A 64,777-nucleotide genomic window follows, 5' to 3' on the forward strand; every position below is an offset into this window, starting at 1 on the left:
AATGACTTTAATCTACTATCTGGTTTGGTTTGTTTGTCGGACAAAAATGGCAGGTATCTGCATTATGATTGGTCAGATCGCATGTCAATCAAATTCCAGTGAAAGGTCTCAACATTGAGCTCTTAAATTAATATGTTAAACCTTACAAAATGATTCCAATGTATAGTTACAGTCATACGTTTACCTATCGTACATCTTTCAGATTCTGCAAGGTAATGCTCAAGAATATAACACGATGCATTAAGAGCCAGGAGTAAACTTTTGAGCAAGATGACATTGATTTTTAAATTTTTATTTATTTTGATCATCTTATTGTGTTTTACATGCTAATATCTTATTTAGCCTCTAAATGGCAGGACTAAATTAATTAATGAATTTTTAAATAAAATAAGAGCAATTTACACCAATGATCCAGTTCAAAAATTTACACCCCCTGGCTCCTAATGGTTGCTTCCTTCTTGAGCATCACTAAATGTTTGCAGGGTTTGTAATAGTTGTGTATGAGTCCATCAGTTGTCTTCAGTGTGACAAGATGGATCTCACAATCATAGTCACTGCTAGTAAGGAGTCAAATATGCAGAAGATGCTGGAAAAGCAAAGAATGTGCAGGAGCTGGAGATTTTTCCTCATGAAAACAAAAAAAAAACAAAAAACTTGTGGATCATTCAGGTAATGAAACACAATATTAAAATCAAGCCTATGTACTTTGTCTTGTATTTTGTGTTTGTATTTTTTCTTGTGGACTAGGCTATTAAACATCCATTATGTGAAAAAGATTTTTCAGGGCAGTAATAAATAGAAACAATGTTTTTATGATCATCCTCATTAAAAAATAAATAAATATTACATTTTGGAGATTCCGCAAGGTGTATGTAAACTTATGACTAAAGTGTAGGCTAAATCAATGTAACAAAAATCATAACATTAGACGCCAAAATGTTGCTTTGGTTATCACGTTCTCATGTTGCCATGGTTACTGTGTCATCGCAATTTCATGACTCACAGGACTAAAATTCTGCGGATTCTCTCCCACATTTAAATGCAGTTATCACTCTTTTTAATTTACAGTGTGAACGTAACCACTGGTCCTCTACAAGCATGAAAAAATATATTATTTAGATTGTCAATAGCGCTCACTTTAAGCCATCACTTACTTACCGCGTTCTGCACTCTCACTGAAACTCTCGTCATACACTGTAGCTGTCCGCACTGCACAGCGAATCTCTTATTTATATCGCGTCAAAACTTTGTTGTTTATGAGGAGATTTGCGAAAGGATAAAACTCGCGCTGATTCTGAACATACGTTTTGAGCGACTTCTCCGCATGGTGACTCAAAACGCCTCTGATTGGCCACTGTGTTCATGCGCTTAATATACATATCTGTGATTGGCAACAATGCTCAACACTGACACAACACAATGTTAGCAGTTTCGTTTCGTTTCGTTTTTGAATAATATTGTGTCCTCCAGTTCCCGGACTCGACTGTACTCGGCAAATTTTCCGAGTCTAAAATGTCCGAGTCCGTGTCAAGTCCGAGTACAAATTCATCCGAGTGCGTGACAAGTCCGAGTTCATTAAAAATTGGACTCGAGTCCGAGTTCGAGTACCCCAACTCTACTGTGAACAGCTTGTTTTCTCTGTCATTAATATATCTGACAAAAGTAAGAATAGCAGATGTTGTCCGTTGTTGATAGTTTTCAGGGAGCTGTGACAAGATCGAAATTGGACAAAGGTTACAAATTATTCTTGACCTTTTCTTACATAAAAAAAAAAAGTTCCATTCATTTAAATGGCATGACACTTGATGACTAAGCTCACACTTACAATAGCTAAACAAAATAAATAAATACATTGAAATGATGTCTGATTGTGGGCTATGTTTGAAATCTAGTGGCTTTTGTTAAAATTTCATGTTATTAAGTGTTAGTTTGTCCCGGAGATTGCAGCAATATTCCACTAGTGACTAGATTATGGCTCATTTTTCATGTTACTACCATGAATGAAACTAGAATTGTACATCTTACAGTGATAAATAAACCGCGCTTCTGTTTCTAAATGAACCAAACTTCCGGTTGCAATGAAATGACTTCCGGACACACTGAAAATGTCTGTGCTCTCTCACACGCGCGAATGTTTGAAAAGTGCAGTCTTTGTGCAGGTACAACAGTACGTGGGCGATTACAGGGTATATGCAAAGAGTTTCTATGTAACCGCATGTCTTTCATATGCACATATATGAGGTTTTATTTAACAAAGTTCGGGAGGAGCAGGTTCAGATAATTAACCAAATTATGCACAGCTGGAGATTAATCAGTAATCAACTCAATGACAGAGTATAAATTCACAGCAGACCTATCTCTGTTCATTGAAAGTTTGTCAGCATCCCTCCTCCACCCCATCTCCTCACTTCCAGTTCCATCTACACTTACCAACTGGGGGGAGTACTTTGGGTTCGGGCCTAACTCCGAGCTCGGAACCCTCCCCCCGGACAGCACGCCAAATACGCATAAACTTATTGTATTAATTATATGTAGATGTGAACTCGTGAAATAGGCTATATAGTGTTTCACATGTGCGCGCAAGTGTTTCACATATATGGGCAAGCAGGGCCGTTAGCCTTTTTGGCACCCTAGGCAAGATTCCTATTGAGTAATAAGGAACACCCCCCCCCCCCCCCCCCCAAATTTAAAATTTGGCATTAACAGTTTTACTCACTTAAAAGGACTTTGTTGCACTATGCTGGAGTAAAGTTAATAAATGATCGTTCTCTCCCATAGGATTTTGCGAAACTATGTTGGGTGGACCTCTGTCCCTCGGGTTTTGGGGGCATGCTCCCCCGCAATAAATTTTTGTATATTTTAAGGTTAAATTAATGCATCAATCTGGTGCACTTTGAGAGCTAAAAATTAAGAGCAAATATTTAAGTATTCCTATGACTTAAAATCCATATAGCCAATAATATGAACTGTATAAATTAAAATGAATATTTCAAAAGTATATTTTACATTACACTATAGTATAGGAAAATTACAATACTTTTGTCCTAATTTCTTCACTTGCAAGAAATAAACCCTTGAGCTTTTATTTTGGAGAAAAACACCAGATCACCATGCTGATCGCATGAGAAAAGTAGGCTACGCACTTTTCTTTTAATCACGCAGCACAAACAGAATGCCTGTATAGGCTACTTAATTAAAGTCTTGTGCTGTTTTATAAAGGCACAAAGCCATATCACGGTTTCGATTTTAGTTCGTTTTAGTTCGTTGACAAAATATAACGCTAGAGACCTTTATGTTAGGCTATAAATTTTACATCTTATGTGTTGGGAAAAGGGAGAAGAGCGAGTTCGGCAAAAGGCGGATTCGAACTCGGGTCGACCGCATCCAAAGCTACTTTCAAGCACCTCACGACCTATGCCACTGTAGATATTTAGTGGTGGGCGTCTTTTTGCCAAAAAGACAGGCACTTAGAGCAAATATACGCTCCATTATCGGAAATGTAAAAAAAGAAGGATTTTTCTTCCACTTGCTTGGGTGAGAAAAAAATCTCTTGGTGTGGTGGGGGCTCTCACTGGCGCCCCCCAGCTGTTTGCGCCCTAGGCGACCGCCTAGTTTGCCTATGCCTAGAAACGGCCCTGTGGGCAAGTGTTTCAGTGTGTAGCGCAAGTGTTTCAGTGGGTTTCGTCTCAAACGGCCTCTCATAGTAGCCAACTAGCGACATTGCAGACCCCTAGCGATTTTTTCCCTTCAAAAAAGCGCCCAAACCTTATTTAGTTTCTGAGAATCTACCGGTACCGCTCTCCAAGCACGCACGCACGAGCGCGCATCTCTCTCTCTCTCTCTCTCTCTCTCTCTCTCTCTCTCTCTCTCTCTCTCTCTCTCTCTCTCTCGCGCTGCTTAATTCAGTTAAACACAGATATTATGTTGCTTCTCTAATTTTACATGCAAGTATAGCCGAAATCACACATATTGTCTTTATCTTATGTGTATTTGATTCCATCAGACGACGGCTCGATTATCAGGATTTTTGTGCAGATTAACATCTTGGAAGGGAGAGCTGGTTATGTCTTAATGGGTCGCGTTTCAGTCACCATTTCATATTCATTCCGTTGTTTGACAACAGAAACAGTCAAATATAGCCTACAAATGAAAACAGTTTTATTGAGAATTTAGCTTCATCAAAATGGGCACAGAGAGAGACAAACTAATGTAATAATAAATAATAAATGTACATTTAACATTTTCAGAAGAGCTGCCCTGTCATGCAAAAATCTAAACATGTTTGTGTTAGTAAATTGCTCAGTGCAAAGAAAGAGAAGTAATGGGAACCTGGTATTTCTTTGTTCTTTCTACATGTCTAATAACATATACACTATAAAGTGTTTTTAGATATTACATAGATTACATATACCAAAGATTGTACATATAAACTGGGTCAGCATACTGTTAATTACAGTGTATGACCTTTGAAACATGTCTCGTCTTCATGCTCTGTGTTGACTATGGTTTCAATAATAAACATACATTTGCATAAAGCATCCATATTTATCCATGCCCATGTTGAATAGAGTATTACAAACCTAAAGTATTAATTTAAGGTACATTTAAAACAAATAAAAAATGTGCGATTAATCGCGAGTTAACTCATGACAATCATGCGATTAATCGCAATTAAAAAATTTTAATAGATTGACAGCCCTTATATATATATATATATATATATATATATATATATATATATATATATATATATATATATATATATATATATCTATCTATATATATATAAATATATGCTATATTTCACACATTTATTTCTTATTCAAACAAAATCCTGTCATCCAGCAACTGTATTCATCTGGTCACCTAAAATAATGGTTTGGTGAAAGGTACTTTTCACCTAAACATTATTTTAGGTGGCCAGATCAATACAGTAGCCTACAAAGGACATAAAAACCCCGCGTTTGGCGGGTGTAATTTCAAACCCTGGCAGCAATGCGCCAGCCACGTTGGCTTAACTTGTTAATATTTATTAGGTTATGATAAGGTTGCTCGGGAAGCTCCTCCAATGGTGCAGCTCTGATCATGAATATGGAGAAGTGCCTTCGCCATAGTAGAAGAGCTCGTGGCGTGGGTTTGAGCGCGTGCGTGTGAGCAAACACCCCATAAACACACGGACACAATGGCGAGGGTGAAGATCAAGTTCAATGATTAATGTTAACGGCTATATGACCATCACTCTTTAACCAGCCGTGAATTAAAGTTCACTGGAGCTCGAAGTGCGCAAGTGAGTCGACTCGGGCACTCTTTGATGCACTATATTACATTCATTGTAACTATTGTTATCCGAACAAAATGCGTGTTGACTTGATTTTTTTGCTGACTTATAGATTATGTGCGCGTGTGTTTTGCAGGTCATCATGTCCTTAACGCGAATGTTGAAGAGACTGAGTGGATCTGTGCTCTGGAAACAAGGTTTGGAGAGTCTGGGAGGAAGATTACAACACACTGATGCCCATTCATCTCCATTCAACTATCAGCTGCTGTCTGACTGTCTGGGTGAGAGAGAGACACTGAGAGAGACACTGAGAGAGACAGAGAGAGAGAGAGAGAGAGAGACAGAGAGAGAGAGAGACAGAGAGAGAGATAATAATATTTAATTTCTTAACATTAGATGTAACTGCATTGAATTCACAATAAAAATACTTTATTAAACTTAGCGGTAACACTTTACTATAAGGTTAATTAGTTAACATTAGTTAATGTATTCACTAACATGAACTAACAATGAGCAATACATTAGTTACAGTATTTATTAATCTTTGTTAATGTTAGTTAATAAAAACCCAGCTGTTCGTTCATGTTAGTTCACAGTGCATTAACTAATGTTAACAAATACAACCTTTGATTTTAATAACATATTAGTAAATGTTGAAATTAATATTAACTAAGATTAATAAATGCTTTCGAAGTATTGTTCATTCTTAGTTCATGTAAACTAATGAACCTTATTGTAAAGTGTTACCAGCTTAGCTCATGTTAATTTCACCATTCACTAACACATTATTAAAATCAAAAGTTGTATCTGTTAATATTGCTTAATGGGAACTAACATGAACCAGCAATGAACATTTGTATTTTAAATTAAATAATGCTTACAAAGATGAGTAAAGACTGTAACACATGTTTTGTTAGTGATAGTTAATGCACAGACTAACATTAACTAATGGGATCTTTATGCAAAGTGTTACCTTGAACTGCCGAGCATCAAGACAAATCATTTTATATCTCAACTAAATAATGAGATACAGAAACTATTTCATCATTCACTGGTGCTCAAACAAGTTTTTTATTTTTAATGCATTGACTGATAAATATATATTGAGAACAAAGGCCACTATAATGTCAATTTAATGATAGCAAACAAAAATGTTTCAATGTAATATTTATTTTATTTTACACAATATCAAAGAAATCACTAAAAATGTTGATTAATCTGCCTATCAATACTATATCCACATTATTACACTGATATATATGTTGCATCGTTATAGAATGTTATGTTTGCTATCATAAACCGTAGTAAAAAGATGAACAGTTGTTAATTCATATCTATAATTCTGAAGCGCTCAACTATGGGGGTCTCGTAATGCACTTCGACTATGTTTGGCTGAGAGATCACTGCCGTTCAGCCTCATGCTACAACTCAAAAACCAACCAGCGCAACCTGGACACGGCCAGCATCGCCCTGGACATCAGGCCCGTGAAGAGCAGAGCCGACGAACACACACTCTTCCTGACATGTGAGTGTAGACACACACACTCTTCCTGACATGTGAGTACAGACACACACACTCTTCCTGACATGTGAGTGCAGACCATAGACTGTAAAAAAATATGGACGTAGTGTCCGTGACGTCACCCGTAGGTTTCTGAAGAGCATTTTTGCAGTAGTACCTCAATGCAGTACATAAGATCCGGGGGGAGGAGTCGGATCTTATATAAGGGGTGGAGATTGGTAGGTTTAGGGGTGGGTTTAGGGATCAGGGGGTGGAGATTGGTAGGTTTAGGTATGTAAGGTGGGAGGAGTTGGATCTAGATCCGACTCCTCCCCCCGGATTTTATGCTCTGCATTGAAAAGTGGGCGGAGCCGGCCGTCGCCATCTTGGCCTTGCGTCACTCCCGGATAACAGAAAATAGACAAACAGGCGGGGCGTGAGTGGAGCTGAGGAGCCTGGCTATCTGAAATCTCCTAGCTCGACGTGATCGAGTTAGCTGATGATGTAAAGCCAATTAAACGTTCCTATTTTTGCCCTTCGAAATATTATAATAGTTAAAAGACATGGCTACAAGTGAGACTGTGTATTACTTCGAGAGTGTTTGTGTGTGACAGTGATTTATGTGCATACATGTCCGTCACTCTCTCATGGTCCGTCAGCGCGGCATCGCTCAAGTTCGTAGAGAGCTTATTCAGTCCATTTTAAATTCTGATGTTGGACGTCTCTCAAATGGGTTATGGTTTAACCGTTAAACCATAGATATATTGCCTTTGAAGTGCAAGTAAATGCGCTAGAAAATCCGCGCTCATTCAAGGACGGAGAAAGCGCCGACGCCCGCATGATTTCATCTGACGGTAACTTACATAAGCATATTATAATCCATCTGTTCCATGGGAGCAGAACGAACGAGCATTTATTGACGTTTTAAATTTGAAAATCCCAAAAAGCAACGAAATTGTCAGACATCCATTAGTGCATGTTCACAGAGGAAAACAACTGAAATACAGCGCTGCTGTTCTCTCGAACGATAACGACGGAATCCAAAGACCTGGGCTTTGTAACGTTACCCAAGTATTAAATTGTATGAAATAATAATCCCGAGAAAAAAAAGCACAAACACTGCAGAGATGGCAAGTTCAGCAGCTAACATTGCTGAGGTGAAGTGACTGCTAGTAACAGCAGACAAACGGCTAGCACTGACAGCGGCAATCCATCTGTCACTCAAGTGGCTTGGCCACACCCCATTTAAATATTAATCAACTAAACGGACGAGTTATAAAATAATTCACCCCCCTCACAGTTGTTATGAAGGGCAAAATTAGCTGTATAGACCAAATCCACATACAGACACCAGGCTTTAAACACGTTTTTTTCTGCTGTAAAATTTGGCATTTTAACATGGGGGAGATACAGATTTGACTCACTTCTGACAACAGCCTCAAGCGGCCAGTCAACGAATTGCAGTTTAACTCACTTCCGTGTTGGTTTCAAGAGAGAGACGGGGAGGTTGCCGCTTGGTGCAGACACATACACTCTTCCTGACATGTGAGTGCAGAACATCGTTTAACCGCACTGTGTCTCACAGGCGTTATTCACTCTCCCTCACAATCTCAAGCTCCACAAAGAGATAAAAAAACAGTGCCTCCAGAAAAATACGATTATGCGATCGCATAATTCAATGCATAATCAACCAAAGTCCGCATTTTTACGAATACACCGCACTTTCGCCGCATAAATTTCCGCGCGCAAAATATGGCGGGGCTTGCATTTTCGTTACAAAAAAGTCACATACAGTACTGTATATCTTAGCAGAAAGTTGAAAAATGTTGCTTTTACTTCACACAAGAGCAGCCATTTCCCCCTGTTGCCATGGGAACGTTATGAAGTGACGTTATTACAGTTTTAAGTATATTACTTAAATATTCCCAGCACTTTCTGTGATGTAGTATGCTTGCTTATCATAGGAAGTAATAAGAAATGACTCTTTACATTAAAGGCAGTGTAGGCAGGATTTTTCTAAAAAAACTTTTTCCCTAATTTGTTTAAACTGTCTTTATATACCAATACATAATTAAAATGTAAGTACTATGAAAAAGAGAGTATAAAAATCGAGTGTCTGTAGTCCTCTCAGGACTGCAATAAACACAGCTAATTATTTTTCTGGAAGGACTGAAAAAACTAAAATGATCGTGATTTTATCGGTGAAACACTGTAAAAATGCTACGGTGAAAAACTGTTTACTGGTTAACAGAAAGTTTCCGTACTATATGCACGGTACACAACTGTGATAGATCTAACTGTACATTTAATGTCATTTTACAGTTTTCCAGCTTTTAAAGTGGTTGGACGTGAAAAAGAACAAGTCATTGTATAATTTACAGTGAAAAAACATTCCCACAATTCCCTGCGTGACACTTCACATTTGATGTATTTTTGTTGAAATAACTGTTTCTTCATAGTTTTTCTTAGTTTATTCTAATCAGTTTATGTACATCAGGGTTTTATGTTACATTTAATGTTGTTAAATTAATGTTTATTGCATTTTTAAAATGTCATGTGTGTTATCATGGTGTGTGTGTGTGTGAATGACACTGTGCAGCTTCTGTTGGTTATGATTTAACTTGTCTAACTTTAGTTAGTGTGTAATGCTGCTGTTTGAGCATAAACAACATCTGCAAAGTTACAACACTCAAAGTTCAAAGCAAAGGGAGAGATTTGGTGTTACAGAAATTGCTTTTTAACAAACGGCTGGTAGAGACTACAATGAGCTTCTTCATGGGTTAGTGACATCACTAACCCCAATATTTACATAAATCCCGCCCTCAGGAACATGATTTATAGATTATCAAGACAGAATATGCTAATCAATGACTAGAAGATAACTACACATCAGCTTCATAAATTCATCAACTAACCATTCAGAAATGTTGTCACTTCTTCTTGAGTCTCTCCATCTTTCTGACTCCGGTTTGAACATAAAAGGCTGAAAGTTTTAGAAATGTTCAATGTGTGTCTGTGTGAGGTAAAAGGACACAAACTCTTGAAGCTCCGCCCTCTGCGCCGAGAGCAGCAGCTCATTTGCATTTAAAGGAACAGACACAAAACAAGGTGTTTTTGCTCACCCTCAAAAAGTGACAACTTTAACATGCTATATAAAATATCTGTGGGGTATTTTGAGCTAAAACTTCACACACACACTCTGGGGACATCAGAGACTTATTTTACATCTTGTTGAAAAGGGCATTATACCACCCCTTTAACTGTCTTGTGGAAAAGCTGCTTGTGATGAGCTTTGATTCATCATGTGACTCTCAACACCACTGTGATTGGTTGTTGTCAGTGTGTTACAATAGTACAAAACAGATTTTAGTACTTCAGTAGGTCGGTAAATTAACAATATATCACAATGAAATATGTTTTTTTTTACTGTAAATTGAAGTTAAGTTGTAAATATTTTTTACGGTAAATTTCTGGCAACCACAGCTGCCGTTTTTTACCATAATTTTAACGGATTTTTAGCGCAATTTTCCACCGGACAAATTGTGATTGTTAACTCATGATTTCTGTTCTGTCTGTGCGCACCAATCTTGCACTTCTATCTACTCCTCACCTAGAGACTTCGGGTTTTCGGCATTATGTTAAGGAAGGTCTAATCTCGGGAACGCACAAAAAAAATCCAGGAAAAGATTTACTATCTCTTAGTGTTGTGATCCCATGAGGTGAGAAAATTGCGCTAAAACACTCACCGAGTTTTTATTACTTGTTTTATAAGTCTCACGTGCATACGACAGTTATTCACTGATAATCTTATCCTCAGCCAAATCTCTGATCCGTTCTCGCCAGGTTTGATGTGAAAGATTACAAGTATATCTTTACAGACAAATATGGATTACTCAAACGTTTGTTGTGGTTTTCTGGAGCTTGACGGACGTGTGAGCCGTTGTTGAAAAGAGGATGAAGATAGTTTTCAGTTTTCGGTTAACTATCTATTAAGGATTGAGATTTTTCTCATTGGTTGTTGTTCCACTTTTATTTATTCCCTGGTAAACATCCAGGTTTTCAAAACCAAACCAAACAAAATTGGATTAAAATGGCACCTTTACATAACATACATTGTTTTATGCAAGATTGCTTAATAGTGGGATAGGAAGATGAACCAGCTTGACCTGTGTCTTCATGTTTCAGTCCTCTCCTCAGAGACTGTGGTCTTATTGTGCTTAGATAAGTTTAACACTCTTCCCAAACAAAGATGGATATCTCTTTCCTAAGTAAAGATAAGGCTCCGCGAGAGTCCGACAGAACTTTGACTCTTACGAAATGCGGCCATGCATTCATGCAGAGACCATGTGAGATTCACTTTAAATCAGTTACACAGTAACACTTTCTCATGACTTTAGTGTCTGTGATAGTTTGGCCTAAAGATTGTCAATTTATCCCTTAAAACTTATCTTTGATCACCAAAAAAGTTTTTTTTCCTTGAAATAATAAATCAAATAAGCTTTAATTTAACTCGACACCCTTGCTTCATTTAGTATGCACGGTTCTATGAATATTCAAATGAGCCCCGCCTCCACTCACTCACTCAGCTCAGAGATCCACTGGTTTAAGGCCTTGATTTGTGTAAGGGCAAATTAAGACTTTTTAAGACTCGCTTTGTTTTATTTCTTGTAAAATCATGGTTAATTGTCGTATGGGTTTCTAAACACACAAGAAATAACATTTTCTTTAAACACATGAAAGGTCTGAGAGACTCTAAAGTCCCCCTGTAGTCGATCATTTCATCCTTTAAAACTCATCTTTGATCACCAAAATTACATATTTAAAAGATTTTTCCTTAAAAAAATTCTTCATGTCTTAAAATATCTTGACTGTAACTCGACACCCTTGCCTCATTTAGTATACGCGGTTCTATGAATATACAAATAAGCCCCGCCTCCACTCACTCACTCAGCTCAGAGATCCACTGGTTGACGATCACACGTTGATCTGATTGGTTACAAGGTCGTTTGTGACGTCAGAAACACCAGCGATTTCAAAGTGTGTTTTTTGAGACTGTCTTTGGTTCACTGCAGTTTTAAGGAGGAAATACTCAGCAATGCTGTCGACTTATGAATTTACACATGGTTTGTCTTAAAGCAGATTAAAAACACCACATACACATATAAACAACATTAAAAGCTGGATTATTGTCCTTATATTATTTCCTTCATTGTGCACATCATTAATACAGCCATTTCTGACACTAACACGCCTGCACTGAGTTCAATAGCTCTTGCATATTTAATATTTATAACATATATAATCATATATATAACATATTTAATACTGTCAGTTTATTTTTAGGTAGCACTTTTCCTATTCGGACAGGACTAGTTTTCTTGGAGAAATGTGTGTTTCACAGATGTACTTTGAGATTTTAATCCTGTCTGAATGTCAAGTTTGTTTTTCTCACACAACCTCTGTAAAAATTCCAGAGCAAACGACCTGCTGTTTTTCCTCTGGGAAATCTAATCCTGTCCCAATGTGAATGATTTCTTCTTCTCCACATGTGTTTCTGACCAACCTGAGCTACCGTGTGCACTCTAATCTTGCTGGTCATTGCAACATGGACTGCATCGGATGAAAAAGTAATGCAATAAAATGAATTAAGGACTTTACGGCGGTCTCGATTTCTCTGCCCATTTACGTGGGTTTATTATAAGCTGCCACTTCTAATAACTTCTATTTAAATAATCATTTAAAATGAAATAGAAAATAATTAATCAAGAGACACATACGTCATACGTGATGTGCGCAAGCATGTCATGACATCTAGAAAACACACACTCCTGCCTCAGTGATAAACACAGAGACGTTTGTCCCGTCTGGATTGGCAAATAAAATCACAGTCATTGTGTGATAAGAGTTGTAATTCAACGTCGTTTAAAAACCCAATTCAGTCCGAAAAGGGCTTTAAAGGGAAGATTCACCCCAAAACGACCATCCTGTTTTTGCAAACCTGTACGAGTTTCTCTGTTGAACACAAAAGAAGATTTTCTGAAGGATGTCGGTAACCAGACAGTTGGACCCCATTGACTTCCATTGTATTTTTTTTCCTGCTATGGAAGTCAATGGCCACCGTCAACCAACATTCTTCAGAGAATCTTCTTTTGTTCAACAGAAGAAAGAAACTCATACAGGTTTGCAACAACATAAGGGTGAGTAAATTTTCATTTTTGGGTGAACTATCCCTTTAAAAGACTGGGATGATGCAGGCATCATTTTTTAATTTGCAGTCAGATACAATAAAAGTTAAAGTAGTCAATAATTTTTACTTTAAAACTCCTCTTTGATCACCAAAATAAAAATTTTAAAAGTTTTTTCCCTTGTAAAAAATGTCTTCATGCCTTAAAATATCTTGAATGTAACTCGACACCCTTGCCTCATTTAGTATACGCGGTTCTATGAATATGCAAATGAGCCCCGCCTCCACTCACTCACTCAGCTCAGAGATCCACTGGTTGACGATCACACGTTGATCTGATTGGTTACAAGGTAGTTTGTGACGTCAGAAACACCAGCGATTTCAAAGTGTGTTTTTGAGACTGTCTTTGGGCCACTGCAGTTTTAAGGAGAAAATACTCAGCAATGGTGTCGACTTATGAACTTACACACGGTTTGTCTTAAAGCATATTAAAAACACCACATAGACATAGAAACAACATTTATGGCTTTAAGCTTATTTTTTTGGAGAATTCATTTCATTAAAGCCCTTAACATGAATTCTTCTGTGAACGCTTGTGTATCATTTGTGTTGTAAAGCTGTTTAAATAATAATTTTTACAGTTACAGGGTTTATAGTGTTGTGTTGTGATGTCATGGCGATGAAGTTGTAAAGTTGGATATAACCTTACATAGGAAAGGTTAGCAAGCAATTTTTTTATTGTCATATTGTTGGCTATAGGGGTGAACACTTATAACACACATGGTTTAAAACTGTCCACACACAACTTAGTGTATTGACTAGGTGCCACATCAACACTATATAGAGAAGAAATTGCACCAAAATTAAAAAATCTATGGAAGATATCACTGAGCATTTATTTAACCATAGCTAAATACATTTTTCATGTCTGTTTTTTTTGTGTTTATTTAAAATTTGACAAATCTGATATTATTTTAATCTTATATCTGTTCTTTAATGCTGATCTAACCAGCAGAAGACACTCGCCGGGTTAAAATCCCAGTTGTGCAGGCGGGGCATGTTGTCACACTCTGTTACAATACTATTAGAACTATGATATTCTATTCTATAGTTTTATGAATTCTATTGAGAAACCATGAGAAAAAGGTGAATAAATAGAGAGTCAATGTTCCAAAGTTATTCATTATTATTATGTTTTGAACTATGCTGTATAGCTGTGTATTTGTTGTCAAAATCAAAAATTACTTTATTTTTAATTATTAAAAATGCCATTATTTTATATGAAAAAGTAAATAATTGCATTTTATTGACTAAATATTTTAGTTAGTCTTGTATATTTTTTTATTAGATCAGATAACATTTTATTCTGTCATATGATCATATGGGGCATGTTGTCATGTTTCACTTCAAAATCAAGAAAAAAGTATACAATGTACTAATGAAACAAATTCGCATAATTGTACTAGACATGTATAAAATTAAATGTGGGAAAAAATAAATACTCTAAACCCTAAATGGATTTAAACAAACTGAGACAAAACCTTACAACTGAAACTGAATATTTTATCATTTACAAATTGGTCCGGTTTAGTCCTATCGTAAGTGCCTCTCTGTAACCCAGCTTTTAGCTTTCTTAAATGAAAAATAGGAGCAAATGGAAATTTATTTTTAGTAGTAATCACTAAAAATAGTAGTAATCAGCGTTATGCCTGTCACGTACTGCTCTGAGACACGAAGGTTGAGGATCCAAATACAGTTTATTTTGAAAGGGTAATCCAAAGTACAGGCAGGGTCAAACACAGGCAGGCGGTCCATACAAACAAACAAACACAACAACAAGAGGAATACAAGACACAGGCAAAGATAAAAAAACCAAGAACACACGATCGACAGAGTGAATTTCAGTGTAACACTAAACAAGACTTCGCAGGGAATGAATAAGAAAACCAGGCTATTATAGTGTGAGTTAAACAAGGCAATGAGACACAGGTGAAAACAATGAGTGCTAATGAGTCCAGGCAGAGAATTATGGGAGATGTAGTTTGTGAGGGAATGACGATAAATTGCTAATATCCCTTTAAAGGTTCAGATATCCTGATGTGCATGTCACCGCACTAGAGGCGTTCTCCACTGATAAACACTGATGAAGTCTGGACTCATATGTTATCTTCTAATAAAGTGATTTTCTTCTAGAAACAAACTTTGCTGCATTATTTTCCTGTTATCTCCGTAAAGATGCTTTGAAACAATCTGTATTGTAAAAAATGCTGTATAAATAAAGGTGACTTGACTTAATGAAGTGTTTTGTGACCCGCTCCAGGGCCAGATGGTCACGTGACGCGCTACAGCCTAGCATGGCTAGCGCAGAACAGCTACGAGGGCCAGAAGAGAAGTGCCATGCAACCCCGTGTGCTGTGGGACGCTGAGATCTACACCAGTGCTCAGGTTCCCAGTGCACGCTGGGAGAAGTTCATGAGCTGCGACGAGGAGCTGAAGAACTTCCTCAACTGCTTCTTGCTTTATGGAATCGCCTTCGTTGAAGACGTCCCGCCGACCCTTGAAGCCACAGAAACAGTGACCCAAAGAGTGAGCCTCATCAGGTCAGGCACAAAACCAGTCACATGGGTCAATTTTTTTAAATTGAGATTTATACATCATTTGAAAGCTGAATAAATAAGCTTTCCATTTATTTATGGTTTGTTAGGACAATATTTGGCCGAGCTACAACTATTGTAAATCTGGAATCTGAGGGTGCAAAAAAATCGAAACATTGAGAAAATCGCCTTTAAAGTTGTGCATTTATGTTGGCGATTGTGCTGCATTCACTCACAGAAATAAATGTTTTATATATTTACAGTAGGAAATTTACAAAATATCTTCTTGGAACATGATCTTTACTTAATATCCTCATGATTTTTGGCATAAAAGAAAAATTTATAATTTTGACCCATACAATGTATTGTTGGCTATTGCCTCAGATATACCTGTGCGACATGTGACTGGTGACGTGATCCAGGGTCACACATGCTCATATGTAATCACATCGTTATTTACCCTAATGTCATCCAATGTTTTTTTCTTTTGCGGAACACAACAGGACTATAGTGCAAAAGTCACATTTACTGCTTTTATTGATGTTTTTTTTATTTTTTTTATAGAGATGCATTGATGTCTCGGCCAGTAATCAGTATCAGCCGATAAAAGCTGTTATTTTCTTTATCGGCCGTTGGCTAGTTGTTTAAAAGCAGCCGATGATCAGGGCCGACTATCCTGTCAATCAGAAGAGGGCAGAAAAAACGTGTCTGCAACTCATACTGTGTGTGAAGAAAGTCTCTCTTGTGTTGAATATAGGGCAAGTTAGCGCGACAATAACGCATTAACAGTTAAAAATAGCTCCATAACAGCTCTATTTGACCCTATGAATGTAGTTTGTAAGCCCGCACTTGATCGGTCCAAAGCCGGCGTCCGACCAGCGCGGAAGGTCTCTGCGTGTTAATGTCTTTTTGTATTTTTAATTAAATGAAATACATTTTCTCATATGTATTTTCTCGTTATTTCATCTGACTCCATAAATGAAAAGGTTTTATTTAAAAAGACTTTTGAGATCCTTCAACATCACGGGCTCATCTGAGGTACAGAATCGTGCTGATCTTCTAGTTGCATTTCATTATATAGACAGAACCTCTTTCACATGGAAACATCTGCAAACAATGGGAATTTACATTCAGAGTTGAAACCTTTTGGGGGTGTGAGACCATTTGTCTAGAGACCGTCTTCCTTTGTGTGCCAGCTATCTCTAAACTCTTAAAGGGATACTTCAGGATTTAGCATTAAGCTTTGTATTAGTAGAAAACCTGTAGTATTTTCGAATTACCGTGCTTCCCTCCCTCATGTCCCCCTGAGATGAGAGATTTATGTATTTTTTGTCTGGAAAAAATCCTCTGATGACGCAAAAATCGTCATTTGAGTCATCGGAGGATTTTTTGTCCAGAGGCGAGAGACTCCAGCCAGTAGATGGCGCTGTCCCACATGTGTTCAACCCGCCCATAGAGGGATCTCACTCACAGAATGTACACACCATAGATATCATATATAAAGGCTAGATGTCTCGTGCGCGCTGCTGGCCAATGGAGTTCGACATCTGCACGTGGCGGCCATCTTGCCACAGGGTGCTCGCTCACTCGTTTAATGGTGCATATACTTTTAAATAACCATAACCTGCTCAATTTTCTACCGATTTTCAAACGGTTTGGTTTGTTATAAACGTCAGAGATGTAGTTATGACACTACATACATACACTGCATACATATGAATAATTATAACATACATGTTCAAGCATTCGGAATTATAGCCACGTTAATAACGTTTGTAAAAAACCAAACCGTTTGTAAATCCGTCAATATTTCAGCGAGATATGATGATTTGTGTGCATGCTGATCACTCACCTAATGCACAGCTTCACTGTGGTAAGATGGCCGAACGGTGATGCCGGAAGTGACTGCGCCATAAGACATCTAGCGTTTATATATGATATCTATGGTACACACAGTGTCAGCCATCTTTCTTTGGAAGCTAAGCTAGCAGGCTCTTGTTCTGTGGAGAAAGCTGAGTAGTAGGGGTTACCATCCTCTTTTTCCCGGACATGTCCGGCCGTCGAGATCATCCAAAATGTCCGGGATTCGGCTTTTGCTTTCTACAGTCGCCATTCATTGTTTACATGCACACCTTTTGTTTCAATCTAACTGAATTCATTCTGATTGGTGAGTCTAAGTGTAGAGTTTACATGAACGCTAAACAAGTGTTCGGTTGATGTGCGTTTTAACATTGCTAAGAAAATTCCCGCTCCTCCGTAAGAGATACGAGACCGCTGCGTCTGACGGGTGTCGCTCATCGTTCTCCCGCGCCCCTCAGCCTCGTCCTGCTCGCCACAGTAAACATGATGAATGGCGACTGTAGAACGCAAAAGCCGAATCCCAGACATTTTGGGCGATCTCGGGCAAACTTGTCACGGAGACTCACTAGTAGCCTAGCCTTGTTGTTTAAAGGGGTCATATAATGCCATTTTTGTACAAGCTAATATGATTCTTTAGGGTCTAAATTAAAAGTTTGTAATATACTTTAATTAAAAATTCTCATTAGTATTGTAAGAAAACACTAATTTTACCTGGTCAAAAACAGCTCTGTTTTCAGCACGCCGTTTCAGTGCATGTGTCTTTAAATGATAATGAGCTTTGCTCACCCCGCCCCTCTGTTCTGTGGGTACACCGTATTAGACATTCTCTGACCGTATCTAACACAATAACCACGTGTTATTCGTTATAAACGTGGGATTATGAATTATATTGAGAACGTCGTACATAGAAAACATGCCATAATGTACCCTGAGTGTAAACCTTAGACGCATTCATCGTGAAGCCTGCAGCAAGGTTTGCAAATTTCGCAAAGATTAATATAAATACTAATATAAAGGTTAATAAAACATTACACTCACATCTTATGGAGGTTCAGCAGGAACACGTTGGTACCGATCCGTTTTTTCTCGTTTGTGAAGCTGTCTGGTGTGAAATGATTCGCGCAAACATGAAAGCACAGACGATCGTGGGGAATCCCTGTGAGGGAATCCCCGCGTCAATCCTTTGGGCATATCGCTTCAAAAACAAAACTCAGCCACTGCTTCTTCAACGGCTCGGATTTAGGAACATCCAAATGACTGCTGTGTTCCTTATTACATCTAAGAACAGAACACCACAATCGCTTAGACGCCATTCTACTCCTGCATATCAACAATGGCGGACTACAGACGACAGCTGTCACAGCTTGCTCAGGGCGGGTCTTGTGTTGAAACACGGCTGTCAATCACAATAGCGGGAGGGGCGTACGATCTTATGACGTCACAATATCGAACGGCTTGATTTCAGAGAGGGTCAAACATATAAGGAGATTAAAACAAAACCACTGGATGGATTTTTATCATGATATGATGGTTGTGTACAGGCACTGCCAACAGACATTTCAGTGCAATCAACTTGTAAAAGTGCATGTACCATTATATGACCCCTTTAACTGCGCGCTCTTAGGCGTGTAGGCGTGGCTTGGGAGTGGCCTCGTAAGGCAGCGAAGCAAGTGCATTCTGGGAGTTGTTGTCTTTCATCCACATAAGCCAAAAATACATTTTCTGGCTTTTCAAGAAAGCTCCAAATTCAAAAATAATTTCACATTTATTCTACACAAATTACCTATTTTAAATACACATTCATCTTTCCAGAGGTGAAGTATCCCTTTAAAAACCTTATTACCTTTTGTTTTACTTCTCTGGAAATGAGACATTTGTAACAGTCGCACTGAGACATTTCAAATGATACTAAACATGTACTCCATGATAATTATTCACATTAAAACATATAGATTCTTGGGTGAGTTTTTGGTGATCTCAGCATGAGGGAGAAGGAGTGGGGGATGAGGAGAAGAAATGTAGATCAGGATGATTCGAAGGTGAGACTTTCGTCTCAATAGTGCACAAGGGCGAGTTCAAATAGTTTGAATACTTTATTCAAATTAAAATGACTTAAATGAGGCAATTCTTTGTTTTCAGAGAGACCATGTATGGGCGGATGTGGAACTTCACTTCAGATTTCTCTCGTGGAGACACAGCCTACACGAAGCTGGCACTGGACCGCCACACCGACACCTCGTACTTTCAGGAACCCTGCGGGTAAACAGGAACATCAGAGTTGGCCTTCAGTTAGCCCTGAACGGCTTAACATCTGTCTGTCAGATCCGGTTTCCTCACAGCATGTGCAGTCGATCAGCAGGGGCTCAAACTCACATTCTCTGTTCTATTATAAGAGCTTCGAGTAAACAGTGACCACTGAGGTAACTTTAGATTACAGTTAAGAGACCTGACTGATGTTTCTTCACTGATGTTCACACTTCCCTACTCGGTTATCAGTTTAATACTTACTTTAAAGCTACCATGTGTAATTTTTTAAGTTGATTCTTAGTAAAAAACACTTTGTTCTCTCAAAATGATATGTGCTCATTAATGTGTAATAACTTCTACCAACTAATCAAGTATTCTCGTAAGCGTAGAATCTGCCATTTAGAATACATACGAGCGAGTCGCTCGAATGGCGGCAGCCATGTTGCGCCTCCATCTTGAAAATACATTAGCCAAAGAGGGACATACCTGGAAATTCAAGCTTCACCTTTCGCGTTTTTACTCTCAGTGGCGCCCTGACGAATGTGAGGGGGAGATTACTCGCGACTGCCGGCAGATTTGAAATAATACGGCCACCGTAGGAGTTAAAACGCCCTCGGGATGGGAGGGGCTGGAAAGAAATATTCAGTTGGTAGTCATAAACAATTTCACCTCTAGATGGGAGAAAATCCTACACAGTGTAGCTTTAATATCAGAAATGGCAGAGCTTATCAGTTTAACATTGGCAGTGGCACCAGTGAGACCTGTCGAGTCAGCATCACTCTTATTTTAGGCTGATACGTAGATTGTGTCTTCTTCTGCTCTTTTACGTGTTGTGGCGGTTAGCAAACAGCATTGCATTACCGCATATTCCCCCTTATGGACTGAAGTGTCAAGTCAAGTCAAGTTTATTTATATAGCGCTTTTCACAACATAGGTTGTATCAAAGTGTGTATCACCTGTGACTGTATTCGTAGTCTGACTGTATGAAACGAACCATGACATCAGGGGCCGGTTTCACAAAGCTATTTTAGACCGGTCTATAGTGTTAGACTTGTGCTCATAGACTAGTCTAATGCAAGTTAGACTGTTTCACAAAAATAAAGACTGACTTAATTTAGACCAAAAAAATTAGACACCCCTTACCACAGGCTAACTTAGGGCTAAGACTCATTGTTACCTTGGCAACCAGCAGTAACAATCAGTTACATTACATTCATAGAACCGCGTATACTAAATGAGGTTCATACTGAAAATCCCCAAGAGAGAAGAGTCGTCAGGCTCTGATGGTGAATGACAAAAATTACTACGTTTCGCCTTTGTGGGGCAACACACTTCCTAAATGTACACTGCCAGCAGCCATACAGCCACAACTACAACTTGATTATTATTTGAGTATGACAATTATGTCATATGACGATTAATTAATCAGCACGTTTAATAACAGTATTATTATAATAGATCATTGAAAAAGACATTTGATGATTTTCAAATGTACAGCATTGATTTGTTATTACAAACATTGCCTTGATGTCTAAGTGATCAGGTGATAGGAATAGTTATTTTACTTGAGTGTCATAAGTCCAGTGTAAAGCGTAAGTTTTAATCCTTCTCCTGGTCCACAAGCATCCAGGTGTTTCACTGTCTGAGGCACGAGGGAACGGGCGGCAGGACTCTTCTGGTGGACGGCTTCCACGCCGCCGACTCAGTCCTCCAGCGGACGCCCGGGAACTTCGAGCTGCTTTCCCACGTGCCGATCAAACACGAGTACGTCGAGAACCTGAGCGAGCACCGCAACCACATGATCGGCATCGGCCCCGTGCTCAACGTGTATCCCTGGAACAACGAGGTCTACATGATTCGGTAAGACCGATGCGTTTCTTCGTAATCATGTGAAACTTTTGACTTTTTGTAATGTCAAGTCAAATTAATTTCATAATACACATTGTTTCAAAGCAGCTTTACATGAAATCATGATTTAATCATTACAATATCTTACTATTTTGATGCCTTATTGACACATTTAGCAGATTAGAGCTGGGTGATAATATAGTAGTGGAGATTTGCTATATAGTATATGTTACCCTACGTGAGTATGTAGTGCTACTTTATAAAAACAAGTGATTTTTATGCTTTTTAATGTCAAATTTTGTAATATTTGCTTTATTTTTATTAATATTTTTTTTGAAATTTGAAAGAGACACTGCCTCCCTCGCCTCCTCTGAGGAAACATCCCTGTTATATATATCCACTTTTCTATAAAGAGCTGGCCGATAATATAGTTTACATTTTGTGACAATATGAACAATAGTATATTACTTTTTATGAGTGTACTGTATGTATGCAGGTAAAGTAGGGTTTACTATTTATACTACTTTTAATATATCGCTGGGCGATAATATAGTGGACATTTTTTAGGATTTAGGGAAGTTACAACGAGTGGATCTCTGAGCTGAGTGAGTGGAGGCGGGGCTCATTTGCATATTCATAGAACCGCGTATACTAAATGAGGCAAGGGTGTCGTTACATTCAAGATATTTTAAGGCATGAAGAAATATTTTTCACCGGAAAAAACGCTTAAATATGCCATTTTAGTGATCAAAGATGAGTTTTAAAAGATACAATTATTGACTACAGGGGGACTTTAAATGTTACAAGGGTAATTTCTCGCTAGAAATAACATCAAAAGTTGGTCAAAAACGTAGGCCTACATTTACACAATTTCCAGATGCCATATGCATATAATTTTAGCTTTGTACTGTTGTGTAAAATCAATAAGCTTCACGTTTGTAATAGTACTGATGTGGAAATCAACATTCTATATCCTTTATTATAGGCTTTCATAAATATTAAAAACAAGCGCCATTTTTTGCCCTGTATATCTCAAATTTTGGGAGCATTTTTATTCATTTTGGTGGCATTTTTGCTCCAAGCCCTGTAAATATCTGACCCTGGTGTGTGTGTGTGTGTGTGTCGTTTCATGTGAGACGGAAAAGACACAGCTGATGTTGTGTTTTGTTGTTTTGCAGGTATAATAACTATGACCGTTCTGTAATGAACACCGTGGCTCATGATGTGGTGCGGCGCTGGTACGCGGCTCACAGGGAGCTCACCACAGAACTGAGGAGACCCGAGAACGAGCTGTGGGTCAAACTCAAACCCGGCAAGGTATCAGTCTCCGCACATGCAGTTCATCTCAAGTGCTCAAAAAGGGCATAAGTAAAGCAATATCGTTCAAAAAGGTATCATCAATATAACGGATAAATAAAACAACATTACGTAAAATGAAATAGTCAAAGTCTACTTGCACTGGACGTGCTGGTTTCAGCCTCATCTCATATATGAAACACCTGCGATTCAGCAACTACCCGCTAATGCACTCGCATTCGTGTAAAACAGCCTTGTGGAAAGGTTTGGGTGAGTTAGAGCAAAACGCAGAAGTAATAGTACCTTCAGTGCCCTGTAGATGGAGATATCACTTCTTTATAGCAGCAATAAACTGCTGCAGAAAAAGTTAGGTGTCATGCAAAATGTGTAGTTGCATTACTCTTCACAAATGTGTAATGAGTAAAAGTTGATAATATCTTTGATACTCAGTAAAACTACAAATTAGCCAAAAAGATACTTAAAGGGATAGTTCACCCAAAAATGTAAAATAGCCCATGATTTACTCGCCCTCAAGCCATCCTAAGTGTATATGACATTCTTCTGTCAGACGAATACAATCAGAGTTATATTAAAAAATGTCCTCCACGAATACTCCACGAATATCCATATTTAACACTTTATGGACTAAAATAACTAGCTTCCGGCAGACAGCCGTACACATAGATTTACTGTGAAAGAGTAACACTTGGACTCACGCACAACGTAATGACGAATGCGGATGTGCAGAGGATCGAGCAAAACAACACACCAGTCACGAATTAAAGAGAAATGTGGGCGGAGCTTGAGTTTGTTGCCCAGCGCTGTGTGTTTGAACCGCGAGAGCTTACGCTACTCCTACATCTACGTCGACTTGCGTACGGCCGTCTGCCGGAAGCTAGTTATTTTAGTCAATAAAGTTTTAAATATGGATAATTTTCTTACACAAACTCATCGCTTTGCTTCAGAAGGCTTTTATTAACCTCGTTTTATTATAAAGCACTTTAATGATGGACAGATGCACTTTTATGATGGATAGATGCACTTTTATGATGGATAGATGCACTTTTATGATGGACAGATGCACTTTTATGATGGATAGATGCACTTTTATGATGATAGATGCACTTTTATGATGATAGATGCACTTTTATGATGGATAGATGCACTTTAATGATGGATAGATGCACTTTTATGATGGACAGATGCACTTTTATGATGGACAGATGCACTTTTATGATGGATAGATGCACTTTTATGATGATGCACTTTTATGATGGATAGATGCACTTTAATGATGGATAGATGCACTTTTATGATGGATAGATGCACTTTTATGATGGGTAGATGCACTTTTATGATGGGTAGATGCACTTTTATGATGGATAGATGCACTTTTATGATGGATAGATGCACTTTTATGATGGATTGATGCACTTTTATGATGGATAGATGCACTTTTATGATGGACAGATGCACTTTTATGATGGATAGATGCACTTTTATGATGATAGATGCACTTTTATGATGGATTGATGCACTTTTATGATGGATAGATGCACTTTTATGATGGACAGATGCACTTTTATGATGATAGATGCACTTTTATGATGGATTGATGCACTTTTATGATGGGTAGATGCACTTTTATGATGGGTAGATGCACTTTTATGATGGATAGATGCACTTTAATGATGGATAGATGCACTTTTATGATGGATAGATGCACTTTTATAATGGGTTTATGCACTTTTATGATGGGTAGATGCACTTTTATGATGGGTAGATGCACTTTTATGATGGGTAGATGCACTTTTATGATGGGTAGATGCACTTTTATGATGGATAGATGCACTTTTATGATGGATAGATGCACTTTTATGATGATAGATGCACTTTTATGATGGATAGATGCACTTTAATGATGGACAGATGCACTTTTATGATGGATAGATGCACTTTTATGATGGATAGATGCACTTTTATGATGGGTAGATGCACTTTTATGATGGGTAGATGCACTTTTATGATGGGTAGATGCACTTTTATGATGGATAGATGCACTTTTATGATGATAGATGCACTTTTATGATGGATAGATGCACTTTTATGATGGATAGATGCACTTTTATGGTGGACAGATGCACTTTTATGATGATAGATGCACTTTTATAATGGATAGATGCACTTTTATGATGGACAGATGCACTTTTATGAGGGATGGATGCACTTTTATGATGGACAGATGCACTTTTATGATGGACAGATGCACTTTTATGATGGACAGATGCACTTTTATGGACTTCAAAACAGAAACAGCCATTCACTGCCATTATAAAGCTTGGAAGAGCTAGGACATTTTTTTTTATATAACTCTGATTGTATTCGTCTGAAAGAAGAAAGTCATATACACCTAGGATGGCTTGAGGGTGAGTAAATCATGGGCTAATTTTCATTTTTGGGTGAACTATCCCTTTAAGTACAGTAACTAATTACATTTACTCCAATACTTTACACCACTGTGTAAACGACGTTCAGAATCATATTGGATGTGTTCATATTGATGTAAATCAGTGCATGTAAACACAGCTCCTGTTGTTTTGTCCCAGGTTCTGTTCATTGATAACTGGCGTGTCCTGCACGGCAGAGAGTCGTTCACGGGCCTGAGGCAGCTTTGCGGGTGTTACCTGACCCGGGACGATGTGCTGAACACGGCCCGATCTCTGGGACTCCAGGCCTGAGCGCTCGACGACCCCGAGGAGAAAACACCAGTTTATGGCGATAGCAGAGGACATACAGCAGGATCACAACAACTCTGTGAAAGGCCATTAACCTATGATGATTATGGCAGCAAGAATATAAAGACTTCACTTAACTCTCAATTTTTATATACAGTATGTATAAGAATTGATCTGTCTCTCTATCTGTACTCATTTAACAATCAACTCAGCTCTTTGTTTGAATGATTTTACTATTTTAATTAAATTAGTTTTTTGTAGTGGATGATGTATCTTTTTGATCCAAAATGCTTTCTTTCCACAGAAAACCAGATAGTTGTAATCAAAGGTGCTGTATGTAAAAAAAAATGTTTTGGCTGTACTAAAGCATAAAAATACCATGATATGTTTGCTTTACAGATATTTAGGAAACAAGTTCACATATTTTTTTTATTATTAATGCAGCATGTACATTACAAAACACGGAACAATCAACAATGTAAGACACTTCTATTGAGACTAACACAGAGTTTGAGTCACTTCTTCTTGAGTCTCTCCATCTTTGTCTGACTCCGGTTTGAACATAAAAGGCTAAAAGTTTTTGAAGTTTTCAGTGCATGTGTGTGTGAGGTAAAAGGACACAAGCTCTTGAAGCTCTGCCCTCTGCGCGGGGAGCAGCAGCTCATTTGCATTTAAAGGAACAGACACAAAACGAGGCGTTTTCGCTCACCCTCAAAAAGTGACAACTTTAAAGGTATAGCGGAGGATCTTTCCGAATTTTAGATAAGAACCGCCCTCTCCACTTTTTGAAAAAATGCACATGCGCAACACACTACATGCTCCCGAGAGGGAACGCCTATTAAATGTGTGCGAGGTTCTCCTCGTGCACGCTCTGTTTACAAGTTGCTGTCGGCATCACTCATACAAGATTACTTTCCAAAAGAAGATTTGCACTTTTTCACCAAATAGCATGCCAAACTTTACCTGTCGAGTTGAAACTTCGCGACTGAGGCATCAGTGGGAAGCCCAACCTGTGTTTTCAGCGCACGCCATCGTGTGAAACAATCTCCCAAAAACACTCTGATCTTGTTTCTCTCTTCTGAGGCCTTTCTCTTCTTCTCATACAGTTCGTACAAACTTTTTCTCTTGCGACCCACAGACATTTTCAAAGGACCCGGTGAAACGGCGAGCTTCAATGAATGGCTTAAAGGGACACTTCACCCATTTGCATTAAGCTTTGCATTGTTAGAAACCCAGTCATACTATTGAATGGTCGTGCAACACTCTTTCATTTTCCCCTGATACGGGAGAAATCTGTTATTTACCTCTTACACTTCCTCCTACAATGACGCAAAAATCGTCATTTTGCGTCATTGTAGGAGGAAGTGTAAGAGGGGGGGATTTCTGTTGAGACTACAAGCACTCATTCCTCATCTATCCAGGGGGCGGGACCCGCTCACGCTACAGACCTATTACAGATCAGTGGGTGGGACTTTACTCTCTGAAACTGAAAGCAATATCCTCCATCTTGTTTGAAGCTAAGCTAACAGGCGCTGTGGAGACAGATGTACAGTTATGACAATAGCGGAGGAGAGTGCTCAATATGATATAGAGGAAGAGGATTTCGGAAGTCTGATGCTTGAATCAGGTGTTTGTGGCTACCTTTACAAGCCGCATTATAGCGAAGAGCAGCCGAGGCAGAAGACCTGCCTGCCGCGGACGAGGAGCCCGGACTGGCTCGAGTTAGGGTGGACTGGTGGCGCCGGTGATCTCACTATGCAACTACGAACCGAACGACTACGAACACAGAGATAGAGTCCGTCTGCGGCATGATGACAATTTCTCCTGGACGAAATCTCTGAATCAGACGAGGACACGGACGTTTGTGTTGTGAACTAGTTTCGCACCCCATATGTTCTGACTGAACATCCAGGTACCATGCAATAATTCACCTTTTCGAAAGAAATACAAACGAGGAGTAATGCACTAATGAGTTCGCCAACTAACTAGACATTTTGTGTGAATGTGAAATGAATTTCAAGCTCTGGTGGTAGCTAGCCTTGTAGACGGAAGAGTGATTTCTCTTATAGGCAGATATGCGCTTTCTGGATTAGTGGGAGTGGCTTGCGGAGCTGTGCAATGTGGTGCATTGTGGGAGTTGTTGTCTTTCATACAAATGCGTCCTGAAGTTATTTTTTGTCTTTTCTCGGTCACAAAGGCACCAAATTCAAAATTTATTTTACATTTCGACTACATATATGACCCACTTTAAATAAAAAACAATGTTCAAATGGGTGAAATGCCCCTTTAAACCGTAACTCTAGCTCACCACCACACATAAACACCTGAAAGTGCGCATGCGCAGAAAGCGAAAACTAAGGGACGAGCACATACGACGGCCTTACGTTACATATCACCAGAATGATTGACACTTAGGTGGACCAATAGTTTACACTACCCACCCGGAAAAAGAAAATCCTCCGCTATACCTTTAACATGCTATATAAAAATATCTGGCGTATTTTGAGCTAAAACTTCACATACACACTCGGGGGACATCAGAGACTTATTTTACATCGTGTTGAAAAGGGCATTATACCACCCCTTTAATCTATAGCATTTTAACACCCTGTATCCTATATAAAATGATCTCAAATTAATGTACGCACAAAAATACCAATGTTACCTCTAGGAAATAAATTGAATTCCTTGCATTTTTGTCTTTGACTGTAGTCTCACTGTTTTTTTTATTTGAGTCATTTTAGTTTAGACAAGGCTGTAAACTATGTACTTTATAAACATAAAATGCATACAATAAATAGCCTATAAAGTATACACATATTGCATTTTTACATATAGAATGTGCAGGTAGAGGAAAAGTCAGTGCCCTTTACATTTAAATTTTAATATGGTACAATCATTTTGGGATTAAAAAAAAAAAATTTGGATAAAATTCTCTTTAATCTTCTTTCTTTCTTTCTCTTTGCTAAGTTAGATGTGACATTTCAGACATCTTAAAACATAATGGCCAAATAAGTGAAATCATTCAATTTAAATGATCTGTGTTATTATAAATACGCATCTTCAATACATTCATAAAATACATTTCCCTTTCAGAAGCCTTGATTGTCATCAGTTATTCAACTAAATTGTCAAAACACAATTTTAAATAGAATGGTTAATTTAGTATTTTACATAAAAGACCTGTAATGTCACAGACGGTGAGGGATCCATTTGCAGCTTTTATCAGAATGGTCAGCAGACAGATCAACGGAGAGAACACAGAGCAGATCGGGGTCACAGGCAGAAGTCAGGACAGGCAGCAAAAGGCAAAGTCCAATAAGCAATCCGGGTCAAGGCAGGCAGAGAACGATCAGAGGTCGGGGTACACAGTCCTAGGTCAGTAATCAGCAAACGCAGAGATAAACGCTTGGAATTGAAAGCCGTCCCGGCTTTGCAATAAAATGCAATAATTCACAGAGAAGTGGAGTGTGGAAGTGGCTTTTATTTATGTGTGTGTGTGTGTGTGTGTGTGTGTGTGTGTGTGTGTGTATGAGGTGCAGGTGTGTGTGCAATCAGTGCAGTGCAGGTGTGTAGTGCAATCAGTCCCAGGTAAGAGGCATGATGGGATATTGAGTTCATGGAGGTGTTTAATATTCCGGAGACGGATCCCTCCGGTGGTGGAGAGGAAGCGGTACGAGAGCCTGCTCCTTTACAGAGCCCTCCCCCTGCGAGCGGCTCCTGACGCGAGGAGGCAAATGACGCCGGGGTCTTCCACGAGGTCGAGGGGCCGGTTTTTCCGGGTGCATCCAGTGAAACTCCTCAGTTAGAGTGGGTCAAGGATATCTCCAGAGTTGACCCCTCCCAGTCGACCAGATACTGGAGAACATTGCCCCGGTGTCTGGAGTCAAGCAACTTGTGCACACGATACGCCTCCTCGCCGTCGACCAGGATGGGTGGGGGAGTCTGAGATGTGGCCCCCTCCCTTGGCTCTCCTCTCGGACCACTGGCAGGTTTCAGAAGAGATACATGGAACGTGGGAGAAATACGATAATTAGTGGGCAGGTCTAATCGAAATGATACCGGAGAAATTTGTCTTACAATTTGAAACGGACCAACATACCTGGGACTGAGTTTGCGGCATGGAAGTCGGAGTCTTAGGTCTCTGGTGGACAGCCAAACCCACTGGCCGACGTTGTACTCAGGGGCCGGACGACGGTGGCGGTTAGCCTGCTGCTCTTGTCGTTTGACAGCGTGAAGTAGGTGAGTGTGAGCCTGATCCCAAACCTCCTCGTTTTTGGTGTAGCCGCTCCGTGACTGATGGTAGTTCAGTGGGTTCACCTGACCAAGGGAACAGAGGAGGTTGAAAGCCCAGGATACATTTAAAGGGAGTAATGCCCGTGGCGGGTTTGACCAGCGAATTCTGGGCGTATTCGGCCCAAAACAAGTATCTGCTCCATTCTGCTTGTTGTTTTTGACAGTAGGAACGAAGGAAGCGAATGACGTCCTGATTCAGACGTTCGGTTTACCCGTTGGATTGGGGGTGGTACCCGGAGGTGAGACTGATGTTGATATTGAGATGTTTGAAGAATGCAGTCCAAACCCTGGAGGTAAACTGAGGTCCCCCGTCTGAAATTATATCTTCAGGCAGACCATAAAAGCAGAATACTTGGTTGCAGAGGAGTTTGGCTGTTTCGAGTGCAGTGGGAAGTTTGGGTAGGGGTATTAGATGGCAGGCCTTGGAGAATCGATCGACGATGGTGAGTATGGTAGTGTGTCCTTGGGAGTTGGGTAGATCGGTGATAAAGTCAATGGCAATGTGGGACCAGGGGCGCTGTGGTGTCGGCAGTGGTGTTAAGAGTCCAGCAGGCAATTGTCTGAGTGATTTGGATGTGTTGCAGTTGGTACATTCCCGAACGTATTTGGTGGTATCAGTCAGCAAAGTGGACCACCAGAAGCGATTTTGGAGCAAGTGGGTGGTAGTGGTGATCCCGGGATGACCAGAGCTAGGTGTGGTGTGAACTTGCTCGAGGAGCTGAAGACGAAGAGAATCTGGAACAAAGAGGAGATTAGCTGGGCATTCAGGAGGTGGTCTTACTTGAAGGTTGGCTTGTTGGATCTCCGTGATAATATCTCATTGAACTGGGGCTACTAACAGGTTAGCGTGAATGATATTCTCAATCATTAGGGGTTTGAACTGTCTCTTCTGTTTGGCGTGAGAGAGCGTCGGCTTTGGTGTTCTTGGTGCCAGGTCGATACGTCACAGTGAAATGAAATCTGGTGAAGAATAGGGCCCACCTAGCTTGCCGGGATTCAGTCGTTTGGCTGAGCGGAGATACTCAAGGTTTTTGTGGTCAGTGAGAATTACGAAGGATTGACTTGCTCCCTCCAGCCAGTGGCGCCACTCCTCCAGTGCTAACTTCATAGCTAGTAGTTCACGATTACCCACATCGTAGTTACGCTCAGCCGGGGTGAGTTTGCGGGAGAAGTAAGCACAGGGGTACATCTTGGCTGGATTGCCTTGTCATTGAGATAATATTGCCCCTACCCCTATGTTGGAGGCATCTACCTCCACAATGAATGGGCGTTCTGGATCTAGATGACGGAGAATTGGTGCGGACGTGAAACAAGTCTTCAGTTCCTGGAATGCTTGATGTGCCTCAGTTGACCAATTCAGACGAGCAGTATGACGTTTAGTCATGGCGGTTAATGGAGCGGCAATAATGCTGAAATTTCTTATAAACCTCCTGTAGAAGTTGGCGAAACCCAAGAACCGTTGAAGTTCCTTGACGGTTTGAGGTAAGGACCAATCCAGAACCGCCTTGACCTTCTTCTCATCCATGGCTACCCCCTCATGGCTGATGATGTATCCCAGGAACAGTGACGTGCGGTGATGTCTTAAAGAGGCTAGGCACTGAGTTATGAAAGATTACCTGATTTATTGTTTAAAGGCTAATAATACCAGTAAACATTACGCACAAGCGCGGCATATCAAGAAATGTACAAATCAGGATGTATATCGCGTGTATTCTCTCAGTCTCTCTCTCTCTCTCTCTCTCTCTCTCTCTCACACACACACACACACACATACACGCACGTCGCACACACATAAGCGCGGCACAGGCACACACCGCGAGTAACAGTAGTTTATGTCCACTCCACTCCAGCATTAGAATGCAACCATTCTTAATCCTTATTGTTGCACAGCGGCCAAAAGTAAAAGTAAAATCACACACCGCTCAATTGAATATGAAGTCAAATGGCTTGCATTAATTCAACCATATTTATCAATTCAATATTAAGCCCAAAATAGTTTTTGACTCACCAATCGGTAGATTATTTGTAGCCTACTACATCAAATTCATCCGCCGCCATTTCCTCATGAAGACGTCGATCGCAGCTTTGTAAAACTCATCTTTACGGGCCTTCAGTTTGCACAGTCTCTGGCTCTCAATTTAAAACATTTAACTCTCTGATGACAGCCTTTTAACTCCGGTGCTGTCATTTTGGCTTTGAATTTGCCGCGGGGATTAGGCATGTAGGCTATCTGTGGTGTGTAACGTTAATGACGTTAGCTGCGCAAATGTCCAGTAATATGTAAGGGATAATCCACGGCTAGCCATGCATTAAAGGATTTTAATGCACGACGTAGAGGCGAAGAACCACCCGACGCGAAGCGGATGGTGGTTGCCTCTACGAAGTGCATTAAAATTCTTTAATGCATGGCTAGCCGTGGATTATCCCGCTTATACCTTGGTTATTTGCCAAGTTAAAAATAAGTTAAAGCTGTAACTGATGTTTACAGTGTATATTTTTAACAGACGTGTACAGACATCCCAAGTCTCCCGGAAGTTCCGGGAGTCTCCCGCATATTGATAGCGGCTCCCTGATACCCGCAAATGAGTTAAAATCTCCCGGAATCTAGAGCGAGCGAGCCAGAGCGCGCGTGCACAGCAGAGAGGGAGAGGGAGCGAGAGACCTTGCGTGTGTGCGTGTGTGCGCACGTAAGATAGAGAGCATCTGATTGGCCTGTTTCGGTAAATCAACCAATCAATTGTCAGTGTGGGCGGGTTTTATCGCTTCTCCCGAACCGAATTCGTGCACAGCAGAGAGGGAGAGGGAGCGAGAGACCTTGCGTGTGTGCGTGTGTGCGCACGTAAGATAGAGAGCATCTGATTGGCCTGTTTCGGTTCAGTGTATCTAGAAACAGGAGCGCCATGGCAACGGGAGAGTGCCACAAAAAAACATGCAAAAAACGAAAGTATAAGATACATTTTACGGCAGACTACATGAAAGTGTACCCCTGTCTTATAAGAGTAAAACATGATGATGGTCTTGCACGCTGTAAAGTTTGTAACAGTGACTTCAGCATTGCCCATGGCGGGTTAAATGATTGTAAAAGACATGTTGAGGTGAGTTCAACAAGTTTCATTTCATTCATGTGCATATTAGCCTATTCCTTAGACCTGTTTAAAGCTGCAATGGAATATAAATAAAAGCAGTTTACATGAATAGCCTAGTATAAGCAGCTTATAAATAGTAAAAGTAATCTACAAATTGTAACATTATGAACAAAAAAATGCATAGGCCTATAGCCTATAGAAATTATGTATTATGCTTTTATATATTTTAGGGACAACAACTCTGTGGTGAAATGTCATATCCTTGTCCTCCTTCCATTTTTTTTTTTTTGGTGGTGGGGGTTGGGGGGGGGGGGTACCTCCCTGAAATGAACTTTTGCAGGTTGGGATGTCTGCGTGTAAAAATGACGGTTATTTCTTAAGTTAAGGCTCGTCAGTTCTTGCACTCCGTCCGCTTTAAATAAAGTAGAGCCATCAGATTGCTTTTATTTGAATGAATTCACATTTATTTAAATTCATTATTAAAAGAGAGAGACAGAGAACTGAAGGAGAAGGAACAGAGAGAGAGAGAGAGATGCGTGCGCGAGTTACCTGTGTGCGTCGATCTCTTCTTTAAAGTCTAGCAGCTACAGTCCCCTCGTTGCTTAAGCATATAGCTAACTTAATGATTCTTTAATGGATTTATTACAATTATTTATGAATGACAGGCAACACTGATACAAATTAAACGATATTCAAAAATCATCCATTTAGCCTACCTAAACGTTTCCATATGCGTCTCTCACTCTGCTTGCAAGTGTATCTGTGTTACTATGGTTACCAATGTAGCGGATTAATTTCGAACTGTAATCAAACTGACTGGAACTACCTGTGCATTGAACGGTTTTACTGCACACCTTCCAGCCAATCAGAATCGAGTATTTAAACAGCCCATGGTATAACTTGATTTTAATTGGTCCATGTCTGATATGTTACGGAGATGTTACGGGCATACCATATTTACGTCCAAAGGCACAGCAGAGTTGTGCTTTTTGACGTACATGTTAAAGAATACAGGATCGAAGTGCGCATGCGCAACATGGGTTTTTCGCTTGCCGTCTGCAATGAATGGACAGTAAAAGCACTGCTTATTCTACGATTTGTTTTTTATTTGATTATGCGTAACTGCTACATTTGTCATCATAACGTCTAAATAATTGGAATAACACACATATTGCATATATAAATCACAAGAATAAACAGTAAAAATACAAATACAAGTTTATTATTTAATAAACCATTTTATTTTTGAATTTTGGCAGGGTAGGCAGTGCCTAGTTTGCCTACCCAGACCGCACGTCACTGCCCAGGAAAGATGTGCTTGTTTGATGAAACTCGCATTTCTCGGCTTTGGCGAATCAGACGATCCAAGACCAACCTGACCTGTTGGATGTGTTCCTCCATAGAGCTTGAATAAATTAGGATGTCATTGATGTATACAATCACCCATTTCTCCAGCATGTCCCGAAAGATGTTGTTCATGAAAGCCTGGAACACTGAAGGACTATTTGACAGCCCGAATGGCATGACCAAGTACTCATAGTGCCCACTAGTGGTAGAGAAGGCAGTCTTCCACTCGTCCCCCTCACGGATGCGAATCAGATTGTAAGCGTTGCGCAGATCCAGTTTGGTGAAATACTTGGCGGAGCTGTTCTAGGGCGGCAGGAACAAGTGGCAAGGGATACCTGAACTTCACAGTGTTGTCGTTCAACCCTCGGTAGTCGATACAGGGTCGTAACCCTCCGTCTTTCTTTTTCACGAAGAAGAATCCGGCGGCTGCCGGTGAGGTTGAGGGTCTGATGAAACCTTTGGCTAAATCCTCGTCAATGTAGCGTTTCATGGCCTCGGATTCAGGCCGGGACAGAGGAAATATTCTTCCCCGAGGAGGAGAAGTGCCGGGAAGGAGGTCGATGGCACAGTCACTTGGGCGATGTTCCGGAAGTTGAGAGGCCTTTTTCTTACTGAAGGCTTAATATTCAGGAGACGGATCTGCATAATTGGATGGTATTGTCGGTTCTTCTGGATCTGACGTGGGGGTATCCGGACTTTGAGAGGAAACACGAGTGACTCTGGATAGACAGCGGTTTTGGCAGGTGGTGTCCCATTGAGTGATCTGACCCTCCCTCCAGGAGATGTCCGGATTGTGGTTGCGTAACCAGGGGAGACCTAGGATGACGGAGTGATGAGGGGACTGGATGAGGTAGAACCTGATATTTTCTGAGTGTAGTGATCCGATGTGCAGTTTGTGAATTTTTCCCCCTCCGAGGGGTCGACCATCTAGCGCCTCCACTGCCAAAGAAGAATGACAAGGATTTAATTTGAGTTTGCACTGCACAGCGAATTTGTGAGAAAGGAAGTTCCCAGCAGCTCCTGAGTCTATCAGAGCGGTGGTACTAATAACTTCATTCCGGACAACTAGACGAACTGGTAGAGTGAAACTGGATGTAGTTGTGTTGGCTTTAGCACAGAAACTCACAGATGGAGTGTTAGAAGAGGGACGAGTTGGGCAAGCGAACTTCATGTGTCCGGACTGACCGCAATACAGGCATAAACGGTTCTGCATCCGGCGTTCTTGTTCTTCGGGTGTGAGGTGTGTGAATCCGATTTGCATGGGCTCGTGCACGGTGGGCGTTTCCTGATGATAGCGCAGTGGAAATCGCGCTGAGCGTCTGGAACGGATTAGGTTATCAACTTGAATGACTAGATTGATGTATTCATTCAGGTTTCTCCCCTCATCCCGGCAGGCTAACTCAGACTGGAGTTCGGCGGTTAATCCCCTCCTGAAGAGGGTTTTCAAGGTATCTTCTACCCAGTTGGTTTGAGCAGCGAGTGTACGAAAGGTGAGTGCATATTCAGCCGTCGTTCTTCCCTGAGAGAGAGTTAGCAGTTGTTCTCCAGCACTTCCTCCTTCAGTGGGATGTTCGAAAACATGACGAAACTGTTGGAGGAATTCCCCGAAGGTGGAGAATGATGACCCGTCTGGTCTCCAGACCGCAGTAGCCCATTCCAATGCTCAACCCGTGAGCAGACGAACGCTATACGGCTCGCATTAGTGGTATAGAGTGAGGGTTGCTGATCAACGAAGAGGGTGCATTGAAGCAAGAAGCCTTTGCATTTTGATGTGTTACCGTCAAATTTCTCAGGGAAAGCAAGCCGAGGATTGATTGAAGGGCTCGCTGCTGGTGGAGAAACATCTTGCGGTGGTGCGGCGGGAACAGTATGGAGTTCTTGCAGACCCTGTACAAGTTTCTCAGTGAGAGACGTCAGATGGCTCAGTTGATGATGATGCACATCAAGACATGAGGCTTGAGTCGTAAGTTCCATGGATAACTGCATGACCGCTGCTGGATCGGGGAGTGGCGAAGTATTCTGTAATGATGTCGCAGATGCTGAGGGATCCATTTGCAGCTTTTATCAGAATGGTCAACAGGCAGGGTAAATCAACAGCAAACAGATCAACGGAGAGAACACAGAGCAGATCGGGGTCACAGGCAGAAGTCAGGACAGGCAGCAAAAGGCAAAGTCCAATAAGCAATCCGGGTCAAGGCAGGCAGAGAACGATCAGAGGTCGGGGTACACAGTCCTAGGTCAGTAATCAGATCAGCAAACACAGAGATAAACACTTGGAATTGAAAGCCGGGACAAGGCAATACTTCGCAGAGAAGTGGAGTGTGGAAGTGGCTTGTGTGTGTGTGTGCAATCAGTCCCAGGTGAGAGGCATGATGGGATATTGAATTTATGGAGGTGTTTAATATTCCGGAGACGGATCCCTCCAGTGGTGGAGAGGAAGCGGTACGAGAGCCTGCTCCGTTACAAGACCAGTGCTGAGTAGGTCAAGTTACAGTGAGATGAAATTATGAAAAATTATATGAAAACTGTATTTCATTACACATTTTAGGTAATGTAATCTGACTACTTTTGGATCACTTTTAGATAGTTTTGACCTAGTGACTAGTGTATTAACACATAGATTTGAATAGGATAATCTTGTACAATGCTGATATAAACACACACACACACACACACACACACACACACACACACACACACACACACACACACACACAAACAAAAAACAACAACAACTGATATGTATTAAACATTACGTCAGAGTTTTGGTAGAAGGAATAGTTTGTATAAGTTGATGAAAATGTGTAATTAATTTATATATATTATTACTATTTAATTAAAACAAAAATGTAAAATTAAAATAATTTTGTACTTAATATTTTTCTACTTTTTTTTTTCAAAATAAAACAAAAAAGATTAAATATTTTATTGGTTATGGCCTCTCAATTTTCGGTGTAATTATATCCTTTAAGAACATAAGTGACATGCTGTTTTAAAAAAGAGAATCAGTTATTTATTAGTCATTTACTGTCATTTTGTGATAATGAATTAAACATGTCAGTCATCAATAAAAATGTAACTGTAGTCTGATCATGAGTAGTTTATCTTCCCTCATTTCACCCTAATCATTCCTGAAACAAGGCGCTGATTTTCCTGTGATCCCATAGGAAGGGGCTCTGCTTGCTCCCTCGTGCGACCACGTTCCACGTTCTCAGCGTTATAATATCGCGATACTACATATCCCGCGAGATGTGAGCCCGCTCTCTCCGCCTCTCCGCAGAGTAAAGCGCATGCGCGAGCCGTCACACGTGCTGCTGTCCTCTGAAGCGCGCAGCAGCGAAGATGGCGGACGTGGAGAGTAAGATCATGCTTTACACATTTGCGTTAATTTTGCTACGATTGCTGTAATTTTGCTTACATTTAAAATGTACTTTAATGTGCATGTATTCACATATATCATGCGATTAAGAAGGGTAGAAGTAAGCTAATCAGAGCTGAGTTCTTAACTTCATCAGCACGCATGATTCCCGGGTGCGTGTAGAAATGCGTGACCTGTGCTTATGCGCTCATTAATGCGTCTTATTGCTATTTAATGCTACTGGTAATGCTAGTTTATTTATTTTATTAAATGCTTGAAGAAAATAAAAGGTGGGGAAACTATTAATGGTAGTTTATCTATTTCCCCAACATATTTACCCGTCATTAGCTAGCTAATAATATAGGAAGTAAATGTATTTCTGCTTGCATGGAACCCGGATAACTTTACTGTTTATAAACAGTCTTAGTAAATAAATTAAAGATGATACAGTAAATGGGCAGATTTGCGGCTACTTTAAGTTATCACATTTCTGCAAACCTCACTGTCTATTAATACTTGCAAATTATTATTTTTCTCTTTGCTACTTATTTATCGTAGCGCAATGTGATCGGCAGTGACAGACAGTGGTGTAATGTAACGTTTAACGTTAATAATGTAGTTTTAAATCTGTTTTATGGTAAGTTAGAGCGCTAAATCAAACGCCACGTGCTGCTCGCACAGGCCACGTGGTCCCGCTATGTGCACGCGCTCGATGAAGAAACCAGATTTAACATACTTTATGTGTAGATCTACACAACTGACTCTCATACTTAATGTATGCTATTTGTTTTGTCCTCAGTTGGTTCAGCCAAGAAAGAGAAGAAAAGAAGATCACAGAAAATTTCATCAGGAGATGTTGGGGTAATTACAGTTTTATAGGCATGCATTTTTCTTGATTTCTGTTTCCTTTGTGAATTTTTTTTTTGTTGAAAAGATATTTTATTAATGTTATGCTATGTCCTCTGTAGTGACACCAGGACTTAGTAGTTAAAAAAAAAATAAAAAAAAATACAAAGACATGAAATTACATGTATAGGCAAAAACAGTGGTTTTATTTTTCTTTCAGCAATCAATTTTCAGGTTTCAGGATTTTATTTTAAACCAAACTTTGTATAAAGATGATTCTCAGCTGTTATGAAAGATATAATGGAACGAATTGATGCACCATTTTACTTTATTGGTAAAATGGCCATAACTGGGTTTTCCCATTCAATACAATGTATCTTACACGCATCTAATCTGCATGTTCATGTGTTCTTGCAGCAACATGTCATGAAAATAGTGGAAGAATGGGAGTAATAACTGGCAACACTTCCATAATATCTAGTATTTCTTAGGAATAGGGATCTATAATTCCACTTGTCTCCCAGAACTCCTGATAAACCTGCTGTAAGTCCTGGTGTCTCTACAGTGGATATGTATGAAATCAGTGCAATGTTTTATAACAAAGTCATATTTTGATCAGAAACCCCATAACGTTTTCCAGAGATGTTGATTTGACAAACAATTTGAGAAGTAGTCAGATTTAAATAATTACAAAACTCATATTTCCGATTATAAGAGTGCTACATTAGATCACTCAATTAATGTCAGTCATTTTTAAAGACCCATGAGAAGTTGTTGTGATGGTGAAACCTCCAAAAATGTGGTGTCTGAAATAGGGGTGGGCGATATAGCCTCAAAATTATATCACGATATTTCAAGAATATTTGCGATAATGATATTTATGACGATATAGAAAAAAAAAGTTGACAATTTTTTTTATTACATTTATCTCACCTAAATGTTTGCTCACTCATTGTGTTTTTACAATTGTTTTACAAAAAAGTAGCAAAAAATATATACAAAATAATAAAGATACAAATAAAGAGAAAAGTTTTTGGGTAGGTCTAACACTAGTATTCAGAAATGCTACAGAAACTGTATAAGGTAATCAAATGTAAAATAACACTGATAGTCCTGACTAAATTAAATGCATAGGATATTAATTCTGATTTCTTACAATGAAAGCTATCTTTTGTTGTTTTGACGACAATGACAGACACATATGGCTGCTGTCACTTTTAGAGCTAGTGCCCGGATCCATTACTGTTTTCATGATGCTGACTGTCACATTGTCACACGCGTTTTATGCTAATTCCAGACATAACCGACTGTTTATGAATATACTAACCACGACCGGCATTTTTACACAATTTTTCGTGTTCACGATATAATCCGTGAAAAGGAACTTTTGTTACTCGCGAGCTGTTCGTGAGACGGCTTTACTGTATACATGTATACATGTATGCACGCAGAGTAAACAGAGCGCGCGAGAGTATTGAATAGTTTAAAATCGCAAATGTTTAAACTGATAAGACTTAAAAAGAAGTGAAAATGATAAACTTTAGTTACGATGCAAGTGACCGTCATGTCCTGACTGCTAAACACGAGTGTGGTATCGACGCTTGACTTGTGCAACCCATTTTGAGAGCGAGAGAGAGAAGACGCGGCACTGGTTGATAATATTGCGTCTTGGAGAAACTCACACGGTTGGTAATATTGCGTCTTGGAGAACTTTTAAAAATTATTGATTTGATCGTCATTGGAGGCTGACTTGCTGCTCTCACGCTCAGACAGGTGTTGTTGTTGTGCGTGCTAGGGAACGTAATGTGCCATACATATCAGTGATATCGCGATATGACGCTTTTTTTATCATGTAAAAATTTATACCGGTATTATCGTGGACGGTATGATATGGCACAGTCCTAGTCTGAAAGCCCTTAATGTGCTCTTTACAGGACATTCACACTTAAAACCTGTGGCTTTCACTATAATGTGTCCACAACTGAATGTCTGGTCCAATGTTTTTGTTTTTGTCTAAAATTTTATTTTCATATTGTAATGAGTATAACGATATTCACTGTAGGGCAGACTTTGATTTTACATCAAAATGATTTGTCTGGAACATTTGATCAATCATAGACAACTTTTCGTATGAATTTGGATGGTATCGATACCAACTTATGCAATTTTGGTGTTGACAACACTACCTGATTATTATCTAGGGGTGTAACGATCCCCTCATGTCACGATTCGATACATATCATGATACTGAACTCACGATACAATATTTTCACGATACTTCAAGACAAATGATAAAATGTTAACAAAAAATGAACTGTTGATTAAAATGCTAAATTTGATGTTTCATTGTGTGTGTAAATGAATAGTCTTGGACTTGGTGCTGAAACCCAAAGCACAGGACAATAGAGACGCCAGAATAACAATATTCATGATTCTGAAGCTGAAAATACTGAATTACTGTAGACGAATATTCTCTGTCACTGACCAAATATATTTAAAATAATGTAGGATGCTTTTTACTGGTAACAGGCATTATCAGGATACACACATATTCCCCCATTGCATTATTATACATTATATTCAACATTATATATAGTAGTTTAATATCATTTTTTTCTCACACAGTAATTTTTATTTTGGGGGAACTATCCACGATACATATTGTTGCATTTTTGTATTGCAATTTTTTTTATCACAAACTAGTTTTTGTTCATTTCCAAAATCAGTTTACCAATAAACTCATTGAACTCTTTCCATCAGGACATTCAAGAAAGTGGAGACTTCCTGATCAAACCCGAGTCGAAGGTCGCGACCTTGGACACGTCTCAGTGGCCATTGCTCTTGAAGGTCAGTGTCTGTTTACCCACAAACCCTTTCACCAAGCGTGAGTGTGTCATGATGAACGTGTTTATCCATTCGCTGAGCGCTAGTGTTCCTGTCCCTCGCCGGCCCCGCGGCTCGTTCTGGGTCACAGGGTTTCGGCGCGTGGTTCTGCTCGCCTGGGCCGGTGTTCTGCCGGGTCGGCGGGTCAGGGTCACGATGCTGGTGCGAGGGGTCAGGCCACTTCTGACAAAGACGATTAGACATCTCTGATCACACACACACACTTCGGTCTAACTTTCTGACGTCACTTCTGCTTCTAACCTACATGTTTTTCTACAGCATTTTGATAAGCTCAACATCCGGACGGCTCATTACACTCCTCTGCCACACGGCTCCAATCCGCTCAAGAGGAACATAAGTGATTATGTCAGGTAGGAAATCTCGTATTTGTGTTGTCAAAAGTGATGTAAGCCACATGATGATGTGATGTAGATTGCATTAGCACTTTGTGCGAAGATGACCTGCTATCTATCACCCCAGACTGATGGTTCCTCCACAGATGTGAGTGTATCATGAAGTTGTACCTCAAGTTCACACAAGTGTTGAACCTGTGTTCCCAGAGCTGGTTTCATTAACCTGGACAAACCTGCCAATCCCTCTTCCCATGAAGTCGTCGCGTGGATCAAGAGGATTCTTCGTGTCGAGAAAACGGGTCACAGTGGCACTCTTGACCCCAAAGTCACGGGTTGCTTGATCGTGTGTGTAGAGCGAGCCACGCGATTGGTTAAATCCCAGCAGAGCGCAGGTGGGTCATCCGCAGCACTTCCAGGTCAACAGTTTGACCCGTTCAGCCTCACATTAAAACTAGCAGCCTTTCCTTACTACTCTTGTCTCATTGCTTTTAGGCAAAGAGTATGTGGGCATAGTACGGCTGCACAATGCACTAGAGAACGAACACCAGCTAGCCAGGGTAAGTAGGAATGAGTTCTGCTTTAAACAGAGGTGGGGAATATGACGGATAAACTCTGGGATTGTTAGAAATAATCATCCAATAGGGATTACGAATGTTTTTTTTCTTTAATTCTAAAGAAAGGTGCTTTTGTCGAAGAACTTGGAGACAAAACGAATACATTAGATTCATTAAAGGGGTGGTTGATTATGATTTGACTTTTCTAACTTTAGTTGGTGTGTAATGTTGCTGTTTGAGCATAAACAAGATCTGCAAAGTTACGACACTCAAAGTTAAAAGCAAAGGGAGATATTTTATTTTAAAGAAATCAATTTTTAAGGACTACAACAAACGGCTTGTAGACTACAATGAGCTTCTTCACGGGTTAGTGACATCACCAACCCCAATATTTACATAAACCCCGCCCCTGAGCATGATTTATAGAGTATCAAGACAGAATATGCTAATCAATGACTAGAAGATAACTACACATCAGCTTCATAAATTCACCAACTAACCATTCAGAAATGTTGTCTACATGTTGTCACTTCTTCTTGAGTCTCTCCATCCTTTTCTGACTCCGTTTTGAACATAAAAGGCTGAAAGTTTTAGAAATTTTCAGTGCATGTGTGTGTGTGAGGTAAAATGACACAAGCTGTTAAAGCTCCGCCCCCTGCACCGGGAGCAGCAGCTCATTTGCATTTAAAGGGACAGACACAAAAACGGTGCTTTTTTTTTTTTACTTTAACATGTTATATAAAAATATCTGTGGGGTATTTTGAGCTTGAACTTCACACACACTCTGGGGACATCAAAGACTTATTTTACATCTTGTGAAAAGGGCATTATACCACCCCTTTAATCACCAACATTCTGTCGTAAAACTAACGCATGGGAAAAACGAAAGAATTGGGAACTTAGTTGTATTTCAAAAAGATTAGTTCTGCGCTTTACTGATCAAATACTCACACTTATGTGTCAATGCCGACTTAACTGACTGCATTTACGTTAACTCTCGTCATGTCTTCAGTGAACACAACCTGTACATAATCATACGAATGTCATTATATTGGATCAGTGCATTCAGTCTTAAAGTGACAGGAGCCTAATAAACCTGTTGCTGTCTGTCATTGTAATCAAACGACAGAGCGAATCACTCTCTGCTCTTGACCTGAAAAGCTTTATAGCATAATTAATTCAGTGAAGGCCATAGTTTATTTTATTAGTATCAAATTTCTGTATTGCTTCATCTTGAATACTGGGCTAGACTTACCAGAAATACACTGTCTTTGACTTTGAACGCATAATAGGGAATGATGGCAGAAATATACTATTGCATTTTTATAGAAATTTATTTATTAGGATTAACCCCTTGATGAACCATCTCGTTTTCGAGATATAACAGCGTATAAGTCACTAAATATCCACAACACAACAAAAATACAACCTAACAATACATCAACCAACAAAACACAAACATGAATTGAAAAATAACACCACAAAGTTGAAATAACAAAAATGTACAACAAAGTATATCAATGAATCGAATTATAAATAAGCGTCCAATTTAAACCAAAAATAGTGTCACCTTCAATGATAGCATGTACAGTCCACCGCAAAATGTGAGGATCAAGTTTGTTTAAACATACAAAATGATGTAATAGATCGAATATCTACAGGTAAATTATTCCAGTCTATTTTTGAAGAACCGTTTGTGCAACTTTAAGTGGTTCACTGCAATGAGTGCAACCAGTCTTAAAGTGACAGCAGCCTAATAAACCTGTTGCTGTCTGTCATTGTAATCAAACGACAGAGCGTAAAGCTTTTGTAGCGCATTTAATTCATTGTGAAGACTATAGTATTTATTTATTATTATTCAATTTCTGTATTTCATGCTTTAATAATAGGCTGAAAAACACTCTTTGACTTTAAAAACCCCTCTGGTTTAACGCATAAAAGTGAATAATTGCAGAAATCTATCGTTGTAGTTTTGAATAACGCCGTAAGTGTGTCGGTTCATTGCTCTGTGTGTGTGTGTGTGACATGATGAACTTGTTTATCCATTCTCTGAGTGTCTCTCGGCCCTCCTCTCTCTCTGCCGGTCTCGTGGCTCTGCTGCAGTGTTCTGCTGTATCGGATGCTCTCGGAGACCGTGCATGAGTGGAGGGCCTGGATTCACCGAAGAAGAGCTGACATTTCTGAACACGCAAAGGGCTTTCGCACCGGAACGGTTGATATGACCTGCAGAGGAACTCAACTACAGAGCGAAACATGAGGGGCTTTCGCACCGGAGCGAGCCGCCAGTGTGTTTCCCCGAGAACTAATGTTTCCCATAGGAACGTTTTCCTGGTTGCGTTCGCAGCGCCTGCAGGAACTCTGAAGTGACGTGAGACGCTTGTTGTTGAGACTTTTATTTTGACGTCTCTGAGAACGGCAGCGCTCTCATTCTCCGTGTTCATTAGTGTGTGATCTGTCTATCAGTGCCGTCTCATACGTTATCAGACAGAACTGTTACACACAGAGAGTAGACAGTGATGAAGAGTTATTAGCGTATGCCGTGTGTCTGATGAGCAGAAACACATAATCATGTTTCTCTTGTTCTCCTCAAAGTGCCGTTGGATGTTCTCCTCAGCGTAAAGGTTTAGAGGCTCATCTATCACTGTTTTACATGTTCGTAGAGTTAGTTTCTGGAGTAAATATATAGGCTCTAATCTGTGTGTTTTAAGAAGTGTTTCGGGTGTTTCGAGTGTGTTCAGCCAATCAGCGAACACTAACGTCACGGATAGTTCCTACAGCGCTGGTTTAGACCGACTCTAGGGTAGGAGGGTTAGGGTTACATTAGTTATTAGCTAAATTAGTTCCTCCATAAGGAGTTCCTAGAACTGAAATCATTCCTAGTTCCTGCGGTGCGAACGTGTCAAATTCCGGGATCTTCCGCCAATAGTTCTAGAAACTATGAAAGGTTCCTCCGGTGCGAAAGCCCCTATACACACATGGACCGTGATCGTGAATGAGTGCAGGAAGTCTTGTGTGTGAGTGAGATTGATCAATGTGTGCGTGTTTCTCTTCAGGCGATGGAGTGTTTGACAGGAGCGCTGTTCCAGAGGCCTCCGCTCATCGCTGCTGTGAAGCGCCAGCTGAGAGTTCGCACCATCTACGAGAGCAAGCTGATCGAGTATGACCCCGAGAGGAGACTAGGTTAGGAGCGCAAGCTTTATTTCTTCTTGACTCATTATTTGTAAGCCACATGATGATGTGATGTAGATTGCATTAGCACACTGTGCAAAGATGACTGTCTATCTATCACCCAAGACTGATGGCTTACTGCAAACCTCTACAGATCACTCGCATACGCAACTAGATTTTCATGCTAGGCGACTAAATGCCTCTCATTAGACTAGAGTTTCTCAAACTCGGTCCTGGAGGGCCGCTGTCCTGCACAGTTTAGCTCCAACCCTGATCAAACACACCTAGCTGTGAGTTTCTAGTGATCCTGAAGACATTGATTAGCTTGCTCAGGTGTGTTTGATCAGGGTTGGAGCTAAACTGTGCAGGACAGCGGCCCTCCAAAACCGAGTTTGAGAAACCCTGCATTAGACGTTGGCTTATAAATGTAGATTTCCCTCTCCAGTGTACGCCTGTGAAACGATTAATCGCATCCAAAACAAAAGTTTGTAAACGTAGTGTGTGTGTGTACTACATATCATTTGTTTGTATATATGAATACACACATGCATGTGTATATATAATTTTATATATAAATATTTTACATATAAAACACATTTTTCTTAAATATTTACTTGCGTGGGTGTGTGTGTATTTATATATAAATTATACACCGTACACACACACATTATGTAAGCAGACTTTTATTTTGGATGCGATCGGTCATGATTATCTCAAACACTGGAGCAGGGCTGTGAAATGAGGATTAATCCCATCCAAAATTAAAGTTTGTTTACATGTGTGTGTACTGTGTATAATTGTGTGTGTGTGTGTGTGTGTGTGTATATATATAATACACGCATGCATATATTTAAGAAATTGTTATTTGTATATATGAAGACTTCAGATGCAAAAGCCTCTAAGTGCCATCTAAAATTTTCTTCTAAAATGTTTATTTTTATCAAGCTTGTATGTTTATGTTCAGTTATTTCACTTTGATGGCAATGAAAATTACATATTAATGGTCATTAAAGTGAAATTACTGAACCTAAATATACAAGCTTGATAAAAATAACCATTTTAGAAGAATTTCAGATGGCACTTAGAGGCTTTTGCATCTGAAGTCTTCATATATACACACTCAGACACATACTCACACTCTCAGACACATACTCACTCACTCACACTCTCAGACACATACTCACTCACAGACACATACTCACTCACTCACACTCACAGACACATACTCACTCACTCACACTCACAGACACATACTCACTCACTCACACTCACAGACACATACTCACTCACTCACACTCACAGACACATACTCACTCACTCACACTCACAGACACATACTCACTCACAGACACATACTCACTCACTCACACTCACAGACACATACTCACTCACACTCACAGACACATACTCACTCACACTCACAGACACATACTCACTCACTCACACTCACAGACACATACTCACTCACACTCACAGACACATACTCACTCACAGACACATACTCACTCACTCACACTCACAGACACATACTCACTCACACTCACAGACACATACTCACTCACTCACTCACACTCACAGACACATACTCACTCACACTCACAGACACATACTCACTCACTCACACTCACAGACACATACTCACTCACTCACTCACTCACTCACACACACATACACGCATACAATACGCAGTACACGCATATATTATGTAAACAAACTTTTATTTGGATGTGACTTCATCGTTTCACAGCCGTACTCCAGTGTTTGACATACAGGCTAATTATAAGTCAGTCAAGCATTTTTTTTTTTTTTTAATGATAGAGTTTAAGTTTACTTCCAGATAATGTAAAAGCTGTGCCACTTCACAAAGATAAAATAATTTGGTGCTATCATTCACACACAGGCACATAAAATATACAAGCCAGTGGCTCTTCGATTGCTCAGGTGTGTGTAGAGGGTTAAATCCACTGTGATGACTTGGTTTCGGAAGTGCAGGATTGAGAGTGTGTGTGTGTGTGTGTGTGTTGCAGGTATTTTCTGGGTGAGCTGTGAAGCGGGCACATACATCCGAACGCTGTGTGTGCATCTGGGTCTGCTGCTGGGCGTCGGCGGGCAGATGCAGGAGCTGCGCAGGGTTCGCTCGGGTGTGCTGGGAGAAATGGTACGGTGAGAACCCGCACCCAAAGTGTTGAGTTCGGTTCTGGGCTTCATCCCCAGTTCTGCTAATTAATCTTTGGGACAGAAAATGGCTGAGTGTTAAAATCATGAAGTGGTTATTGTTTGACCTCCTTCATCAAACTTCAGCCGACACAAACTGCTTCAGGATCATGTTCATCATCCGAGTCGTAGGCTAGTAATGATCACTCTCTCCGGTTCCTAACCCCACCCAGTGTAGCTACTTAATTATATTTTTGAGTATAAATTCGTACCGAGAAATTAGCTAAACCTGACGATCTCCCAAAACCTCTTTCTGGAGATCTGTGCATGTGTAAAAATGATTAAAATGCTGAAGGGTGTTGGTTAGGTTATGTTTTTATAACTATCTGTATATAGATGCAATAGAATCTATGCAATGTCCCCAATTTAGATAACTCTGCAAACTGTTTAAAAAAATTTATGTCTGATTTTATTTTACAACACCAAATCGCAATGTTCAACTTTGAAGTAAAACGGGTTGTTATAATACCAAAATATTAAATGGATGTAAAACTTGACTATTCTCAGTGCCAATTTCAATATCACAATGAAAACTATTGCTAGCTAACTAATGAAGACAACATAAACGGGCAGTAAAAGGAACAATCACAGCGTATCCGCAGTCTTTTCAGCCACACTGAATCATTTCATTCTTAATATAATTCAAATTATCACAGAAGTACTGTGATAAAAGTTTATAGTTCAGACAAAAACTGTCTACAGTAGTGATAAATGTAGTAAATCACCGCTTGAAAGTAAATTGACCATTCAAATAAAGATTGCCAGTTGCGTCGTTACTCCAGTAGGCGGCGACAAGTGACCGTTAGAAATTGCAGTTTTCAAGAGATTCGTTCTTTGAGTGAGTCGTTTAATTGTTCATTTTGAACAGACTGCAGCAATTAACAATGTCAGAAGCTGATGACAGTAAATGCATGTCATTTTGTTAGTTCTCTATTTTAAAGAGAAAATATTTTATTAGTCCTTGCATGCTCTGACGCACAACACGAGAAATTTAAATCTTAAAAACCATTTAAAAACTTAAATGGTTTAAAATAGCTAACATTTAAACGGCTAATGCTTAAACATGTAAAATGATGCTTTGAGACATAACGGCCTTAAGTATAGTTCTTAATATAATTAAAATGATCACAAAATGAAAGTTTATAGTTTGGATATAAACACTGACGTCTACAGTAGTGATCAAATGGAGTCGATCACCTTTTGAAAGTAACTTTGACGATCTTTATTTGAATGGTCGTTACATTGTTACACCAGTAGGTGGCGACAAGTGGCGGGTATTTTTAATTTGAAACGCACAGAATCGGTTTAAACGCATAAAACATGTTGCATGACATTAAAAGTGTTCAGTTGTCTGACCCCAGTGTGTGTGTCTGTAGGATAACCTGGTGACGATGCACGACGTGCTGGACGCGCAGTGGCAGTTCGACCACAACAAGGACGAGACGTACTTGAGGAGAGTGATCTTCCCTCTGGAGAAGCTGCTCATCTCACACAAGAGGATCGTCATGAAGGACAGCGCTGTAGGGACTCTCCTTCTCTCTGCAGAATCAGCTCAGATCGTTCAGTTTGGGATTATAATGACGTGTTTCTGTGACAGGTGAACGCTATATGTTACGGCGCTAAGATCATGCTACCAGGCGTCCTGCGATATGAAGATGGCATCGAGATCAATCAAGACATTGTCATTATAACTACTAAAGGAGAAGCCATTTGTACAGGTAAATCACGTTTGCAATCCTAGCATGCACTGTTTTAAGCCACATGATGATGTGATGTAGATTACATTAGCATTACTGCGAAGATGACTGTCTATCTATCACCCAAGACTGATGGCTGTGTGAAACGCTTCATCTGTTAGCAGGGATGCTAATGTGTTTTAGCCGATTCTCATTGTTTTGGTGTTTTCCGCAGCGGTGGCCCTGATGACGACAGCCGTCATATCCACATGTGATCACGGGGTTGTTGCTAAAATCAAGAGGGTCATTATGGAGCGAGACACGTATCCACGCAAATGGGGTCTCGGACCGAAGGTGAGGAACACCGAGAAATCACACGCTTCAGTGCTGACGTCTGTGTGCGCGTTTGTGTTTCATAACATTTTCACAACATTCTTGTTTCAGGCTAGTCAGAAGAAAATGATGATTCAGAAAGGACTTCTGGACAAACATGGCAAGCCGAACGGCAGCACTCCTGCGGACTGGAAAGAGGGATACGTGGACTACAGGTACGCATGACTGGAGGAGGGATGCTTTAGTGGAGGAGGAGGAACTGACTTTGTTACTTTTATTGCGATAGTGTTCACAAAGCAGGAGCAACAATAGCAATGGGTGAAAAACAGTTGATAGTCTGTTTTCAAATGGACAACATGAGTGCCAGAGTCTACTTTCTAGTCCAAGGCCCAGTTTACAGCTGGTGTTGAGATGCGTTTTGGTGGATCGGGTCACAAGTAGATGTGGGAGACACACCTGTTTACACCCAGGGCCGCTCCCGGGGGCGGTTCAGCGAAAAGAGGCGTGTTCCGGCGCAAACGTTTCCTGGTGCTATTTTGCAGTTTCAGAAAACAATTCCTCCACTGACCAGGAGAAACCTTGTCTAAAGTCAGTGGTGCGTTGCACATGTTATTCAGATGCTATTTTAAGGGCGCATGCTTGGCCATAACGTAGCGTGTGCACATACACTCTCATCTACACAGACGCAGTAGTTCACATTTTTGCAAACCATACATAATTACAAGGAAAAATATTCCTCATGAGGGAAATCACTGTTGTGTCCATGAAGATGTGAAAAATAGGCATAAATCTATCTTACACATTTACCCAAATTATCATACGCCTGTTTAACCGAAGCTAATTTGGGTGTTTCTCCATCCCCAATGTCACTTCTCTGTGTTTTACGGCCCTGACGAGAACGTCGGTCTCCTCGGCTGTGAACCGCTCCAGGCAAATCCGCCGTTATAATAGCAATCCGCCATGGAACAAGCGCGCCGGCTCTTAAAGGGATTTTGAGATGTCGCTCTGATTGGTTTATTTCACGTTACGCCCAAACCACACCTATGAGTAATGAAGCAACTTCAGACCAACACATTTTAGATTTGCGTCGGGCTCAAGAGTCATTTATCCCGCCCACAAAGTTACTTGCGTTTTGCGCTTGATACTTGCGTTTCAGATCGTTAAAATAGGGCCCATGGTGTTTTAATCCACTTTCAACCACTTCTGTCCTGATTTCTTCAGAGGAGGGTCTATGAGCGGGTAAATGTGTGTTTTCAGATCTTTCAATCTATCTTTCAACACGACAGATAAACACACAGAGAGCATCAGCTTTAGTTTCTGCTCTGACAGACACAAGATCAGCCGAGCTCTGTGAGTGTGTGTTAGAAATCAGGAATGCTGAGAGAACAGTGTGTTTGAAGAGGGAAATCGAACCAAACACAAACTCGTGTCTCCAGCTGATAAAGTCTAAACCCGTCCGGCTCGAGCTCTTCTCATAATGTTCACTCATTATCCAGTAGACGGAGAGAAGACGTTCTTTAGTGGCTGTTTGAACACACTCGATCACATGAGCGTTTACACTACGAAAGCAAACCGGTCGAATGTGTTTAACTCCCTCTGGAAGTGGACGAGCTCAAAGCGCTTTAGACCCGTTTACACCTGTTTAGAGTCATCCACTTGTGATCCGATCTTATGGCTTTTAATACTCTAAACTTATGATTTTAATCTTAATACCAGGTGAAAATTAGCCCTAAAACACACATTAATCCGGTTTACATTCTTAGTGTCCACAGGATGGCGCTATTTATCAGTGGATCTGATATATTACAAAACCTGAAAGGCAATAAAGATAAAATGCAGCTGATTCTGGGAGCTCTTCCGTGTTTATCCGAGGGGTTTCCGCAGACTGTTATCCCTGTCTGGTCTGCGGTGACCTTAGAGGGAGTCTGTCTGCTACAGTAAACCCTGAGCTCGGGATCTGGCGTCTGCAGCGTGCCGGCGTCCCCGGAGCTCTCGGGACACACCCACCGCCAGATCCTCAGGAAAGAGTCGTGTGTCGTATGGGATTTACCTTTATTTTCTCTCTCCTAGCACGGCGAAAGTGAAGAAGAGTGAAGCGACTGCTCAGACCGCAGCAAAGGTACATGTGACTTCTCAGTTTTCTTTGTGATCACTCACTAAAATCAGCTTGTTGAATTAAACTAGGTTGATTCTCAATTTTGTTTTCTCTCATCGTGAACGGCCCTGCGTTTCAAATGGTATAATGTTATATAGTTGTATTATATACAATAATATAGTATAATTGTGAATAAAAATTAAATGAATGATTTAAAGCACTACTGTGTGTTCTTTATTAGACATTTTTGAAATGGAAATCAGCTTTGATATTTAATAAACTGTTAATTACAATAACTAGCTGATCAAACTATTGCTGAAAATAAAATAATTCATCAAGACAGAATCAGGTTAATGTTTGCATGCTGGGTAAAATCAGGGCAATGCTGTGTTTAAAGGTCCCGTTGCATGCGATTCCATGTTTCAAACTTTAGTTAGTGTGTAATGTTGCTGTTAGAGCATAAATAATATCTGTAAAATTATAAAGCTCAAAGTTCAATGCCAAGCGAGATATTTTATTTAACAGAGGTTGACTACAAAAAACGTCTCGATTGGACTACACCCCTCTACATCCTGCATTGGTGACATCACCAGAACCGTTTCTTGACTAACCTCCGCCCACAGGAATGCTCCCTCAACTCTACTGGCTACTTGCGCACTTCTTATAACTTAGCCTACTGTGTTTACTCAGCTCTTACGGTGATTTTCTGAAGTAAAACTGACGCTTCATCTTTTGTGTGATGTACAATAAACTTTATTAAACTCATCAGTACATGTTTGATCATCATTCAGACAGCAGACTTGTAGGCTATTAATAAATAATGGATACATAGACTACAAGCAGATGACAAATACGTTATAATAACCGTAATTAAACTACTAAACCATACCTGTTTCATCTCTATACAGCAATCTGACTCTGTAGGCATTATTGTCCGACTCGAAATGAACACCGTTACTGAGAGTTTCTGATATTATCATCATTCCGTGAGATGAATTTTTCCTGACAGACTGAGCGCGAGCTCATGAAGCTCCGCCCCCTGTGTCGTCCAGCAGCACCTCATTTGCATTTAAAGGGGACACACTGAAACGGCTCGTTTTTCTGAGCCCCAAAAAATGTCAATTTAAACATGCTGTAAAAAATGATCTGTTGGGTATTTTGAGCTCAAACTTCACATACACACTCTGGGGACATCAGAGACTTATTTTACATCTTGTGAAAAGGGGCATAGAACGGGACCTTTAAAGGTGCAGTCTGTAAGAATGACAGCTAGTGGTGTAAATAGGTACTGCAGCCCAAATGTAAATATCCCCGCCTCTTCAGACTCTGCTCACGGTTCCCAATGGAGCGAGCGCAATGGACAATGATAATTGGCAACGTGCAGTATCACACAGACCAAAACAAACACACATTCCAGCCTGGAAACACACATTTCAGAGTAGAATAACTGGCTGTAGAAATGTTTCAGAGAAATGAGTATGTGAACCTCAATATATGTGACTCTGGATCACGTCACCAGTCACATGTCGCACGGGTATATCTGTGGCAATAGCCAACAATACATTGTATGGGTCAAAATGATCGATTTTTCTTTTATGCCAAAAATTATTAGGATATTAAGTAAAGATCATGTTCCAAGAAGATATTTAGTAAATTTCCTACCGTAAATATATAAAACATGCATTTCTGTGAGTGAATGCAGCACAATCGCCAACATAAATGAACAACTTTAAAGGAGATTTTCTCAATGTTTAGATTTTTTGCACCCTCAGATTCCAGATTTACAATAGTTGTCTCTCGGCCAAATATTGTCCTATCCTAACAAACCATACATCAATGGAAAGCTTATTTATTCAGCTTTCAGTTGATGTATAAATAAAAAAATTGACCCATGTGACTGGTTTTGTGGTCTAGGGTAGAGCCCTGCGCGGGAGTGTTTTCTTCATCCCGCTCCCGCCCGCGCCCGCCGAATTTCTGACCATTACCGCCCACTCCCGCAACGTATGTGTTTCACTCCCGCCCGCTCCCGCAATATGTATGTCCACTCCCGCCCGCACCCGCAAAACTCTAAGAATTTATTCCCGCACAATAATAGAGATGCATTGATTTTGTGTCTTCTCCCGTCCCGCAGGAAAAAAACACATATTTGTATTGCTATTATTAAAGAGATTCATGGGGTTGTTTGTTTCGTTTCCCTGGGCGGCATAGCCTACTGGACACGTACAGGATAATGGAGGAAATCGAGTGTGCTGTTTTTGGATGGTTTTGTTTTCGTTTTTGCTGTTTTTTATTCAGGATACTCTGTCTTGCGCGTGCAATGATGACGCAGTGAATAGTGATGCTTCTCTCTGAACAATCAGCAGTCTGCCGTGTTTTCACGTCACATTTTAGTATCGCCTAAGCTCGCTCAGAACCCCGCCGGAGGGGGTACGAAAAAAAGTACCTGGAAGCAGATACAGTTACAACTTTTACACAGTGGAAAACCAAACAAAGGCGAGGCGAGCTGGTACTGTGTAGTGCAGGGGTGTCAAACTCATTTTCACTGAGGGCCACTTCAGCATTATGGCTGCCCTCAAAGGGCCGGTTGTAACTGTAAGACTTTTAAAATGTTAATATAGTGTCTCTTTATTTGATTATTACTTATTTAAGTTACAAATATATATGCATTTAGAGGGGTGTTTCTAGGTTTTAAAAACATCAGGGGCTAGGTAATAATGATTTGATACAGAGAATAATGTATTATTGTATATATATGCAAGGGTAAACTGGCTCAAAAATTCAACCTTGGCACTGTAGCCACACCAGCACACATTACCACACAGTCATGCGTATTGAAATGTGAGGTAGTTAGGGGGGTTCGGGGGCTTGCTCCCCCGAGAAAATTTGGATTTCTCAGACCTACATATGTGCATTTTAAGGTGTTTAAAGGCCAAAAAAATTGGATAACAATAGCTTTAAAAGCATGTCAGTGGGCAGTAGCATAAATTATTTGTCAAGATAACAGAGTCTTAAAAATGTGAACGAGGATAAATATTGCAATGAATGATCCAGACTACAAAATGGAAATGCAGAATGTTTCTGCTTATTGTTGACAATACACAATCACATATTCCAAACAGGAATGGCCTTAAATGAGAAATCTTTCAAGGATTATTTTGCATAGATGTTACATTTCAATCAAACATCAGTGCAATCTTTTTGTGTCCAGAGGCAAATGAGCAATTTATATTAGCATTAAAGATTGGTTTCAGCAACTTTCTTTCCTGAGTTAATCATTGTTTTTGGCACTAATCAGTTTTAAGTTAAATTGTTCACTCATAAAGACAGTCACTTGTCGCCACCTACTGGCTTAATGATGCAAGTCGCGCAAACACAGACAAAAGGAGTGATACAAATGGTGCAAAGGTTAATACTGGTACCTACAGTATATTAAAATAATATAAAATATCAATATATTATTCTTTAATCAGTTCTATGCAGCAGAATCAGATTTAACAGATTTATTTTTTGACCAATTGTCAAAATAAAGTATAGTCCTACAAAGCTATTTTTATCAAAGCATGAGCAGAGCAGGGAGGACCAGTGAACGAGAGGATCGTGATTCGTGTAATTTTACCAGTGTTGCCCAGCACGGCTATACACACCATGACTATACACATGTTACAGCACAGTAGTGCTATTGCAAAAAGAAACAAGTCCAGAGAAATTTCATGTCGGCACGTTTTTTTAGCGGACTTTGCCTTTCCGGTGAGCGTGAGCAGAGCTCGCAACACACACACACACACACACACACACACACGCGGAGGTTGCTTGCGGAAGATTGAGCAGAACGCGCTGTGAACACGGAGCGGAGAGCACAGCGCACACACACAGCGGAACGCGCTTAGAAGTTATGCATCTTCGGAAGCGGACTCGCACGCAAAGTCATAAAACACGTTGAGCCAGACAGAGTCAAACCATCGCAGAACACGGAGGGGCGCGGCGGCGGCTTTTTAGTATCTTTCGGTCAAAAAACGAAAATGTTATTTTCGGCCGAAATTTCTCGGCAGCCTAAATTTCCATATGCTCTCGCGGGCCATATAAAATAATGTGGCGGGCCGGATTTGGCCCGCGGGCCTTGAGTTTGACACATGTGGTGTAGTGGAAAAGCGCCATTATTGACATCTCCATCATGTTGCAAGGCTACCTCCCGATCCCGCAGTGTTTTTTTTTTAGCCGCCCATTCCCGCCCGCAGCAAAGTTCAAACCGCCCGCTCCCGCGAGATTTGCGTCGGGACCCGGCGGGACTCAATCTCAATGCAGCCCTATAGTCTAGGGTCACATATGCAAACCTATTATGGTATTTTTCTGCTTTAGTAGAGTGAGAGAGTGACATCCAGCACCTTGAAGCCGTTTATGATCTTACTCTAGAAGAGGAAAGAACGTTCAAGAACGAGGCTGTAAACAGTGTTTTGTGCTTCTCTTGGTATTGGATTAACTCTATTTGTTGTTTAGAGGAAACGTGATGAGAGCGGAAGTGAAAGCGGTGATGCTGTTGCTCAGGACACATCCAAGACAGAGGAAGAAATCAAAAAGGAGAAGAAGAAAAAGAAGAAAGAGAAGAAGCTGAAGCTGGCAGAAGAGGCTCCGGCGGAGGAGGAACCCGAGGTCAGCGGGTTTGAGCGCTCACCACACACACACACACACACACACACACACACACACACACACACACACACACACACACACGTCTGTTCGGTCAGTGTGAGGATGATGTACTAAACTCCTTTTACATGCAGGTTACGGAGAGCGCTAAGAAGAAGAAGAAAAAGAAAAAGGAGAAGGATGCAGAAGCGGCCTCAGAATGAACAGACTGGTGTAGTGTTGAGAGATCGCTCAAGCACTCGTGTGGACTGGACACTGGCTCTGATGATGGACAACGGGCCGGGTCTGCGGCTCTGACGTCCGTTCTTGTGAATGTTTGCGGTTCTGAATACTTGTTTTTTGTTGTTGTTTTTTTTGGTCGTCCAAATGAAACCCGTATCGCCCGGGTGCATTCATGTATTTGAAAGGTTTTTTTTTATTATTATTGTAAATACAGAAATTGTAATCAAATGAAACATGACTGACTTTTTACAAAAAAGGCCTCTTTGTTTCCTTCTGCATCTGCCATGTTTAAGAGGAGCCGATTCGTCCGCTCAGAGATTTCTGGGACCAGCACAGTCTTCGCTTGCTGCGGGTTTACGGGGTTGTGTTCGCTCTCTTCTGGCCTCTGATTGGACAGGATTCATCCTGGAACGACACCTGACTGTTTGCTAGATTCACTGACTGTCCCAGCAGTGCGAACAGCTTTCAGGAGGAGGCCTGTTATTAAAATCTAGTTTGGCCATGTAAAGTGATATTAAATGTATTTTTGTCTAAAGATTTAAAAAATAAGTTAATAATTTGATGCATCAGGCTTTTAGGGTTCATCTTATGATCACGTCTGACATAGAAAGAATATGAAGCCCATACTTGGAGAGTCCCAAACTGAGCAGCAATTTCATGCATATGTAGTTGATATGACCAAAAAGTTAAGATTCTGATAGTAATGTCAATCAATGAGATCTTATAACCGTATAATACACTGTAAAAAGTGATTACTTAATTTTGATTTTGCATTGTTTATTTACTTAAAGGCAACAGGTTTCCTCAATTTTTAAGTAATGTGCTATTATCAAGTTTGCATAACTTAATTTTAAGGCAATGGGTTTACTTATTTATTTTAAGTTATGCAAACTTGACAATTGCACATGACTTAATTTTAACGCAACAGGTTTCCTCAATTTTTAAGTAAATAAGTGAAAAATGTAAGTGAACACCTTAGTTTATGCTACTTGCAGGAAGTGCATATAAATATCAGTCTATATCTGCCAATGATGACTTGGTGAGATATATATAAATTGATCAAAGCACTCTAACTTTAAAACGTTAATGTAAAACAATGATGATTGACAGATGAACAAATAAACCTTCCTCAAAAGCCTGATGATCATATTTGATGCATTTTAACTTGATTATCCCTCTAGTTTCCTCAGCCCATTAAGGGCCTTTACACGGTTTCAACTATATAAACGTCACTAATTAAGAGGTTTCTGTTCATTTACATGACAACTGGTTTCCAAATGAAAGTTTTTGAAAACAATACCGTTATTGTGTCCATGTTAGCTACAAAAACAGAAATATGTGGGTTTTTTTTTGTAGTTTACACAGCGATGATAATGAATCTTTTCGAAATCTTCTGCTTTTAAACTGTTTTCAAGAGTTTTATTTTCCAGGCCCCAAAACACAGGAGGATAGCCACTAGTTTAACACTTTTAGTTGATCTGTGTGAACAGGGATCGTTATCTGAACATGGAAAGAAACTGTTAGTGCATCATTGTGTAAACATAGCCAGAGTTCATGTTGAAATATTACTAACAACATTTATATTATTTTATAAGAGCTCAGAGACGTGAACCTCCACCTGAAGGAGATGCGTTACAGGTGTGCTGAAATATCAATGGACGACGAAAGGCACGGGGTAGACTGTGCAACAGGGTTATCAGCAAAGCTTGATCATGTTGGTGATTTAGAGGCTTTAGAAATTCATGCATCAAATATGAAACGGTAGGTGTTGTTGGGTTGACATTCAAAGCTAATGGTATAAGCTCCTCAGTGCTCTTGAACTATCAGTGTGTGTTCTGTCCTGAGATGCATGGACTGCACATTACATATAATGTACAACCCCGGCAAAAAATAATTGTTAGTTCAACCATTGTTCATTGCATAATTATTATTTTTTTACACAGACTGTGAAAAAAAAAGAAAAAAGTGAAGAATGTATATTACATTCTTCACTTTTTTTTTTTTTTTTTTTTTTTTTGGACTGTTAAAAAAAAAAATGATGAAGCTAAAAAAAGCCAGAATGTCAAGCTATTGAACAAAACCTGTTTTTTAATCCCCTTTGTTTATTTGCTATATAGTGAAAAGGCTGGGTTAACAGGATGTTCACTTAGAAAGCTTAAGGTGAACCAACATTTCTAGCCATATCTAGGCCCTGAAAACAACATCGCAACAATAGCAGAGATCGGCGAAAGGCCACTTAGAAGCGTTATTAAATCTGGACACCAAATTAAAACGGGTTTCTAACTGCTTAAAGTGCAGAAGTGTGTAAACATGGATTGTCATTATTGTGTGTGTGTGTGTCTGCCAGATGATGGCACCAGACAGCAGCGAATCAGCGGCTGGGAAACTGCCGACACACATCTCTGGGGTTTTATAACCTCTCATATGCCAATAAAGCATGAAAAAAATATGGAAATAAAAATTCAGATGTACAGTCAAACCAAAAATTATTCAGACACCGGATATAGGCACAGTTTTTATATATTTTTCACTAGTGTGATCAGGACAGTAGTCCATTTATGTAAGTGAGGAGAGCAAAATAAAGTAAACTGTGACATATTATACCCAAATATTCTTCATACAGTGACTACCAGTAACATTTATACAAATTCGGCACCAAATATGATTCGGACACTTTGAGCTGATCATGTTTTGCTGAAGTGTGTTTTCTTTAATTGCTAATGCTCTTTTTACACACAGACTGAACACAATGAAGCATTGCTTGGTGATTGGTTGAGCTAAACTGGTATTATCTAATTGTGTAGTTAAATTGAACAGCTGACAGATATTCAACATAATTCATGTGTGAGACAGTCTAACAGAAGGACGGACAAAACCAGTCAAATATCAACTGAGTTCTGCTCATGTTTTATTACCATTCTCTAAACTATAGCGAATAAACTGTGATAATGTGAGAAATGTTGAAGGAGACTGAGTAAATGTTGGTTTGACTGTACGTTGATGATCTTTTGAATTGAATTGAGTGTCTACAATTTATTTGCAGTGTTGTGGTTGAAGATTCTTGACATGCAGATCCAAACAATATTGGACCCCATTGATTTCCATGGTATGGACCAGGGGCGTCGCTAGACACCTTTTACTGGGGCACGTGCCCCAGTATAAATCTGCTGTGCCCCAGTAAATCTGAAGTTTGAGTTTAACAATTTATTGTATTCGTCAGTGTATTTAATATGAATTATATTGTAGGGTAATAGAAATTCTCTATTTGCAACGCAGTAATAAAACAATCAACGCTTGTAAAAGCAACGCAGTTTAACCGAAAACAGAAACTGAACCGCGCGACAGAAATCCATGTCCGCGAGCGTCTGTTTCCAAGCAACTGCAGTGCAGCGCGCACATATTTGAACACACTGAAGTCCGGTCAGGTGTTGGCACGCTATTATAGGCTATGAAAACATTACGAAACAAAAGTTTGTAGATAATACAAATAATCTTATTTTTATTCATTATTGGCTTCTGTAGATGGACATCAGACTTTTTTTTTTTTGTACGAAGCAGGGACAGGGAAGCAGAAAGGAGAGATGATTAGTTTGAGGTAAGACTTGATAAACAATTTACATCATCAGACATCAGATGCAAAAGCATCAAGCCTCAGAAAAACCCATATGAAAAACCTCTGCCAAGAAATGGAATTGCACTTTACTATAGGCAAAAAAAACTTTTATACAGAAAAAGAGTGCACTAGTCTCGCATTAGCCTACAATGAATGAGAGAAGTGCAACGTGCATTATGGCGGAATAAGTCCCGTATTTTGTTCCGATCAGACTGTAAAAGAAGACGGACGACGCCGTAGCCTACTCTCTCTTCCATTGAAGAAAAGTGACGCCTAAGTCTTTGAGTCTGCGCAGTAGTGAGCGTGAAGTGAGAAACTTAGTTTTGAGAAAGAAAGAAATCATTTTTACCCCCTTGAATTTCTGTTTATATGCATTCTGTTTACATACATACACACACACACACACACACACACACACACACACACACACACACACACACACACACACACACACACACACACAGAGACAGTGCTTTAGAAATAGAGTTGAGTTTCTGACTTGCCATTTTTGCATATTCAGTGTGTGTGTGTGTGTGTAGATCCGTATACATATATGAGCTACAATATATTGTTTCACAGCAGCTTCACAATAGTAACAAATTAAAAAATCGCCTGAAAAGCAGCTTGGCCAACAAGCCAATAGTGTCAATATTCAGTTAATAGTCACTTCAGTGTTGATTCAGTTCAGTTCAATAACTGTATCAAACATCCTGTATAATATATAGTGTTTTTGGGCACATACATATACATGTGACAAACTCCCATACACTTCCACTGCACACTGAACAAGCATCATCCTCATTCATTGGATCATTCATTGCAACATTTATCCTTTGTTTAAGAATCTATTATCTGCTTGATAAATAATTTATGCTATGCTGCCCACTAACATTCTTTTAAAGCTATTGTTATCAAATTTTTTGCCTTTCAAACACCTTAAAATACACATATGTAGGTCTGAGAAATCCAAATTTTCTCGGGGGAGCATGCCCCCGAACCCCCCTAGGTTAGCCAACTACCCAGCCTGGTGTTTTTTTTAAAACAAAACACCCCTGCCTGCAGCAATGTATAGCACAGAAAATACACTCAATGTTGTGTTCTGTACTACTGTCTTTGATTGTTTGTGATAACAATGAATCATTCTTTCCGATATCGGTATGCCACGGCCTCCTTAGTTACTTTTGCTATCTCAGACAAAAATGGGGGACCTGTGCCCCAGTAGAGCTTTATGTCTAGCAACGCCCCTGGTATGGACATTCCATTGTATCTTATGAGTTAAACAGAGGTATTATTATTATTATTGTTGTTTATTAGTGGGTGAAATATCCCTTAGCTTCACACCCATGATTAGCGAAGTGTTTGATTGAAAGGTGAGACGGTTATTTGCTGTTGTTGGCAGTCACTCGAGGTCTTCTTCGAGCGTCTTCATGCTTTTCTGTCCTATTAATAAGTTGAATGTTGATAACATTTTCACACATCCAAATCTGTCTCGAACATCAGAAACGGACAGTAACACACTTTAGTGCCTCTGTTCCACAGGGATCCGTCCTGGGCCCGCTTGGGTTTTATTTGACAAAAGACAACATTCATTATCAGTGTTATGCTGATGATCTCCAACTACATCTTGCAATTAAACCAGGAAATACCTTTTCATGCCTTGATGAAGTCAAGACCTGGGTTCTGTATAAGACCTGGCTTCTGTATGAACCCAGGGTTGGCGCAAACTAAACTGAAACATATCTGGTGTTTTTGCTAGGTCCTGTTGCTAATAACGACTCCATTAAAAGACAGTTTGTCTCTTTAAGTAGGCTCTTTCTTTTAAATATTTCTCATTGTAAAGCACTTTGGATCTTGACGACTGACTGGACTCGCTGTTGCTAAGACTTCTTCTGCAAGCACTGCTGAGAATGTAATTCCTGCTCTGTGAAAAACTAATGAACTCTCATTACTTCGCTATCCTAAAGCAAGGGTGTTTCATGAACAGTGTTCCCACAAGCACTCATGTACAATTTGCATGACCTACAAACTTTTTTTTACCTTAATTACATTAATCTGAATGTTCAAATAAAGCATTAAAAACAACAAAACACAAAAAAAGAGCGTTCCCATTCGCTCCTGGTTTCATTGTTGGAATTCCTAAAAATATCCAGGGCAATTTTTTCTTTTCTTTAAATGACAGAGATGTTAATCCCAGACTAAAATGCATGTTTGAACTGTTTTTAAAGTCCCCCTGTGGTGTAAATCCTGCTTTTAATGTTGTTTATGTGTCTATGTGGTGTTTTTAATATGCTTTAAGACAAAGCATGTGTAAATTCATAAGTCGACAGCATTGCTGAGTATTTCCTCCTTAAAACTGCAGTGAACCAAAGACAGTCTCAAAAACACGCTTTGAAATCGCTGGTGTTTCTGACGTCACAAACTACCTTGTAACCAATCAGATCAACGTGTGATTGACAACCAGTGGATCTCTGAGCTGAGGGAGTGAGTGGAGGCGGGGCTCATTTGCATATTCATAGAACCGCGCATACTAAATGAGGCAAGGGTGTCGAGTTTCATTCAAGATATTTTAAAACATGAAGACATTTTTTTCAAGGAAAAAACTTTTAAATATGTCATTTCGGTGATAAAAGATGAGTTTTAAGGGATAAAATGATCGATTACAGGGGGACTTTAAATGAAAGCAATTTGAACTGATATATTTTTTTCTAAGGCACATTAATAAAAGCTACTTATATGTCCTAATTGAACTAACGCTTAATCCTGGCTTAATCTAAACCCTGTCTGTAAAACGTACTCGGTTACTAACGTAACCTCGGTTCTCTCTAGAAGAGGGAACGAGTACTGCGTTTTGCTAAAAACGCTATGGGAAAAGTCTCTTTTCACGAAAACACTGAAGCAAAAAATTATCCTTAATTTTCATATATGTAAAACGCGTTGCGGCAGCAGCAGACAGCTGAAGCAAGACGGCTTGTCTGCTCATTGGCTGCTCTGCGGCAACTGCATAAGCCTATCGAGCGCAGGCTGATGCAACATCAGGCCAATGAGGGCGCTTCGCGCCCTCCTCGCCACTTCCCGCCGAAACGGGCGTGGCTTATCCCTATAAAAGGAGCTCGAAAAGGCTGATTCACTCAATTTTGATCGCTGAAGCTAACCAGAGCAAACCAAACGCACGGCAGGGAACGCAGTACTCGTTCCCTCTTCTAGAGAGAACCGAGGTTACGTTAGTAACCGAGTACGTTCTCTTACGAGAGTTCTCTCGTACTGCGTTTTGCTAAAAACGCTATGGGAACCCCTTGCAAAACGCCGTGCGTGCCGGGACAAAAACACCAATCACCGGAAGCTAGTTCAGGCATACAGTGCATAATCACCGGATAGACTCACACAGAGTCAGGGAATAAGGGAGGAAGCCTAAATTCCCTAAACTGTAGCGTCCGTGGGTTACATTACCTCACGGGGAAAGTCTAAAGACGAAAGGGGTTTCCCCCGTCCTTATATAGACATGTCCTCAGACACGAATACATCACATAGCCAAGGCAAGGAGCCTGCACTAATGCGGGAAAACGTGGGTCTTACGTAGTTTGCCCAGTAAAATCGGCAGCGCATAGCGCCTGTAAGCAGATTACACCGACAAAAGCTTAGCCTGCAGGGCGGGAACCTCTAGGTTATAAAACCTAATAAATGTAGACGGCGAGGCCCAGCCCGCCGCCATACATATATCTTGTAAGGGAATCCCGCTAGACCAAGCCCACGAGGAAGCAACGCCTCTCGTGGAGTGCGCTCTAACTCCCAACGGGCATTGAATGCCTTTGGCAGTATAAGCCAGCGCTATGGCGTCAACTATCCATCTGGATAGACTCTGTTTCGAAACAGCCGTTCCTTTGGAACGACCGCTGAACGAGACAAAGAGCTGCTCTGTCTGTCTGAAGGCAGCAGAGCGGGATACATAAGTTCTTAAAGCCCTAACTGGGCAAAGAAAACTCGAGTCCCCCTCCTCACTCGACGCCGGCAGGGCAGCCAGGGAAATAACCTGAGCCCGAAAAGGCGTGTTGAGGGATTTCGGCACATAGCCGTGCTTAGGTTTGAGTATGACCTTAGAGTCATTAGGACCAAACTCCAAGCACGTCGGGCTCACAGAGAGCGCATGCAGGTCGCCTATGCGCTTCACCGAAGCGAGAGCCATCAAAAACACTGTTTTAAGAGATAAGTGTTTGAGGCTGATAGACTGAATAGGCTCAAAAGGGGCACTTTTCATAGCCGCCAGGACTGTAGAAAGGTCCCAAATAGGGACTGAAGAAGGTCTGGGCGGATTCAGTCTCCTGGCTCCCCTGAGGAAGCGGATGACTAAATCATTCCTTCCCAGTGACTGACCTAGCGCTGAACCAGAGAACGCTGAGATAGCCGCCACGTACACTTTAAGCGTGGAAGGGGATCTGCCCTTATCCAACAGCTCTTGTAAGAAGGAGAGAACCTCCGTTACCTCACATTCGAGGGGTGAAAAACTCCGAGCCGTACACCAGCTGGAGAAAACCGACCACTTCGAAGCATA

General features: G+C 40.2%; 2 protein-coding genes across 3 annotated transcripts; both read left to right on the plus strand.

Moving 5' to 3' along the window:
- The first annotated feature begins 4,938 nt into the window (after positions 1-4,938).
- On the plus strand, positions 4,939-26,122 carry tmlhe (trimethyllysine hydroxylase, epsilon). Its single transcript, XM_081389963.1, has 8 exons — positions 4,939-5,287; positions 5,415-5,559; positions 6,627-6,803; positions 15,284-15,563; positions 19,557-19,676; positions 21,288-21,524; positions 22,691-22,829; positions 25,415-26,122. The coding sequence occupies exons 2-8, from the start codon at positions 5,421-5,423 to the stop codon at positions 25,544-25,546; spliced, it is 1,224 nt and encodes a 407-aa protein (XP_081246089.1). The 5' UTR covers positions 4,939-5,287; positions 5,415-5,420; the 3' UTR covers positions 25,547-26,122.
- An 11,283-nt stretch (positions 26,123-37,405) lies between these two features.
- On the plus strand, positions 37,406-57,908 carry dkc1 (dyskeratosis congenita 1, dyskerin). Of its 2 annotated transcripts, none has more exons than XM_081391264.1 (15): positions 37,406-37,630; positions 38,430-38,491; positions 41,237-41,323; positions 41,639-41,730; positions 41,920-42,104; positions 42,205-42,269; positions 45,320-45,446; positions 47,462-47,592; positions 49,025-49,168; positions 49,246-49,366; positions 49,560-49,678; positions 49,769-49,872; positions 51,728-51,776; positions 56,247-56,399; positions 56,531-57,908. In XM_081391264.1, exons 1-15 carry the CDS (start codon positions 37,615-37,617, stop codon positions 56,597-56,599), a joined length of 1,524 nt encoding a protein of 507 aa, XP_081247390.1. In that variant the 5' UTR covers positions 37,406-37,614; the 3' UTR covers positions 56,600-57,908. The 2 variants fall into 2 exon arrangements, 1 of the variants encoding a protein (XP_081247390.1); XR_014031987.1 differs by lacking the exon at positions 56,531-57,908 and adding an exon at positions 53,000-54,268 and having other exon boundaries at positions 37,539-37,630; positions 51,728-52,149; positions 55,894-56,399.
- Positions 57,909-64,777: the final 6,869 nt, after the last annotated feature.

Source organism: Scardinius erythrophthalmus (assembly GCF_964197995.2).
Source record: "Scardinius erythrophthalmus genome assembly, chromosome: 17".
NCBI lineage: Eukaryota > Metazoa > Chordata > Actinopteri > Cypriniformes > Leuciscidae > Scardinius > Scardinius erythrophthalmus.

Excerpts from the sequence above, each read along its gene's own strand:
- tmlhe (XM_081389963.1), top strand. The coding sequence starts at position 5,421 with ATGTCCTTAACGCGAATGTTGAAGAGACTGAGTGGATCTGTGCTCTGG. Across the intron at positions 6,804-15,283 it reads ACACACACTCTTCCTGACAT|GGCCAGATGGTCACGTGACG; the intron begins GTGAGTGTAGAC and ends GACCCGCTCCAG. Across the intron at positions 22,830-25,414 it reads TCAAACTCAAACCCGGCAAG|GTTCTGTTCATTGATAACTG; the intron begins GTATCAGTCTCC and ends GTTTTGTCCCAG.
- dkc1 (XM_081391264.1), top strand. Across the intron at positions 49,873-51,727 it reads GAGGGATACGTGGACTACAG|CACGGCGAAAGTGAAGAAGA; the intron begins GTACGCATGACT and ends TCTCTCTCCTAG. Across the intron at positions 56,400-56,530 it reads CGGCGGAGGAGGAACCCGAG|GTTACGGAGAGCGCTAAGAA; the intron begins GTCAGCGGGTTT and ends TTTTACATGCAG.